This window comes from Symphalangus syndactylus, chromosome 1, assembly GCF_028878055.3.
Source record: "Symphalangus syndactylus isolate Jambi chromosome 1, NHGRI_mSymSyn1-v2.1_pri, whole genome shotgun sequence".
NCBI lineage: Eukaryota > Metazoa > Chordata > Mammalia > Primates > Hylobatidae > Symphalangus > Symphalangus syndactylus.
The window spans coordinates 82,389,729-82,461,817 of NC_072423.2; the positions used below are offsets into that span (position 1 = coordinate 82,389,729).

At 36.3% G+C, this 72,089-nt stretch overlaps 5 pseudogenes; all 5 read left to right on the plus strand.

Moving 5' to 3' along the window:
- The first annotated feature begins 12,726 nt into the window (after positions 1-12,726).
- Positions 12,727-19,503, plus strand: LOC129488437 (olfactory receptor 4A5-like; annotated as a pseudogene).
- A 9,376-nt stretch (positions 19,504-28,879) lies between these two features.
- Positions 28,880-33,201, plus strand: LOC129488444 (olfactory receptor 4A5-like; annotated as a pseudogene).
- Positions 33,202-45,581: 12,380 nt separating this feature from the next.
- Positions 45,582-46,526, plus strand: LOC129489745 (olfactory receptor 4A8-like; annotated as a pseudogene).
- An 8,585-nt stretch (positions 46,527-55,111) lies between these two features.
- LOC129489753 (olfactory receptor 4A8-like) lies at positions 55,112-55,857 on the plus strand (annotated as a pseudogene).
- Positions 55,858-70,641: 14,784 nt separating this feature from the next.
- Positions 70,642-71,588, plus strand: LOC129488448 (olfactory receptor 9G19-like; annotated as a pseudogene).
- Positions 71,589-72,089: the final 501 nt, after the last annotated feature.

Here is a 72,089-nt window from a genome sequence, read left to right on the forward strand (position 1 = left end):
TTTGCTATTGTGAATAGTGCCACAATAAACATACCTGTGCATATGTCTTTATAGCAGCATGATTTATAATCCTTTGGGTATATGCCCAGTAATGGGATTGCTGGGTCAAATGGTATTTCTAATTCTAGATCCCTGAGGAATTGCCACACTGACTTCCACAATGGTTGAATTAGTTTACAGTCCCACCAACAGTGTAAAAGTCTTCCTATTTCTCCACATCCTCTCCAGCACCTGTTGTTTCCTGATGTTTTAATGATGGCCATTCTAACTGGTGTGAGATGGTATCTCACTGTGGTTTTGATTTGCATTTCTCTGATGGCCAGTGATGATGAGAATTTTTTCATGTGTTTTTTGGCCTCATAAATGCCTTCTTTTGAGAAGTGTCTGTTCATGTCCTTTGCCCACTTTTTGATGGGGTTGTTTGTTTTTTTCTTGTAAATTTGTTTGAGTTCATTGTAGATTCTGGATATTAGCCCTTTGTCAGATGAATAATAGGTTGCCAAAATTTTCTCCCATTTTGTAGGTTGCCTGTTCACTCTGATGGTAGTTTCTTTTGCTGTGCAGAAGGTCTTGAGTTTAATTAGATCCCATTTGTCAATTTTGGCTTTTGTTGCCATTGCTTTTGGTGTTTTAGACATGAAGTCCTTGCCCATGCCTATATCCTGAATGGTATTACCTAGATTTTCTTCTAGAGCTCTTATGGTTTTAGATCTAACATGTAAGTCTTTAACCCATCTTGAATTAAATTTTGTATAAGGTGTAAGGAAGGGATCCAGTTTCTGCTTTCTACATATGGCTAGCCAGTTTTCCCAGCACCATTTATTAAATAGGGGATCATTTCCCCATTTCTGGTTTCTGTCAGATTTGTCAAAGATCAGATGGTTGTAGATAGGCAGCATTGTTTCTGAGGGTTCTGTTCTGTTCCATTGACCTATATCTCTGTTTTGGTACAAGTACCATGCTGTTTTGGTTACTGTAGCCTTGTAGTATAGTTTGAAGTCAGGTAGCATGATGCCTCCAGCTTTGTTCTTTTGGCTTAGGATTGACTTGGCGATGCGGGCTCTTTTTGTTCCATATGAACTTTAAAGTAGTTTTTTCCAATTCTGTGAAGAAAGTCATTGGTAGCTTGATGGGGATGGCATTGAATCTATAAATTACCTTGGGCAGTATGGCCATTTTCACAATATTGATTCTTCCGACCCGTGAGCATGGAATGTTCTTCCATTTGTTTGTATCCTCTTTTATTTCATTGAGCAGTGGTTTGTAGTTCTCCTTGAAGAGGTCCTTCACATCCCTTGTAAGTTGGATTCCTAGGTATTTTATTCTCTTTGAAGCAATTGTGAATGGGAGTTCACTCATGATTTGGCTCTCTGTTTGTCTGTGATTGGTGTACAAGAATGCTTGTGATGTTTGTACATTGATTTTGTATCCTGAGACTTTGCTGAAGTTGTTTATCTGCTTAAGGAGATTTTGGGTAAGACAATGGGGTTTTCTAGATAAACAATCATGTCATCTGCAAAAAGGGACAATTTGACTTCCTCTTTTCCTAATTGAATACAATTTATTTCCTTCTCCTGCTTCAGTGCCCAGGCCAGAACTTCCAACACTATGTTGAATAGGAGTGGTGAGAGAGGGCATCCCTGTCTTGTGCCAGTTTTCAAAGGGATTCTTCCAGTTTTTGCCCATTCAGTATGGTATTGGCTGTGGGTTTGCCATAGATAGCTGTTATTATTTTGAGATATGTCCCATCAATACCTAATTTATTGAGAGTTTTTAGCATGAAGGGTTGTTGAGTTTTGTCAAAGGCCTTTTCTGCATCTATTAAGATAATCATGTGGTTTTTGTCTTTGGTTCTATTTATATGCTGGATTACATTTTTTGATTTGCATATGTTGAATGAGACTTGCATCCCAGGGATGAAGCCCACTTGATCATGGTGGATAAGCTTTTTGATGTGCTGCTGGATTTGGTTTGCTAGTATTTTATTGAGGATATTTGCATCAATGTTCATCAAGGATATTGGTCTAAAATTCTCTTTTTTGGTTGTGTCTCTGCCAGGCTTTGGTATCAGGATGATGCTGGCCTCATAAAATGTGTTAGGGAGGATTCCCTGTTTTTCTATTGATTGGAATGTTTCAGAAGGAATGGTACCAGCTCCTCCTTGTACCTCTGGTAGAATTCGGTTGTGAATCCTTCTGGTCCTGGACTTTTTTTGTTGGTAAGCTATTGATTATTGACACAATTTCAGAGCCTGTTATTGGTCTATTCAGAGATTCAACTTCTTCCTGGTTTAGTCTTGCGAGGGTGTATGTGTTGAAGAATTTATCCATTTCTTCTAGATTTTCTAGTTTATTTGCATAGAGTTGTTTGTAGTATTCTCTGATGGTAGTTTGTATTTCTGTGGGATAGGTGGTGATATCCTCTTTATCATTTTTCTTTGCATCTATTTTATTCTTCTCTCTTTTCTTCTTTATTAGTCTTGCTAGCGGTCTATCAATTTTGTTGATCTTTTCCAAAAACCAGCTCCTGGATTCATTAATTTTTTGAAGAGTTTTTGTGACTCTATTTCCTTCAGTTCTGCTCTGATTTTAGTTATTTCTTGTCTTCTGCTAGCTTTTGAATGTGTTTCCTCTTGCTTTTCTAGTTCTTTTAATTGTGATGTTGGGGTGTCAATTTTGGATCTTTCCTGCTTTCTCTTGTGGTAATTTCGTGCTACAAATTTCCCTCTACACACTGCTTTGAATGTGTCCCAGAGATTCTGGCATGTTGTGTCTTTGTTGTCCTTGGTTTCAAAGATCATCTTTATTTGTGCCTTCATTTCGTTATGTACCCAGTAGTCATTCAGGAGCAGGTTGTTCAGTTTCCATGTAGTTGAGCAGTTTTGAGTGAGCTTCTTAATCCTGAGTTCTAGTTTGATTGCACTGTGGTCTGAGAGAGAGTTTGTTATAGTTTCTGTTCTTTTACATTTGCTGAAGAGTGCTTTATTTCCAACTATGTGGTCAATTTTGGAGTAGGTGTGGTGTGCTGCCAAAAAGAATGTATATTCTTCTGATTTGGGGTGGATAGTTCTGTAGATGTCTATTAGGTCTACTTGGTGCAGAGCTGAGTTCAATTCGTGGGTATCCTTGTTAACTTCCTGTCTCGTTGATCTGTCTAATGTTGACAGTAGGGTGTTAAAGTCTCCCATTATTATTGTGTGGGAATCTACGTCTTTTTGTAGGTCACTAAGGACTTGCTTTATGAATCTGGGTGCTCCTATATTGGGTGCATATATATTTAGGATAGTTAGCTCTTCTTGTTGAATTGATCCCTTTACCATTATATAGTGGTCTTGTCTCTTTTGATCTTTGTTGGTTTAAAGTCTGTTTTATAAGAGACCAGGATTGCAACTCCTACCTTTATTTGTTTTCCGTTTGCTTGGTAGATCTTCCTCCATCCCTTTATTTTGAGCCTATGTGTTTCTCTGCACATGAGGTGGGTTTCCTGAATATAGCACACTGATGGGTCTTGACTCTTTATCCAATTTGCCAGTCTGTGTCTTTTAATTGGAGCATTTAGCCCATTTCCATTTAAGGTTAATATTGTTATGTGTGAATTTGTTCCTCTCATTATTATGTTAGTTGGTTATTTTGCTCGTTAGTTGATGCAGTTTCTTCCTAGCCTTGATGGTCTTTACATTTTGGCATGTTTTTGCAGTGGCTGGTACTGGTTTTTCCTTTCCATGTTTAGTGCTTCCTTCAGGAACTCTTTTAGGGCAATCCTGGTGGTGACAAAATCTCTCAGCATTTGCTTGTCTGTAAAGGATTTTATTTCTCCTTCACTTATGAAGCTTAGTTTGGCTGGATATGAAATTCTGGGTTGAAAATTCTTTTCTTTAAGAATGTTGAATATTGGCCCCCAGTCTCTTCTGGCTTGTAGAGTTTCTGCCGAGAGATCAGCTGTTAGTCTGATTGGCTTCCCTTTGTGGGTAACCCGACGTTTCTCTCTGGTTGCCCTTAACATTTTTTCCTTCATTTCAGCTTTGGTAACTCTGACAATTATGTGTCTTGGAGTTGCTCTTCTCGAGGAGTATGTTTGTGGCATTCTCTGTATTTCCTGAATCTGAATGTTGGCCTGCCTTGCTAGATTGGTGAAGTTCTCCTGGATAATATCCTGCAGAGTGTTTTCCAACTTGGCTCCATTCTCCCCATCCCTTTCAGGTCCACCAATCAGACGTAGATTTCGCCTTTTCATATTGTCTTATGTTTCTTGGAGGCTTTGTTCATTTCTTTTTATTCTTTTTTCTCTAAACTTCCCTTCTTGCTTCATTTCATTCATTTCGTCTTCCATCACTGATACCCTTTTTTCCAGTTGATCGCATCGGCTACTGAGGCTTCTGCATTCTTCACATAGTTTTTGAGCCTTGGTTTTCAGCTCCATCTGCTCCTTTAAGGACTTCTCTTCATTGGTTATTCTAGTTATCCATTCATCTAGTTTTTTTCAAAGCTTCTAACTTCTTTGCCATTGGTTTGAACTTCCTCCTGTAGGTCGGAATTGTTTGATAGTCTGAAGCCTTCTTCTCTCAACTAGTCAGAGTCATTCTCCATCCAGCTTTGTTCCATTGCTGGTGAGGAGCTGCATTCCTTTGGAGGAGGAGAGGCACTCTGCTCTTTAGAGTTTCCAGTTTTTCTGCTCTGTTTTTTTCTGCATCTTTGTTGTGTTATCTACTTTTGGTCTTTGATGATGGTGATGTACAGATGGGTTTTTTGTGGATGTCCTTTCTGTTTGTTAGTTTTCCTTCTAACAGACAAGACCCTCAGCTGCAGGTCTGTTGGAGTTTGGTAGAGATCGACTCCAGACCCTGTTTGCCTGGGTATCAGCAGCAGTGGCTGTAGAACAGCAGTGGCTGTAGAACAGCGGATATTGGTGAACCGCAAATGCTGCTGCCTGATTGTTCCTCTGGAAGTTTTGTCTCAGAGGAGTTCCCAGCCATGTGAGGTGTCAGTCCACCCCTTCTGGGGGGTGCCTCCCAGTTAGGCTGCTCGGGATTCAGGGACCCACTTGAGGAGGCAGTCTGCCGTTCTCAGATCTCCAGCTGCGTGCTGGGACAACCACTACTCTCTTCAAAGCTGTCAGACAGGGACAATTAAGTCTACAGAGGTTACTCCTGTCTTTTTGTTTGTCTGTGCCCTGCCCCCAGAGGTGGAGCCTACAGAGGCAGGCAGGCCTCCTTGAGCAGTGGTGGGCTCCACCCAGTTTGAGCTTCCAGGCTGCTTTGTTTACCTAATCAAGCCTGGGCAATGGCAGGCACCCCTCCCCCAGCCTCAATGCAGCCTTGTAGTTTGGTCTCAGACTGCTGTGCTAGCAATCAGTGAGACTCCATGGGCATAGGACCCTCTGAGCCAGGTTCGGGATATAATATCCTGGTGTGCCATTTTTTAAGCCCATTGGAAAAAATGCAGTATTAAGGTGGGAGTGACCCAATTTTCCAGGTGCCATCTGTCACCCCTTTCTTTGACTAGGAAAGGGAATTCTCTGACCCCTTGCGCTTCCCTAGTGAGGGAATGCCTCACCCTATTTTGGCTCATGCATGGTGTGCTGCACCCACTGTCCTGCACCCACTGTCTGTCACTCCCTAGTGAGATGAACCCAGTAACTCAGATGGAAATGCAGAAATCACCCATCTACTGCATCACTCATGCTGGGATCTGTAGATCAGAGCTGTTCCTATTCGGCCATCTTGGCTCCACCTCATGCCCTTTTCTAATTGTGATAGTAAGTGAGAAAGTCCAAAAAAAAAAAATCCTGTTCTGAATGAGTATAGTGAACAGGGAGGAGACATTTTGAGGATGAAGGTCTAAGCCACACCTTTAAGTAAGTCATAAGATCAGTAGCGGTGCTAGTAGAAGGTGAAGTGGGAGAAATAGAATTGACAATGAAGGAATAAGATGATAAATAGCAGTAATTTCACCCCAGGAAGAGGATTCTGAAGAAGATGTCATCACGTGTATATGAAGAAATTGATTCAAGTGACCTAAGTGGTAGACTGTGATAGATATAAGAATGTACTTCCTTGCCCTCTCTTTATGAAAGAAGGATATATTTTTTCAATTGCTGGGCATGCTGTTAGTAGAGAACCTTCAGATATTAGCCCTTTCAATATCTGTAGAAGCTGCAGAAAGCCACCTCACCAAAGGCCTCATGTCCTTTCCCAAAGAATTCCCTTTTTGCATCTAGATCAGTATTTAGTTTCAGCTATCACTAGAGTGCAAGTGGGAAATACGGCCTTGTTCTAGAAGGAAATATTTCATTTGATTAGCAAATTGCAGAGTCTAAATAATATGCACTGGCAAGAATTGGAGGAAAGTGTGGAAATGGATCTTGTGGATATTGGAGCAAAAAAGGCAAAGATGATGGCTGCATGGGGGAATGTTTATTAGCATTGGGATAATTTCTCAAAATATATGTGGCATGAGTATATGATGACTAAAATTTGCTTAGCACATACTGTGTGTCAAACATATGGGAAAGAGCATTTCAAGTTCTCAGGTTAGGATTGTCCAGCTGGCATCATTGCTCACCCTTTAGGAGGCCATTCCAATGTCCCATTTTTTCAGCTTCTAGGTGATGAGAAATGTGGTTATACCAGTAAATTCTATTGTGGTGAGTGATATGTTTTACTTTATTTACTAGAAATGTTTCTTCTGGATAGAGAATGAGTGAGATACCATAGCAAAGGATAATGGATTCTACTCCATGAATAATAAATAAGGCTAGTGCTAGGACAAATATATAACAAGAAGGTATGATGACAAAATGCTGTCTTCTCCATACTGAGGAGTTGCAATGAGGTAAGCTGTCCCAGGATTATTGGCTGGCTTCTCTAGCTATTTATACCATGTTAAGAAGTCAATGATGGACATTGCTGATGGCATTTTAGACCCTGATGTTTTGTAGAGTACTCATCTCTGCCACAGTGACTACAAAGGTAACTGGGCAAAAGGCTGACTGATATCCAAAGTGCAGTTCATGTTTATGAGATTCCTGAAAGCTTCCTCTGCAGTAGTTTCTTTTTGTTAGGTATTTATGTCAGAAACTAACATTATTGTATTTGGTGTTCATTTTGAAAGATTCGTCCACATTTGGTTCTTCCAACTACTTTGTCATCACTTTTCCATCTTTAAATTTCCAATTTCCTCATTAGCTCATCCAACCTGTGAGACAGTATCCCTTTTCAGCCTAGATCCATAAGTATGGTTATTATTCCTTCCACAAAACAGCGGAAAACCAGACTGACTGCTCAAAATACTGCCCTTGGGAGGCTTTTCCTTCACTCCAGTGCTTCCAGACCACCTTCTGAGGACAGTGCAGCATTTGCAGAGTTTTGTCTGTTTTTGCAAGTCCATGCAGATTGGTTACTCCTTTTGTTGTTGTCATCTTTAAAACATAGTTTGCTTTTTATTTTCTCTAACTTTATTGAAGTGTATTTGACAAAAATATATAATATATATTTAAGATGTGCAATGTGATGTTTTTTTAAATGTATACATTGTGAAATGATTACCACAATCAACATGTTCATCACATCACATAGTTATCTTTTGTGTGTGGTGAGAATATTTAAGATGTATTTTCTTAGCAAACTTCAAGTATGCAATATGGTATTATGAAGTATATTCTCTATGCTGTAACTTAGCTCTCCAGAACTTATTCATTCTGCATAACTGAAACTTTGTCCTGTTTGACCAACCTCTCCTCATTTCTCCCTCCCGATAGTCCCCGGCAATCACCATTCTACTCTCTACTCTTATAAGTTTGACTTTTTTTTTTTTTTTAGATTCCACATTTAATTGAGATCATGTATTCTTTACCTTCAGTGTGGAGAAAAGGGAACTCTTCTACATGGTTGGTGGGAATGTAAATCGATACAGCCATTATAGAAAATGCTAAGGAGGATAATACTACCATATGATCTAGCAATCCCACTAGTTGGTATGTATCAAAAGAAAATGAATTAGTATCTTGAAGAGATACCTGTACTCCCATGTATACTGCAGCATTATTCATAATCACCAAGATATGGAAACAACTTAGGTGTCCATCAACAGATGAATGAATAAACGCAATGTGACATCTATCATCTATCTATCATCTATCTATCTACCTATCATCTATCTATCTATCTATCTATCATCTATCTATCATCTATCATCTATCATCTATCTATCTATCATGTATCTATTTAATGTACACATGCACACATATACTCACATAATATACGGTATTATTAACTACAGACATTATGCTGTACCTTAGATCACCAATATTACTGTAATGCCAAAGGTCCTTGCCTTAGCCATGCCAAAGACTTGTGGTGGCTGCCCACGGTGAGTGATATAGATAGGGACCCATAGAGAGAAAAACCTGTAGGCTTTATTGGGCAGAGTGAAAGTACAAAGCTTCCACAGCATGGAAGGGGTCCTGAATGGGTAGCCACTCTTCGTTTTGGGTGATTGCCTTTTAAACTCTTTAAGATGGGAGATACGTGTGGCGGGAAGATGTTACCAGAGTGAGAAACAAAGGCAGTAAATTATTTTGTGACATGTCTTGGATTTTGAGGGAAACCAGAAGTGCAACTTAGGTTTTATCTACTTTATGACCTTGTAGCGGCATGGCAAAGGAGACAGGATCCCACAGGACTTTACGAAATATATTTACAAGGAATTGGAATTGGGAGTAGAGATAAGGTCCACTGGTCACAGAAAAATGGGCAATTAACATTTCTTTTACTTTAGTTTTGGGGGAAGGTGAAGGGAGAGAGGAAGAAAGGACACAGGGAAACTTACAGCAAAATTTTCGCTGTTTATGGCTTTCTGGGGGAAGAAAACACATGCACAAATCTGGGTGTTAGGAATATTTTAAGCATATATCTTCAGTATTATTCATCCAGGACTGAAGTAAGTCCTGATTCAGGAAATGAGTGAGTTTCACAGTTTTCTGAGCCCCTACTCGACCCAGGAAGCCCAATTGGCCCCTCCTCTCATTACTTTATCCAACATTTGTACTTTTTCACCTTTGTATTTGTATATTTAATGCAATAATATTACATAATAAAATATTATTCAACATTTCAAAAGAACATTCTGTATTTTGACAACATTAATTAACCTGGAAGACTTAATAACCTCTTTAATTGATAAACAGTAATTGTATGTATTTGTGGAGTACAGTGTGATGTTTCTATATCATATGTGAAAACAGATGTACCCTGAGGACATTGTGCTAAGTGAAATGATTTCTTGGATAGATATTTAGTACACTGATTTTCAGTCTTTATTATTTTCTAGCAAACGCAAGTCATATTTTAGCTGAGTTTTACAAGATTTGATAGGTTGTATTTTCATTATTATTAGGCTCAAAGAAATTTTAACTTCTGTGATTTATTTTTACTAATGGATTATTTAGAAGTGATTTGTTTAATTTTGAGAGATAGAAAATTTCTTGCTAATTTTAGTTTTTTATTTTCTAGCTGATTTTCTTGATGTTCAGTGACATTTTATTATTAGGATTATTTGAAATTCATTGAGAGTTGCTTTATGAACCAGTATATGATTGATTTTTGAAAATGTTTCATATGCTCCTGAAAAGAATGTGTATTTTGCAGCTATTGTATGTGATGATCTCTCATGTCAATGGGTCAGATTTATTAATGGTTTTGTTTAAATCTTAAATATCTTTATAAATTTTTGTGCGTGTATATTCTAGCACTTAGACTTGTGCTAAAATCTTCCTGTATTATTGCTGATTTTCCTATTTCTCCCTTTAGGTCAGTCTATTTTTTAAAAAAACTTATAAAGTTGTGCTTTTGGGTGCATACCAATTTATAACTTTATCATCATGTTACTAATCTTTGGTCATTATGCAAATTTATTTCTGGCAATATTTCTTGCATTGAAGTCTAGTTTTGTCTGATATTAGCATAGGTATAGTGTTCTTTTAGTCAGAGTTCATGCAGTTTGTTCTATTATTTTATTTTCACCTTTTTACCCTGTTGTTTCTCTTATAAAGCTCTTATCATTGTGTTCTATTTTTAAATAGATAAAATTAATTATGTATTGAATTTAAATCTATTACTTTTCTCCTGGTTTCATGTTTATTAATGTTACCTATGATTAATATTCATTTTATTTATTCCTATATTTCTTCTTTCTGTTAGTCTTCCTTATTTCCTGCATTTCATTTTTTTAATTTCAGAGCTTTTTACTCCTTTATGAACACCATTCTTCAGAGCTCTTATTCTATAGTTTGTGGCTGGTTCTAGAATCTCAAAATACTTTTTTTAATTAGTCAGAACACTGCATTTTAAATTCACTTCTGTGAGATTTTAAATAGATTCTATGTTGACATTTATATTCATTTATCACTGTGAAGAAGTATTTCATTTTTCTTTTGGTTTTCACTGCATCTTTTTAAGAAGTAGTTTGTCAGTCTTATTATTGTCTCTTCCTTCCTTTCCTCCTTCCTTCTTTCCTTCCTTCCTTCCATAGCAGGACAAGCCACAGACAAAACTCCTCAGACACTGAGTTAAAGAAGGAAGGCCTTTATTCTGCCAGAGGCATCGGCAAGACTCTTGGCTCAAGAGCCGAGCTCCCCAAGTGAGCAATTCCTGTCCCTTTTAAGGGCTCACAACTCTAAGGGGGGGGGTGCGTGTGAGGGGATCTTGATTAATTGAGCAAGCAGGGGGTATGTGACTGGGGGGCTGCATGCACCAGTAATTAGATCGGAACAAAACAGGATAGGGATTTTCACAGTGCATTTCTACACAATGTCCGTAATCTATAGATAACATAACGGATTAGGTCAGAGATCAATCTTTAACTACCAGGCCCAGGGTGTGGCACCAGGCTGTCTGCCTGTGGATTTCATTTTTGCCTTTTAGTTTTTACTTCTTTCTTTCGAGGCAGAAATTGGGCATAAGACGATATGAGGGGTGGTCTCCTTCCTTCCTTCCTTCCTTCCTTCCTTCCTTCCTTCTTCTTTCTTCTTTCTTTTTTGGCAGTCTTGCTCTGTCACCCACCCTGGAGTGCAGTGGCACCATCTTGACTCACTGCAACTTCTGCCTCCCAGGTTCAAGCAATTCATCTGCCTCAGCCTCCTGAGTAGCTGGGATTACAGGCACCTGCCACCACACCTGGCTAATTTTTGTATTTTTAGTAGAGGCTAGAATTCACAATGTTGGCCAGTCTGGTCTCAAACTCCTGGCCTCCCAAAGTGCTGAGATTACAGGTGTGAGCCACCATGCCTGGGCCTATTATTATTTTCTTGAATGCAGTATGTTTTTAAAATTTTTGTCTCTATTTTGCTTTTATTCTGCTGTCCATTTTCGTTTTATCCTTTTAAAACAAACTATTCTTTTTAAAATTCATTTTTCATGAAACTCTTAACACCTTATAAATGCATAGTTTAATATCTTTCAGCAGTTTTAGAGAATTTTCAGCTGTATCTCCTCTAATATTTTGCCTACCTGATTCTCTTTCTCTCCTGTTCCTGGAATTGTGATTAAATTAAAAGTATGTCAGAGTTTTGCACTGTGTTCTTTATGTCTCTTTTATATTGTTTTGTGCATTTGCTTTTTTTTGCTTTCTGCTTTGGTCTGCATATTTTCTTCTAATATTTATTGCAGTTTACTAATTCTCCAATTTTTTGTCTCTAATTTGCTGTTAAATCCAACCATTGTGTTTTTGTTGCTATATATCTTAGTTTTCCAATTTATTTGGTTTATTTTATGATCTATCTTGTGCTTTAATATTTGCACACACTAAGCTTATTTAAAAATGCTTATTCTTCATTTTCTGGATCATCTATGTTTGTTTTTATTGCACTTGCCTTTCAATAAGGCTATATCTTCTATACTTTGTTACTTTTTTTTAGTGCCCGATTTTGCAAATGAAAAGTGGCAATTCACGAATTTTTTGAATGTTTTTGTTTCTTTAAAAGAGAATTTCCTGTGTTTCTACTGAAGAGTAGGGATTGGAGAAGTAAAAAAATCCCAGATAGTCTCAATTCAATCAAGAAATTAGATGATGCAAGCTAGACTTCTGTTCCTTTGAGAACTGCCCCGATGTCTGTGCATTCCTATTCCAAGAGTAAATCCTTCTGTGGTCTCAAGTGAAAGCCTTGTTGTTTATAAAGGACTCTGTTCCTTGATAGACCTTCAATTTTACATGTTGTCACTTAGGGTAAAACATATACAGAAAGTTTCACACAGCTTTTCAGGCTTTCATTTATGGCTTTTAGAATTATTTCACTTTTAGAGCAAGGAGACTGTAAATGTGGGGTTCTGCTCTCTAGCTTTCTTTTTCTTTTTTGTGACAGGGTCTTGCTGACTCAAGCTGGACAGCAAGCTTGGCCAAGCTAGACTCAAAACTCCTAGGCTCAAGGGATTCTCCCACCTCAATCTTAAAAATAGCTGGGAGTACATAACATGCTGATATGGTTTGGCTGTGTCCCCACCCAAATCTCATTTTGAATTGTAATCCCCATAATCTGTATGTGTCATGGAGGGACCAGGTGGGAGGTAATTGAATCATGGGAATGGTTTCCCCCATGCTGCTCTTATGATCGTGAGTGAGTTCTCATGAATTCTGATGGTTTTATAAGTGTCTGACATTTCCCTGTTGGCACTTATTCTCTCTCCTGCCACCCTATGAAGAGGCATGATTGTAACTTACCTGAAGCCTTCCAATCATGCGGAACTGTGAGTCAATTCAAACTCTTTTATTAATAAATTAACGAGTCCTTGGTATTTCCTTATAGCAATGTGAGAAAAGAGTAATACATATGCATTTCTTGTTTTTTTTTTTTGTTTGTTTTTGTGATGGAGTTTCACTCTTGTTGCCCAGGCTGAAGTGCAATGTCGTGATCTCGGCTCACTGCAATCTCCATCTCACGGTTTCAAGCAATTCTCCTGTCTCAGCCTCCTGAGGAGCTGGGATTATAGGCACCTGCCACTATGCCCTGCTAATTTTTGGTATTTTTAGTAGAGATGAGGTTTTACCATGTTGGCCAGTCTGGTCTCGAGCTCCTGACCTCAGGTGACCACCTGCCTTGGCCTCCCAAAGTGCTAGGATTACAGGCATGAGGGACCATGCCCAGCTGCATTTCTCCTTTCAAAAAAATAAATACATATTGTATGTACATTTAACTTTCTAGTTTAGTAATAGGTATGGATGGCAGAGAATTACTATGAACTAAGGGGTTTTTTTTAGCAATTTCTACATTAGTTGGTATTTTTGATGAATTTTTTTATTATTAGAGGAAATAAATTCAGATTATGGGCTGTTGTAGGCATTATCTGATATAACAAACACTTTTGTGTCATTCAGGAAAGTGGAAAGCATAGTAGTTATTTGAATTCAGCTAGAAGGGACATAGAGAATTATGGCTTAGTTTTATATTAGTTCTCAATTTTGGAGTCATAGTTTAATCCACAGTATCTTTGATCATATCTGATAATTTTCAGAACTAAAGATATGCTTGTGCATCTTTTAGCACTTGCCAGTAAGAGGGCACAGCACTTACAGACAGGCTCCTCAAATTTTAACAGTAATACTTATTACATTTGGGGTGGATGAATTTAATCCATTTATTAGGTAAGTTGAAAATGACCAACTTTTAGTGGAGCCCATTACATAAAAAATACCTTAGCTGGTTCAGATAAGTATTTATGGGACCCTTTGTCTACGGCTTTTATGACACAGAAGATCCAAAATTTAACTAAAGATATGATGAGATGAAGGTGTTCAATGGTCCCAGTGAAAAGCCAAGTCATGGAAATAACAAAGGCAGCCCTTAATCACCGTTCTCTTGTTGGCAAATAAAATTTCTTTATTGTAGACACAGTTATTGAATTGATATTGGCATAAAATTAAAGGATTGAATTAATGCACATAGATTCTGACATAGATTCAGGCCTTGATCAAAAGCCTGTACTCTAACCTAAAACTGCAGAACTAAGATGATCTATTTTTCCAAGAATCAGAATGTCAACTTCCATTCTTAGGCTCTCTGCCTCTGAGCCTCAGGGCTTCTTGGGCGTGGACTTTCTAACAGGAGGGATAAGGCCCTTCTTGCTGGGAATATGACTAGGGACCAGAACCTGGGGCTGGTTTCCCCTTCATTCTGGCTTAAATATTACTTACCTCAGTATTTCATAATCTGAAACTCATAATTTATTGTTCAAGTTACTTTAGATATGTTTTTGACATTATAGGCTTTTTACATTACTTGGCATTTATCTACTGTTCTTGGCGAGACCCACGTCTTTTTCCTCTAGAGATTTTCTAAGGGGAAAATAAAGTGTTCAGAGAGATTACATCATTTGAGTTTATTCCAAATATGCAAATTAACTAATCTGTAATGACCTTATTGTCTCTTTTATTTAAAATAGTGATGATGTAAAAGTCATAGATTATGTCTACACACATAAATGGAATATTTTCCTGATAGAATAACCAAAGAGATATCTGAAGAGTTAAATTTCTGCCCAAGGTAGAGTATATCTTCAGTTGGTATCAAGTCCTCTATGTGTGATGCTTTTTTGTCATATCCTCCATTTCTTGTAAAAAGTTGTGAAAGTTCTCAATTTACTGGGATGAGGTGGGGGAGATATAGGGACATGTTTTTAATTAGGAAGGAGGTGGACTTAGGGGAATGCTATTTGAATGACATTTGAATATCTGAGAGATTGAAGAGTTTGGCTTCTGCCTGTGAGAAAGCTCTATCATTGGTTTTTCCATGAAGTTAAATTTCAGCATTTTCCTTGTTAGGTACAAAGCTTAATGGCTGGGCACATGAATGTTATCATAAATCCTGAGTCACAGTAAAGTACTTATGGTTGTTTCAGTATAATCGAAAAAATTTTCACGTAACAAATTTTAGTGTTGGATACGTTGCTGTTCACTTGTGTCACAAAATAAGGGGCTTGTGCAGGTTAATTTCCACTAATTAAGTACATGTTTACGTAGTCATGCAAAGGTAGTATGTTTGTTTTTCTATGAAGAAATTTTCCATCAGGTAAGAATATTTAACAACCCTTTTATATTATGTTTAAGCATTTTTATATTTTGGTCATCTGCTTTGGATAGTGCCATACTTCTCTAACAACTGAGATAATGAGAAGCCTGTGTGGAACTGTGGAAACTGTAGCCATTAGGAACTAATTCCATATGCATGGATCAGCCATCCATTTCATGTGTCTTAGTCTTAAATCCATATGATTTTCTTGAAGGAATTCTAACAGGGAAAGATAAGCTAGCAAATATGAAAATTTTTCAGAATATGGAATGTATATTTGCTTTTAATATATAGCCTATTTTTTTCTTTTTCCATTTGCCAAATAAAAAGAAAAACATGTCCCATATTACATGTATAATAAACCAATAGATTTATAATCATAAGCTTAGCTTATGGAAAGTTGTTTTTATATGATACATTAGTAAATGTGTACAATTACTTTCAGATATATTTGATTAGAGAGTTTAAAACTGCAGGTCATGTCAAGTGTGTTAGAGTGTGAAGGAACAAGTGTCTGTTATGTTCTGGAAGTGTAATATGGGTTTTTACATATGAATCTAAAAATTATCCTAGCAAACATACCAGTAAATAAATATACTGAGGAAAGTATCTAGTTTACTATAATTTAAATAGATTTATAAAACTGTGTGAAATATGATATTATAGAGTTTTTTTTATTATGGAATTTTATCTTTTGAAAATTTCATGTTCTTAGACAACTATGTTAAATCATGGTTTTTCTCTAAAAATGATAACTTAGTAGTTTACATTAAAGGCCTAGTAATGCTATCTTTCAATTTTTAATATATAATATTTTTAATTACTTGAACTATAGAGGATAGTTTACCTATCCTATTTTTTACAAGTAAACATTTAAGTTGCCAAAAGAATTATCCTCTTGAAATCTAGTTCTGATAATGCAAGAAGGAAAAGGCATTAAACCTTGCAGCAAGTAAGGTGTGAAAAAAGTAACAGAATTGGCTATAGACTACATTCTTTTCTTGTGTTCTTCAGCAGATGCGTCTCTATCAGTCTACAGCCTCAACAATGACAGAACTCTGGAATCAGCTGGAAGTGGTTATGTGAATGAGACATGTGGAATGTTCATCACAGCTGGCTTCTAGTGACAGCTCAAACTCTCTCTGCATACATCCTCTTCCACTGCCAGATCTATGTAAATGAGTCATCCTGTCTACATTTGAAGTTTAGTAATTCTGCAGTTTTCCTCAGCAGCATATAATCAGAAAGTCTGAGTTTTTATCTCTACTTGTCCCACTGTTCTCTCAAAATTAAGTTGTTCTTAACTGTCAGATCTAGAGACTTTGAGAAACAATTTCTTTTCTTTTGAATTTTATTTTCTTTCCTTTTTTTTAAACCAAGATTTTCTGTGTTTTTTAAGGCCACCTCCAAAAGCCTCTTGAGTCACCACAGGGACCCACAGGAGGTTGCACTTTCAGTATTTCCTCACTAAAATGAATCTTTCTGAAAAAGATTTTGAAAGAGTATAAGCTTCAACTATCCCATTAATCTTCTTAATGCTTGTGAAAACTCATTTATTAACTACAATTTATCTGTTTTTGATTTTAGCCTTCTTTTCATTTCCTGAGCTCTTTCCAATGGCAGTTCCACCTTTTTTCCTATAATTCTGCTTGGTTCTCATCAAGATACATTGCATCACAGGTAAAATTACTACTCATATAATTTAATCATTTTCTAAAACACAATTTTATTGTGTGCCCTCAAAAAGTTTTCCTGAATTACGTGTACTTTATCTTTTTTTCCTCGACTATGCCTATAAATCTTTTCAAGTTGACAAAGATCTGCATGTTTTGCTCTGATTATATGTTCACAGTGTAGCATTCAAGAACACTAATTATGGATATCATTTATTGAGCCCTTCCCAGGTGCCAGCCAGTATTCTAGGCACTTTACTTTGTTTTAATAAAACAACAACTCAAGAGGTTAGGACTATTGGGAACTCCATTCTAAAAATGATGAAAGTAAGGGACAGAGAGCTTTAGTAAATGGCCCAAAGTTTCAATAAAATGGTGAAGCAGAGGTAGCTGAAGCAGTGTGGCTCCAGTGTCCACATTATTCACATGCTACACTTTCTCTCCAAGGATGTCTTGGATCTTAAATAGGTACATACTGGGTGAGAAACTTATAGTCACTATTTACTCACTGTAATCACGAAACCCCATGTCCCACTGACTACCATTTTTCATGTAAGAATCATGAGCTTGGAAATGTTTATTTAATTATAAAGTATAAAAAAGGAAGAAAAAATTGTCAGCAAAATACCATAAAGGAGAGGTACACTAATAGTTTTGTAGATAGTTGACTAGAAAGGATTCTGAATTTCTCAAATTTAATCTCAATATTTTAAAGTGAGCCAACTGAGACAGACTTGTAAATGCATTCAGAAAATGACTCAAATCCATGCGTTCTTACACAGAACTTGGAATTTCTCTTAGAGTATTCTTTTTGGAATCTGGTAACTAAGATGCTATTTTTGAGTACTCTTGCAATCTATATGGTATAATGAATAAAACCATGTCCCACTGCTCTGTACGTCTTTTTCTACAGTGTCTATTTTCTCCTGTCTCACTACATAGCTCATCCCAATAATTCAGAAAAAAATACTCACTGCTTATTTGGTAGTTGGTGATAGCCATGTGTTAGTTTACCTGAGTTCAAAATAAATTGCTGAAAATTCAGATATTGACTGTAAGTGTAGTAAAAATTGGGGTATCAGCAAGGAAAAATGGAGAGAATCACAGCTCCTTGTAAGTTGGACAAGGAGTCAGATCAAGTAATCGCTACAAGGAAGAATGTGATAAATAATATCATAGCTATTCATACAGTTCAGAGTCCTGTGTTTTCACATTTAATGAAGGACTTATGAAGACTAAACATCCTTTAAGGCATGAAGGATTGAAGGTCTAACAGTGGGATGCCAGAGTGGTGAGTGAGATATTTCAAAAGGTGTTATTCTTGGTGCTATACAGATCATATTATAAAGATACCAGAAGTACAAAAACAAAGGACTTAATCTAAGTCAACTTATTTATTAAGAGTTTATTACCACCACCAGAGAGTTATTTTCTTGAGAACGAGAACTTGTTGCCTATTCATCATAGCTGACTTCCGTGCCAAGAAAAATGTTTTAAATAAGAAGTTATGAAATGTATGAATGGCTGTTGGCACTTTTAACTCTTCTTGTGTATAGAATGTTCACCAAAACTTAGAGGTAGAGGCATTTACCCATGGCTGAAACTAAAAATCTTTGAGGAGAAATAGAATTGTTAAGGAAAGATGGGCTCTTTGGGTGAAGAACTCAATAGAGACTTACTAAATATTTTGTATGTAAATCACTATTAAGGTTACAACAATGAAGATGTGCTCTGTGACACAATGGATGTAATCACATTCCTGTTCACGATTTCATTACAGGTTCTGTTCTCCTGAGCTCTCATCTCTGATACAAGCCTGAAAGAAGAGTAAATGAGACAGAAAAAATATGACAGAATTTGTCCTCTTGGACTTCTCTCAGGATCCTGATGTGCAAAATGCATTATTTGTCATGTTTTACTCACATACTTGGTGACAATGGTGGGGAACCTGCTCATTGTGGTGACTATTATTGCCAGCCCTTCCTTGGGCTCCCCAGTGTACTTCTTCCTTTCCTGTCTGTCATTTATAGATGCTGCATATTCCACTACCATTCCTCCCAAACTGATTGTACAGTTACTCATTGATAAAAAGACCATTTCCTTCCAAGCTTGCATGGCCCCGCTATTTGTAGAACACATGTTTGGTGGTACTGAGATCTTCCTTCTCGTGGGAATGGCCTATGATCACTATGTGGCCATCTGTAAGCCACTGCACTATTTGACCATCATGAATCGACAGGTTTGCATCCTTCTGTTTGTGTTGGCTGTGACAGGAGGTTTTGTGCATTCTATATTTCAAATTGCTGTTGTGTACAGTCTCCCCTTCTGTGGCCCCAATGTCATTGACCACTTTGTCTGTGACATGTTCCCATTATTGAAACTGGCATGCACTGACACCTACTTTATAGGCCTCACTGTTTTTGTCAGTGGTGAAGCAATGTGTATGGTCATCTTCACCCTTCTACTGATATCCTATGGAATCATCCTAAACTCTCTTACAACTTACAGTCAGGAAGGGAGGCATAAAGCCCTGTCTGCCTGCAGCTCCCACATCACATTGATTGTCCTCTTTTTTGTTCCCTGTATTTTCATGTATGTTAGACCTGTTTCAAACTTTCCTATTGATAAATTCATGACTGTGTTTTATACAGTTATCACACCCATGTTGAATCCTTTAATATACACGTTGAGAAATTCAGAGATGAGAAACTCTATAGAAAAACTCTTGTATAAAAAGCTATCTGTAGTTAGAATAAGAGTGTCCCTCCTCATGTAGATAAGGAGGTATGTAGACAAGGTCTTCTCATTGTGGTTTTCCACCACATGCCCAGCACAGAATGGACATTCAAAGGAATATGTAATCAAAATAGTTGCTCCTGTTCAGAAGGGAAGGCTATGGTGCTGCCTTTAGTGTAATTTATTTAAAGACTTTGTAGAACATACAAGCACCATACTCACAAATTTCTTTGAAACTGGCCCTTCTCAGACTTGGGCTGAAACTCTATGTTCAGGAAGATAATACTCTTCACAATCTTAGAATTATATTGGTTTAGTTTAAATTGCTTATGAGATATACTATTAAATTTTTCTGAAGTCTTTCAAAGTGTCTTATCCACAACTTTGAAATGACATTTATTTTCATGACCTTTCTTACTTTTAGAGTACTTATCTCTTTGCAGAGACTGAAAAGTGAAACCAGTTTATACTGACACCAGGAATTTCTGGCTATTTTATGCTTCTTGTAAATTCTGTCTGAAAAGGTAAAAGTTAATCTTTTTAGTAATTAAAAAATATATCCATGACCTCTTATAAGATACAATGCTACAAGAAACAGTTACAACTTTCAATATTCTATTTGGAAATTTTACCCAAATCTGCCTATTCACTTAAGTACATTTTTTCATTTTCTACCTTAGTATAGGTGACAGAATTACTAAATTTTTTCAGCAGTAGATAGCAACTCACTTTTCTCACACCTTCCGGAACAGTTATGTCTGTCTTTCCAGCCTTTACTGACAATATCCTGGAGACCCCTATTTTGGGGCACTAAAGCCAATGTCCCACACTTTAAATTGTTGTTATGGAAACACCACACCTTGAGTGTCACTTTTTATTCTGGTCCTGTCTTCATGAATGGTGCAGGGCTCCACAGTTTTTGTGAGTTAAAACAACCATCATTTCACTTTGGGAGGCCGAGGCAGGCAGATCATGAGGTCAGGAGATCCAGACTATCCTGGCTAACACAGTGAAACCCCGTCTCTACTAAAAAAATACAAAAAAATTAGCCAGGTGTGGTGGCGGGCGCCTGTAGTCCCAGCTACTCGAGAGGCTGAAGCAGGAGAATGGCATGAATCCAGGAGGTGGAGCTTGCAGTGAGCAGACATGACGCCACTGCACTTCAGCCTGGGTGACAGAGTGAGACTCCATCTTAAAAGAAATAAACAAACAAACAGAAAAAAACATCATTTAATTTGATCTCAAAATTTTGTGAGCCAAGAATTCAGGCAGTTGTTGGCTGGGTATTTCTACTGTTTTGTGTATGTCAAGGACTGAAGTTACTGTCTTATTAAGCTGATACCTGAGTTTTATGTAAGATGCAGGATGACTTAATTCACATTTATAGCATAGTGGAAGGGATGACAGTAAGAGACTCACTGGGTCCCTCTTCCTATCTCTTTGGACCACAAGATCACTCCAGAGAATAGTCAAAGTTTTTACATGAGGAAGTGATGACTGTTGAAAGTTGTGAAAGCAAGCTCAGAGAATGGTGCTCAGAAGTCCCAGTGGTAGAAAGTAGATGGGTCTGCCCAGATAAGGGCTATGTCCAGAACTGGCACAATGTCACTTGCATCATATTCTATTCATCAAGATTTGTCACATACCACTCCAGATTTGAGGTTTTACAGAAGCAGAAGATAACCCTTGATGGGGAAGTGGCAGAGTCACTTTGCAGAGCAGCATGCAGAACAATTGTCCACATCTCAAAAACAGCATATTGGAGTTTTTTTCATTTTAAGTTGGACCCATAAATCATCTTGTACTAGCAATAACTTCACAATATTGGATTTTCTAATTCATGAATACAATATGTCTGTTAAGTATTTTAAATGTTCATTCTTGAAGAGTTTTGTAGTTTTTATTAGTGTAGGGATCTTCCTCCTTTATTCCTAAGCATTTATGCTTCCAGGTTTCCTCGCAGGTTTTTATTTATTAAGGAATTCCAATTGTCATTGTTGCTAGTACATAAAGAAAATCGAATTCTTTATTTGACAGTTGGGTCCTGTAAACTTCCTAAATTTAATGCTTAATCCTACATAGTTATATCTGTAGATTCTTTAGGGTTTTCTGAACCATTATCATGTTATCTACAAGTAAGGATAGCTCATTACTTTGAAAGATATAGGAGTGTTTCAGTTTCTCTTTGTATCAGTTTAGGAAGGTTGTCCTTTCCCTACATTTTGCCTAATTCCTCTAAGCTGTCAAATTAATAGAAATAATGTATTTCATAACAATACTTTTTTAAACTTTTAAAGTCTAAAATATCTATGGGTTGATTATTTGCTTTATTATTTCTGATCCTGGTAATTTGAACTTCTCTTTGTTTTCTCTTGATCACTCTTGCTAACAGTTTATCAATGTCATAATAAAAGTACCATTTTTGGCTATTTTTATTTTCTCTATTTTATGTTTTCAATTTTATTGGTTTTGATCTTATATTTATGTCCTTTTGTTTAGTTACCTTGGCTTCTTGTTCTAGCTTTTTAAGGTGAAGGCTAAGATGGCTGCTTTTAAAAATTTATTTTCAATGACAGCATTTATAGCTATATGTGTTTCTTTAAGCACTGTTTTGATCATACCTCACACATTTTGATATATTTTTGTTATTGCTTAGTTCTACATACTTGGTTATTTCCAGTATACTTTTCTCCTGGATTCATAGGTTGACTAAATATTTGTTGGTAGATTTCCCAATATTTAAAGCATATCTTAGACATATTTATGAGTTATTTATTCATTCATAGCAAATTATTTTAAAACATAGTTCATAGCAAATTATTTTAAAACTTAGTAATTCAAACAATATGTACTCATTCATAATTTCTGCAGGTCAGGAAACTAAGGATGGTTTAGCAGGTTTCAAACTTCAAAGCCTCTTACAGAGTTGTAATCAAGGTGCCTTTGGTGTTACTGGCTCATATGAAAGCTTGGCTGAGGAAGGATCCACTGCCACACTGGGTGTTGGTATTAGTAGTTATTTGAATTCAGCTGGAAGGGACATAGATAATTAGGTCCTGTTTTTATATTAGTTCTTCATCTTGGAATCATACTTTAAACCAAAGTACCTTTGACCGTATCTGATAGTTCTTCAGAATTAAAGATATGTACGTGCATTTTTAGCACTTACCAGTAAAACAGCACAGCGATTATAGACATGCTCTTAATTTTAGCAGTAATACATATTACATTTGTGGTGGATGAATTTAATCCATTTATTAGGTAAGTTGAAAATGACCAACTTTTAATGGAGCCCATTACATGATAAAAACCTTTGCTACTTAACAGAAGTATTTATGAGACTCTTTATCTAAGGCTGTTATGACACAAAGATCCAATATTTAACTAAATGTATGATGAGATGAAGATGTTCAATGGAGCCAATGGTGAGCCACGTCACAGAAATAACAATGGAAGCCCTTAACACTACTCCCTTGTTGAAAATCAAAATTTCTTTATTGTAGAAACAGTTATTGAGTTGATATATGAATAAAATCAAGAAATTAAGTTAATGGATGTATTAGTCCGTTTTCACACTGCTGATAAAGACATACCCAAGACTGGGTAGAAAAAGAGGTTTAATTGGACTTTCAGTTCCACGTGGCTGGGGAGGCCTCCGCATCATGGTGGGAGGTGAAAGGCACTTCTTACATGGTGGTGGCAAGAGAAAATTGAGGAAGATACAATTCTGGTTGAAATTTGGGTGGGGACACAGCCAAAACATATTAATGTACTACAGATCATTATCATTATATCTGACATAGATACAGGTCTTGATCAAAAGCCAGTATTCTAACCTAAAACTGCAGCACTATGATTACCTATTTTTTCAAGAATCAAAATATCAACTTCCATTCTTAGGCTGTCTGCCTCTGAGCCTCAGGGCTTCTTGGAAACGGACTTTCTAACAGAAAGGATAAGGCCCTCCTTACCAGGAATATTTTTAAAGAAGAGAATATGGGGCTAGTTCTCTTTCATTCTGGCTGAAATATTACTTGCCCTACCTATATATTTTATAACATAAAACTCATAATTTATTATTCAATTGACTTTAGAATTTTTCTTTTCATATTACAGGCATTTCACATTACTTGTTATTTAGCTACTTTTCCTTAGCAAGAGTCAAGTCTTTTTCCTCTAGGGATTTTCTAGGAAAAAATTTTACAGAGAGGTTACTTCATTTCAATTTGTTCCAAATATTCTAATTAACTAATCTATAATGATCTTACTGTCTCTTTCTAAAAACTGTTAATGTGAAAATCATAGACTGTGTCTACAGACATCAATGGGATAATTATATTCCTGATAGAACAACCCAGTAGATATCATAAAAGATAAATTTCTGCCCAAGATAGAGTATGTCTTCAGTTGGTATCTGGTCCTCTAGGTGCAATGTTTTCTTCTCATATCCACCATTGCTTGTAAAAATGAGTGAAAGGCCTCAATTTCCTGGGATGAGATTGGGGAGTTATAGAGACATGCTTTTACTTAGGAAAGAAGTGGTCTTAGGGATGTGCCAGTTGAATGATTAAAAGACTGAAGAGTTTGGCTTCTGCCTGTGGGCAAGCTCTGTCATGGGATTCTCCATGAAGTTAAATCTCAGCATTGTCCTTGTTAGGTACAAAGCTTAATAGCTGGGCACATAAATATTATCATAAATCCTCAATCACAGAAAAGTATTTATGGTTGCTTTCGCATAATTTAGAAAATTTTCAAGTAACAAATTTTAGTGTTGATACTTGTATCACATAATAAGGGTCTTGTCAATGTTAATTTTCACTAATTAGGTCAACTTTTTAATAGTCATGCAGAGGTACTCTGTTTGTTTTTATCTGAAGAAATTTTCCAGCAGGTGAGAATGTTTGATTACCTTTGTACAGTAAATATTAACATTATGTTAAAGCATCTTTATATTTTGGTCATCTGCTTTGGTGCCATACTTCTCTAAAGACTGAGATAACAAGAAGCCAGGATGAAAATATGGAAACTGTAGCCACTAGGAATTAATTCTATATCCATGGATCAGCCATGTGTATTCTTGTGTTTTATGATCACATATAGATGCATGCGGTATCTACAGCAATCCTCAGTGAAAGAAGCATTGCTTTTCTGGACCAAGACGTGAGTGTTTGAAACCATTGACAAGAAATACGCATTGAAAATTCCTGTGATATGTTGAAATATAGCTAGTGTCTTAAAAACCAATGACTTTATTAGATAAATTCTAGTTGGAAAAATTAAGCTAGCAGGTATGAAAATTTACCAGAATATACAATGTATACTTGGTTTTAAAATACAGCCTAATTGGTTGTATTTTTCCATTTGCCAAATGAGAAGAGTAATATGTTCCATATTACATGTATAATAAATAAACCAATGGGAAATTATGTTTTACATGATGTATTAATAGAGATGTACAATTAATTTTAGATATATTTCATTAGAGAATTTAAAATTCTGCATCATGTCAAGTGTGTCAGTGTGCAAAGGAACAAATGCATGTTATGTTTTAGAAGCACTATATGGGTTTTTACTTATGAATCTAAAAATTATCCCAGCAAACATTTTAGTAGATATATGTGCTTAGGAAGGTACCTAGTCTACTGTCATTTGACAAAGGTCTAACATCCAGAATCTACAGTGAACTCAAACAAATTTACAAGAAAAAACAAACAACCCCATCAAAAAGTGGGCAAAGGATATGAACAGACACTTCTCAAAAGAAGACATTTATGCAGCCAAAAGACATATGAAAAAATGCTCATCATCACTGGCCATCAGAGAAATGCAAATCAAAACCACAATGAGATACCATCTCACACCAGTTAGAATGGCCATCATTAAAAAGTCAGTAAACAACAGGTGCTGGAGAAGATGTGGAGAAATCGGAACACTTTTACACTGTTGATGGGACTATAAACTAGTTCAACCATTGTGGAAGTCAGTGTGGCGCTTCCTCAGGTATCTAGAACTAGAAATACCATTTGACCCAGCCATCCCATATACCCAAAGGACTATAAATCATGCTGCTATAAAGACACATGCACACGTATGTTTATTGTGGCACTATTCACAATAGCAAAGACTTGGAACCAACTGAAATGTCCAACAATGATAGACTGGGTTAAGAAAATGTGGCACATATACACCATGGAATACTATGCAGCCATAAAAAAGGATGAGTTCATATCCTTTGTAGGGACATGGATGAAGCTGGAAACCATCATTCTCAGCAAACTATAGCAAGGACAAAAAACCAAACACCACATGTTCTCACTCCTAGGTGGGAATTGAACAATGAGAACACATGGACACAGGAAGGGGAACATCACACTCCGGGGACTGTTGTGGGGTAGGGGGAGGGGGGGAGGTATGGCATTAGGAGATATACCTAATGTCAAATGACGACTTAATGGGTGCAGCACACCAACATGGCACATGTATACATATGTAACAAACCTGCGCATTGTGCACATGTACCCTAAAACTTAAGGTATAATAAAAAATGAAAAAAAGCTTTATAAAACTGTGACTGTTAAATATATGATTATATATTTTTTTGTCATTATGGAATTTTATCTTTTGAAAATGGCATGTTCTCAGGAAAGTATATTGTCTTTTTTTCTAGAAAAATGTTAACCTAGAAGTCTACATTGAAAGCCTAATAATGCTATGTTTCAGCATTTAAAGTATTATATATTAAATTATATAAAATATAAGGTGTAGTTTACATGCTCTATATTTTACAATTAAACATTAAATTGTCAAATAGAATTATCTTTTTAAAATCTAGTTTTCATGATGAAATGGAGAAAAGCCTCTAAGCCTTGCAGCAAGTAAGGTCTGAAAAAATAATAGAATGGCTATAACTACATTATACACTTGTGTTCCTTAGCAGGTGTGTCTCTATCAGTCTATAGTTTCAATATGACAGAACTCTGAAATCAGTTGGAAGTGGTAATGTGAAGGAGACATGTGGAATGTTCAGCACAGTTGGTGTTTAGAGGAAGCTCAAACTCTCTCTGCACACATCCTCCTCCATTGCCAGATCTATGTAAATGGAGTCATCTTATCTACATTTGAGGTGTAGTAATTCTTCAGTTTTCCTACCAGTGAATTATCAGTAAGTTTGGGTTTGTATCTCTACTTTTCCCATTGTTGTCTGTAATTTAAGTTTGTCCTTAACCATCAAATCTAGAGACTTTGAGAAATCTATGTGTTTTGCTTTTCTTCTGAGTTTTCTTTTTTCTTCTCTTTCTTTCTTTGTTTTTTTCTTGTTTTCTTTGTTTTTTCTTTCTTTCATTTTTGTTTTGTTTACTAGGATCTGGGCTGTTTTTTGGCTACCCCAAGAAGCCTCTTGACTCTCCTCAGGGACCCACAGGAGGCTGTGATTCCATTATTTCCTTATGAAAAAAATATTTCTGAAGAAAATTTTTTGAAAAATATTTGCCTTAATTATCACATTATTATTAATGTTACCTGTTGATATTAACTTATTTATTATAATTATTCTGTTTTCATATTTAACCCTTTTTTCTTTCATTTTTACCATACAGCTCTACCTCTGATGAGGGGTCCAACTTTTCTACTATAATTCTGCCTGATCTTGTCAAGATATGTTTCATCAAGATAAAATCACTACTCATGCATAATTAGATAGTTCCTAAGACACACAATTGTGTTGTGTTCCCCAAAAGCCTTTCCTGAATTATAGGTATCTTTTTGTTTTTTCCCTAGACTATGTCTATAAATCTTCTCAAATTGACAGATATTCCGATGATGAGTTCTGATCCAATGTTCAGAGTGAAGCATTCAGGAACACGAGTAATAGATATCATTTATGAGCCTTTATGAGGTGCCAGCCAGTGTTCTAGGCACTTTACTTTGTTGTAATAAAACAACCCTAAGAGGTCTTAAATCACAGTGAGGCATAAAGAGTTTTGGTAAGTGGCCCAAAGTCACACAGTAAGTGGTGAAGCTATAGCAGAGGCGTGTGGCTCCAATGTCCACGTTATTCATCACATGCTACGCTTTCTCTCCATGGATGTCTTGAATCTTAAATAGACACATATTGAGTGAAAAATTTGTAGTCATTATTTACTCACACTAATCATGACACATCCAGCACTGACTACCATTATTCATGTAACAGTCATGAGCTTGGAAATTGCTATTTAATTATAAATATATGAAAAATGAAAAATGTCAGCAGAATAAAATAAGGGAGAGGTGCACTAATAGTTTAATAGATGGTTGACTATAAAGGATTCCCAGTTTATCTACATTAATCACACCATTTTTCAGTAAGAAAACACAAACAGATTTTTAAATGCATTCAGAAAATGACTGAAATTCATCTGTCTTATATTGAGTTTGGAATTTCTCTTCTAGTATGCTTTTTTTTGGAATCTGGACAATAAGGTTCTATTTTTGAGTGCTCTAAGTATTTAAATAGTGTTATAAATAAAACAAGGTTCCCTGTTCTGTGCCTCTTTGTGCAGTGTCTATTTTCTCCTCTCTCACTATCTTGTTCACCCCAAGAATTCAGAAAAAAAAAATACTCACTGCTAATGAGGCAGTTGATGATAATCATGATTTAATTCACTCAAGTTCAAAATTAGTTGTTGAAAATCAGGATATTGTTGTAAGTGTGATAAAAAATTATGAAACAGGCAAGGATATGATCTAGAGACTTATAGCTCCTTATAAGGTGAACAGATGGTTAGACTAAGTAATTGCTGCAGGGTAATATTTTACTATTTATACAGGTTAATGTCTATTCTTTTGACGTTTAATGAGATATTCATAAAAACTGAACATCCTTCGAGGCATGAAGGCCCAATGTCTAATAGTGGAATTCCATAGTCCTGAGTGATATATTTTAGAGGATGTTGTTTTTGATGCTGCACCAATCATAAAGTAAAAATACCACAAAACTACAAATACAAAGGACTGAATCTATGCCAATTTACTTATTTAGAGTTTATTACCACCATGATAAAGTAAGTTTCTCGAGACCAAAAATCTGTTGCCTATTCACCATAGCTAACAGTCATGCCAAGAAATACATTTTAAATAAAGAGTTATGAAAGATATGAATGGCTGTTGGGCCTTTAACTCTTCTTCCGTACAGAATATTCACTAAAACTTAGAGTCTGAAGCTGTCACCTGCAGGCTAAAATTAAATCTTTGAGGAGATGAGGAACTCAATAGAGACTTACACAATGTTGATCATGTGTGTAAATAACTATTGAGCATACAATGATGAAGTTGTGTTCTGTGACATCATGTATGTATTCATGCTCCTGTTCACTATTTCATTACAGGTCCTGCCCTCCTGAGCTCTCAACTCTGATATAAGCCTTAAAGAAGAGTAAATGAGACCGAGTAACAATGTTACAGAATTTGTCCTCCTGGGCCTCACTCAGGATCCTGATGTGCAAAAAGCATTATTTGTAATGTTTTTACTCACATACATTGTGACTATGGTGAGCAACCTGCTCATTGTGGTGACCATTATTGCCACCCCCTCCTTGGGCTCCCCAATGTCCTTCTTCCTTGCCTGCCTGTCATTTATCGATGCTGTATATTCCAATTCCTTTTCCCCTATGTTGATGATAGACTTACTCTGTGATAAAAAGACTGTTTCCTTCCCGGCTTGCATGGGCCAGCTATTTATAAACCACCTATTTGGTGGTATTGATGTCTTTCTTTTGGTGGGTATGGCCTGTGATCACTGTGTGGACATCTGTAAGCCACTGTACTGTTTGACCATCATGAATTGGCAGGTTTGCATCCTCCTGTTCATGGTGGCCATGACTGGAGGTTTTTGCATTCTGGCTTTCAAATTGTTGCTGTGTACAGTCTCCCTTTCTGTGGCCCCAATGCCATTGACCACTTTGCAACATGTACCCATTATTGGAACTGGCATGCACTGACACTTACTTTATAGGCCTCACTGTGATTGCCAGTGGTGGAGCAGTCTGTACGGTCATCTTCATCCTTCTACTAATCTCCTATGGAGTCATCCTAAACTCCCTTAAAACTTATAGTCAGGAAGGGAGGCATAAAGCCCTGTCTACCTGCAGCTCCAACATTACTGTCGTGTCCCCTTTTTTGATCCCTGTATTTTCATCTATGTTAGACCTGATTCAAATTTTCCAATTGATAAATTCATGACTGTGTTTTATACAATTATCACACCCACGTTGAATCCATTAATATACACACTGAGAAATTTAGAGATGAGAATTGCTGTGAAAAAACTCTGGTGTAAAAACTTAACTATAGTAAGAATAAGGGTGTTGTGGCTGGGTGTGGTGGCTCACACCTGCAATCCTAGTACTTTGGGAGGCCGAAGCAGGTGGATCATGAGGGCAGGAGTTTGAGACCACCCTCTCCAATATGGTGAAACACCATCTCCACTAAAAAATACAAAAATTAGCTGGGCGTGGTGGCACGTGCCTGTAGTCCCAGCTACTCACGAGGCTAGGGAGTAGAGTCAGTTGAACCCAGGAGGTGGAGGTTGCAGTGAGCCGAGATCGTGCCACGGCACTCTAGCCTGGGTGACAGACTGAGACACCGTCTCAAGAAAAACAAAATGGATACGGGTGTTCCTCTTCTTTTAGTAGAGGTATATGTAGACAACATATTTGCTGTGATACTGTTAGACATCTAAGGACAATTCAGGTATACTAGGTTGGGAAAGCAGGATTTAGAATCTCCCTTCTCAAAGAGATGTCATCTCATCATGGCATCTGTTTGAATGTTCAAGATCTCAAATTCTATATCTAGACTGAGTGTGGATGGGTTCCATGGGTACAGTTTCTATTGTGCACTTTTTAAATTATGGTTTTTCTGAATTTACAGATCTATTGAGACAGGGAATTTCTTCCACATGCCCAGCACACAATGGAGAAAGAGAGGTCTAGGCAATTAAAATAGGTACTTCTGTTCACAAGGAAAGGCAATGGTGCTTTCTTCAGTGTGATTTACTTGAAGACTTTGTAGAATATATAAGCACCATACTCACAAATATCTTTGAAACTGGAAATGTATTATTGTGTTCATACCACTGAGCAACAGGAGTGGAAACCTCTGTGAAAGGTTCCTTTTGTTCTGAAAGTTATGCTTATGAATATGATATGCTTCCCAGAGCCGCCTCCTAAAATATGTTTCTATACATACTATTTCCATTTTATTAAGATATTTTGTTACACTATGCCGTTGATGACATTAGGTTGTGTCTCTCAGAAATCCCAATAACTTCTGAGTAGTTGCCTTTCCAATGGGCTTCCTCTGGACACTCTATCAGGAATTATTGAATCCCAAATCCCAATAATCATCACAGGGTGGCAGGAGTAGGTTTCTGCTAGCGTCTTCAGTCTGCATATATATAAAATCCTAAAAATGACTATGCATTAAGGTTCTTGGTTCTAACGGCACTGCATGAGTAACTGCCTATTATGAGACTTCCAGAGCCCTTGTCATTTATTTCTTACCACTGTATGTTGCAGATCTGGTGGTATAATTGCTAAGGTTTGTGAAATGTCTCTGATGGTCACGAATTATGCTGTTCCCAGAATCTTGCATGATTAATCTATGCTCTGTTTGCTGACTAGACTGATCAATCACATTTGAATACTAATATTTACTGTAGTCTCCATACTTTTCCACATTGCTTCTTCTGAGGAAGAAAATACTACAATATTATCATAGTAATGAATTAACTTATTTCAGTTATGTTCATGTCTAAGTTCCATTTCACCAAATTATGGCATTATTCTAAGAATATATCTTTGGGGAAAATGGAAACCATATGTTGCATTTCTGTCCACAAAAGCAAACTTTTCTGGATATTCCTTTAATCCTAAAAGTTGATCTGGAAGCCCAAAGATATAAGATTTGTAATTAAAATTTTGAAAGACTAATGAATCATTCTGAATAAGACAGATTACAATTTTATAACAAAATAATACGTTGCTGTTCGAAATATAAAGATAAGTAAATAAAAGTACTTGTAAATTAAAACCATTCCATAAATGCATTTAAAATGCAGCTGTTTCAGTTAGCATGTTTTTGATTCAAATGACAGAACACTGAATTCAAACTTTTTTGAAATATAACAATATTGATTGGTTAGCATAATTGCACTTTTCAATATTGTGAAAATATTCAAGGTGAGTTGATAAAATGGACCAATTATGTTTTTAAAGAATACTTTTCTTTGTTTATTTTGTCCTATGACTCACAATATTGGATTAAACCTGGCTCTCCTATCACAAGAAGGGTGGCTATATGTATTGATTTAGAGAGCGCTCTTCTCACAGCTGTGGCAGAGGTAATTGAGCTGATTGTGGTGTGGAATGGAGATGTTATAACACAGTGTTTGCAAAAAATAATACTTTTTTTTTTCCAGTTGACTTATCTTACCATTTCCTTTTCCAATAGTGACAATAAATGAGAAAGTGCAGGAGTCCTTTCCTGAATGGATATAATGAACAAGGATGAGACATTTTGAGGATGAAAGTCTGGACTATCCCATTCAATAAGTTATGAGATCTGCAGAGATGCTAGCGGAATGTGAAACAGGAAAAAATTGATAAGGAAGAAGTTGGTAAATAGCAGTTGCATCTCTGAGATCAGCGGCAGTGGCAAGAGACATAGTTTGTCATTGAACCTTTCTCTTCTAGTTCCCCTCAAGTAAGAGAATCCTAAAAGAGCTGTTCTGATAATCTATAAGAATATATAAATTCAAGTGACATTAAGGGCTATATTGTGATCTATATGAAGAGGCACTGCCCTGCCCTTCATTTAGGAAAGAAGGATTTATTTTTCCAGCTGTTGGGTGTGCTGTTAGTAGACAGCATTCAAATGACTGCCCCTTCAGTGTCTTTAGACCTTGCAGAAAGCCACCTCAGTAAAGGTCTCATGCCCTTTCTCAGAGCAGTCCCTCTTTGCATCCAGGTTAATATTTAGGTTCAGTAAACTTATAGCGCAAGCAGGAAATATGGTCTTTTTGTAGAAGAAAATAATTAATTTTGTTAAAAATTACGAATCTAGGCCGGGCGCGGTGGCTCACGCTTGTAATCCTAGCACTTTGGGAGGCCGAGGCGGGCGGATCACAAGGTCAGGAGATCGAGACCACGGTGAAACCCCGTCTCTACTAAAACTACAAAAAATTAGCCGGGCGTGGTGGCAGGCGCCTGTAGTCCCAGCTACCCGGAGAGGCTGAGGCAGGAGAATGGCGTGAACCCGGGAGGCGGAGCTTGCAGTGAGCCGAGATTGTGCCACTGCACTCCAGCCTGGGCGACAGAGTGAGACTCCGTCTCAAAAAAAAAAAAAAAAAAAATTACGAATCTAGATAATTAAAATGACAATAATCATAGGAACATGTGGAATTGGATCTTGTGTATATTGAAATGGAGAAGGACATTGATTAGGCTGCATAGGGAAGGTTTATCAGTGTTAAGATAATCTGCCATTGATATATGTGGCACAGGGTTCATGTTGACTAAAATTACTGAGCACATACTGTGTGTCAAACATATAGAAGAAAGCATTCCAAGTGTTTAGGGTGGTATGTTTACGTGTCACCATGACTCACCCTTGAGGAGGCCATTCCGATGTTCCATCTAGACAACAGCTTCTAGGTGATGGGAAATTTGCTGATAGCACTGAATTCTCTGGTGGTGAGTGATTTGCTGTGCTTTATTCATTAGAAAAGATATCCCCTGGTCAGAAATGACAATGATTATGATAGCATGGCAATGGATCCTTTCCCATGAATAATAAATAAGACTAAAGTACTGGGACAATCATATAACCAGAATATATAATATAATGCCCAGGTGCTGTCTCCACCACATTGAGATTTGCAATGAAGTAAGCTGGCAGAAGGATGTTGGCTGGTTTCCCTAGCTATTTGTGCCACATTAGGGAGTCAATGATGGACATTGCTGATGGCATTTTGGACCTTGAGCACTGACAGTGGCTAGAGCAGCCATGGTGAAAGGCAGATTTTATTCTTTGAGCCCTTGTAAAGTGTTCATCTCTGCCACAGTGACTACAAAGGTGACTAGAAAAAAAAAAAAAAAAAGCCTGACTGACATCCAAAATATAGTTCATGTTGCTGACCAGATTTCTGCAAGCCTCCTCTGCAGCAGATTTTCTTTGACAGGCATTTAAGTGGAAACTAACCGTTGCATTTGTGCTGAGTCTGGGATATCCATACCACTCCAGCTGCTTTGTAATCTTTTTTCCATTTTTAAATTTCAATTTCCTCAATATCTTATCAAATCCGTTAGCCACGTTTCTGAATCTTTGTGGACCCATAACTCAGGCCATTTCTCTTTCCACATGAAATGGAAAACCTAACATAATCCTCAAAATGCTGCTCACCGGGATGCTTCTCCTTCACTTCATTGCTTCAGTACCACCTTCCAGGGAGAGTACTGTGCAGCATTTGTCCAGTTTCACCTGCTTTTGCCGTACCAAGCAGATCGGTAACGTCTTTTGTTGTTTTCTTTCAAGCATAGTTTGTTTTGTTGATTTTAGTGTTACTGAGGTATACTTCACAAATATTTTATGTACTTAAAGTGTACAACATGATGTTTGATATAATGTATACATTGTGAAGTGATTACCACTATGTAGCTAGTTAAGGTATCCATTACCTCACATAGTTACCTTTATTTGTGATAAGAGAATTTAAGGTATATTCTCTTAGCAAATTTCATGTATCCAATATGTATTACTAATTATGATCAACACGCTGTACCTGAGCTCTTCAGAATTTATTCATACTGCATAACTGAAACTTTGTACCCTTTGGCCAGCACCTCATTTTCTTCAGGCCCAGTCCCTGGCAACCACCATTCTAGTCTCTGTCTTTCACGAGTTTGACTTTTTTTGGATTGCACACATAAGTGAATCATGTGGCATTTATGTCTCAGTAGAAAAAAGAATTATTGTGCAGTATTGTTGGAAATGTAAATTGCTGTGGCCATTATAGGAAACTCTATGGAGGTTGCTCATAGAGTTATAAATATCATCTAGCAATATGACTTCTTGTAATATATATAAAGGAAATGAAATTAATATCTTGAATGCCTGCACTTCCATGTGTAGTGGAGTATTATTCATAGTAGTCAAAATATGAAAACAAAAGCTCATCAAAGATGAATTGGTAAAGACAATACATATCCAATGTGGAATGATATATATGTATCTATATGCCTAATATGATATTATTAATTATAGTCCATTCTGTACCTTAGATTACTAGAATGTATTCATTCTGCATAGCTCAAAATTTGTGTCATATATGTAATACAATATTATGCAATAAATATATATATAACTCAACATTATTCAACCTTAAAAAAGAGGAAGATCCTGCCATTTTTGGCAATGTCTATGGACCTGGAGGACTTTAATAACTTCATTATTTTCTTTCACTTTTAATTAATGAATAATAATATTATGTATGCATTGGTTACCATGTGATGTTTTGAGATCACTTGCAGTAATATTGATGAACCTGGAGCGCATTTTGCTACGTGAAATGAGTTCCTGAATGAACATTTAGTGTGTTAGTTTTACAGTCTTTATTATTTTCTAATTAATACAACTAAGATTTTGGCTGACTTTTAGGAGCTTTGGTAGGTTGTATTTTTATAAACATTAAGTTCAAAAAAATTTCTAATTTCCATTGTAATTTATTTTACCAAAAGCTTGTTAAAAAGTGATTTATTTAATTTTCAAATATGTAGAAATTTCTGGATGATTTTATTTTTTATTTTTTCATAAGTTATTGGGTTGTAGGTGGTACGTGAGTAGTTTCTTTGTGAGATTTTTGTACACTATCCACACAACCATATTGGTTATATTTTATCCCTTGCCTTCCTCCCACTCTTCGCCCCAAGTCCTCAAAGTCCATTGTATTATTCTCATGCCTTTGCATCCTGATAGCTTAGTTCTCACATATCAGTGAGAACGTAGAATGTTTGGTTTTCCATTCCTGAGTTACTTCACTTAGAATAATAGTCTCCAGTCGCATCCAGGCCAACTCAAATGCTGCTAATTCATTCCTTTTTATGGCTGAGTAGTATTTCATCATATATATATATATATAAATTAATATAAATTATCTATCTTTCATCTACCTACATACCCATCATTTATCTAATCTACACACACACACATATACATACATAAAATATGATATTATTAACTACAGACCTTATGCTGTACCTTACATCACCAGTACTTCTACATCCAACATAAATAAAAATTTGTATTATTTGCCTTTTGTGTTTGTATATATAATGCAATAATATTTCATAATAGAATATTATTCAACCCCTCAAAAGAACATTCTGTCATTTTTGACAACATGAATTAACCTAGAGGTCTTGATAACCTCTTTGTTTTATTTTGTTTTTAATTGACAAACAGTAATTGTATGTATTTGTGGGGTACACTGTGAGGTTTTTATGTCATATTGACACAAACATAACTAGAGGACATTATGCTAAGCGAAATGATATCTTAAATAGATATTTAATGCTCTGATTTTCAGTCTTTATTATTTTCTAGCAAATACAAGTAATATTTTAGCTGAGTCTTACAAGCTTTGCTATGTTGTGTTTTAATTATCATTAGGTTTGAAGTATTTTCTAATTTATGTGATTTATTTTTACTAATGGATAATTTGGAACTGGATTGTTTAATTTTGAGATATACAGAAAATGTCTGGCTAATTTAGGTTTTTATTTTCTAGCTGAATTTCTTGATGTTCAGTTACATATTTTATTATCATAATCTTTTGAAATCCATTGATAATTACTTTATGAACCAGCATATGATTGGTTTTGGAAAATGTTTCATATGCACTTCAAAATAGTGTGTATTTTGCAGCTGTTGGATGTGATGGACTCTTATGTCAATGGGTCAAATTTATTAATGATTTTGTTTAAACCTTAAATATCTTTATAAATTTTTGTGTTTGTATGTTCTTGCACTTACAGAGAATTTTGCTAAAACCTTCCTGTATTATTGCCGATTTACCTATTTCTTCTTTTAGTCCAATCTATTATTAAAAAATAACTTAAACAAGCCCTACTAAAATAACCTTTATCTTCCATTAGTTTCCTTCATATATTTCCTGGTCAATTCCCACAATATTTGTCCCTTGAAGCCCAAACCCATCTTCTTTTGTTAAGAAGGGTATACAAACTCCGTTCTGGCCAGGTGCAGTGGCTAACACCTGTAATCCCAGCACTTTGGGAGGCTGAGGCGGGTGGATTACAAAAATTAGTGGGGCATGGTGGCACATGCCTGTAGTCCCATCTACTCAGGAGATGGAGACAGGAGAATCACTTGAACCTGGGCGTCAGAGGCTGCAGTGAGCTGAGATTATGCCACTGCACTCCAGCCTGAGCGACAGAGTGAAACTCTATCTCAAAAAAAAAAAAAAAAAATTCAAGTTCTGAGCACATCTTTGAGTTTTCACATCATCTCTGTGAAGCTTCCATGCATTTAAAAGTATTAATATCAATAAAAATCATACCTTTTTTCCTGTAAAAAAATAAAATAAAATAACGTAAAAAGTGGTGCTTTTAGGTACACAAAAATTTAAAATTTTGTCTTCATGTTACTAATCTTTTGCCATTACAAAAATCTATTTCTGGCAATATTTCTTTCTTTGGAGTCCAGTGTTGTCTGCTATTAGCATAGAAACAGTGTTCTTTTCGTCAGAGTTTATGAGTTTATTCTATTATTTTATTTTTATCTTTTAATCATGTTATTTAAGATGTTTCTCTTATAAGAGTCTTAACATTGTGCTCTATTTCTTAAATAGGAGAAATTTGCTCATTAAAAAAATTAGTTATATACTAGATTTAAATCTAACATAAATAAAAATGTGTATCTTTTGCCCTTTGTGTTTGTATATATAATGCAATAATATTTCATAATATAGTATTATTGTGTTTTATTCAATACCAATTATATATTGCATTTGGATTTAAATCCAACATATAATTAATTCCCTTGGTTTTGTATTTATTAATGTTACATATGATTAACATTCATTTTATTTATTCCTATGTTTCTTGTTTCAATTAGTTTGCCTTTTTTCTTGCGTTTTCTTTTTTTCTATTTCAAAGCTTTTTTCTTCTTCTCTGAGATCCTGAGATCAGTTTTTTTAGAGCTCTTATTCTATAGTTTGTGGCTGGTTCTAGAATCTCTACGTATGTTTTTAAATCAGAAAACCCTGCATTTTACATTGACTTCTGTGAGATTTTGTATGGATTCTATGTTGACATTAATATTCAGTTAGCACTGAGAAGGTGTATTTCCTTAGTCTTCTAGTTTTCTTTTATTTTTATTATTTTACTTTAAGTTCTAGGGTACATGTGCACAACGTGCAAGTTTGTTACATATGTGTACATGTGCCATGTTGGTTTGCTGCACTCGTTAACTCGTCATTTACATTAGGTATATCTCCTAATGCTATCCCTCCATGCTCCCCCCACACTCTGGCAGGCCCCAGTGTGTGATGTTCCCCATCCTGTGTCCATGTGTTCTCATTGTTCAATTGCCACCTATGAGTGAGAGCATGCGGGGTTTTCATTGCTTCTTTTAAGAAATTGTCTGTTAGTCATATTATTTTATTTTCTTTCTTTTTTTTTCTTTTTCTTTGAGAGAGAGTCTGGAATCTGTCCTCCAGGCTGGAATGCAGTGGTGCCATCTTGGCTCACTGCAACCTCTGCCTCCAGGTTCAAGCAATTCTTGTGCATCAACCTCCCAAGTAGCTGGGATTACAGGCACCAGCCACCACACTCATCTAATTTTGTATTTTTATTAGAGACAGTATTTCTCCATGTTGACCACGCTGGTCTCAAACTCCTGACCTCAAATGACCCACCTGCCTTGGCCTCCCAATATACTAGGATTACAGGCATGAGGTACTGCACCTGGTCTTATTATTATTTTCTTGAATTCAGTATGTTCTTAAAATTTTTGTCTGTATTTTGCTTTTATTCTGCTGTCCCTTTTCTGTTTATCCTTTTTAAACAAATTATTTTTTAAAATTCATTTTCATGAAACTTTTAATACCTTATAAATTCATAACAATATTTTCAGTAGTTTTAGAGAATTTTCAGCTATAGTTCTTCAAATATTTTGCCTACCTGATTCTTTTTCTCTTCTTTTTCTAAAATTGTAATTGAAAGTATGGCAGAGTTTTACACTGAGTCCTTTATATCTCTTTTATTCTATTTTTTTCATTTGCTTTTTTTGTTCTCTAATTTGGTCTGCATATTTTCTCCTAGTATTTCTTGCAATTTACTAATTCTCTAATTTTTTGTCTCTAATTTGCTGTTAAATTCAATCATTGAGTTTTTGATTCGTCATTGTATATTTTAGTTTTCAATTTATTTGGTTCATTTTATTATCTCTTGTGTTTTAATATTTGTACATACTAAGGTTATCTAAAAATGCTTATTTTTCATTATTTGGATCGTCTATGTTTGTTTTCATTGCACTTCCCCTCAATCAGGTCATGTGTTCTATACTTTGTTACTTTTTTTGATTTCCAATTTTGCATGTGGAATGTAAAAGAGGCAATTCAAGAATTTTTTTGGATTTTTTTTTAACAGGGAATTTCCTATGTTTCTACTTGAGGGTTGGAATTGGAGAAGTAAAATAATCTCAGGTAGTCTTAATTCAATCAAGAAATTAGATGACCCAAGCTGGACTTCAGTTCCTTTCAGGACTGAACCTATGTCTGTGCATTCCTACTCCAAGAGTAAATCCCCTCGTGGTCTCAAATGAAAGCCTTGTTGCTTACAAAGGACTTTTTTCTTTGGTAGACCTTCAATTTTTACATGTTGTCACTTAGGGTAAAGCATCTACAGAAATTTTCCCCCAGCTTTTTAGGCTATCATTTATGGCTTTCAGAATTATTTCATAGTTTTAGAGAAAAGAGACTCCAAATGTGAGGTTCTGCTCTCTAGCTTTCTTTCTCTTTTTTGAGACAGGTCTTGCTATTTTGACCAAGCTGGACTCAAACTCTTGGGCTCCAGGGATTTTCCCACCTCAGTCTTAAAAATAGCTAGGACTACGTAACATGCTGATTGGTTTGGCTATATCCCCCGCCCAAAACTCATTTTGAATTGTAATCCTCATAATCCCCATGTGTCCTGGGAGGGACCAGGTCGGAAGTAATTGAATTGTGGGGGCAGTTTCCCCATGCTGCTCTGATGATCTTGAGTGAGTTCTCATGAGTTCTGATGGTTTTATAAGTGTCTGGCCTTTCCTCTGCTGGCACTCATTCTCTCCCTTCCTGCCCTGTGAAGAGGCATGAATGTTAAGTTACCTGAGGCACCCCCAGCCATGCGGCACTGTGATTCAATTAAACTTCTTTTCTTTATAAATTACCCAGTCTCGAGTATTTCCTTACAGCAATGTGAGAATGGACTAATACATATGCATTTTTCCTTTTATAAAGAAATATACATTGTATCTATATTTAACATTATAATTTGGTAATAGGGACTGCAGAGAATTATGATTGACTATGGGATATTTTTGGCAATTTCTATGTTAGTTGATATTTTTGATGTATTTTTTATTATTGGAGCTAATTAATTCAGATTCTGGGCTGTTGTAGGCATCATCTGATCTAACAAACATTTTTGTGTCATTTAGAAAACTGGAAAGCACTAGTAGTTATTTGAATTCAGCTAGAAGGGGCATAGAGAATTATGGCTTATTTTTATATTATTTCTCCATCTTGGAGTCATAATTTAATCCATAGTATCTTTGATCATATCTGATAGTTATTCATAATTAAAGATATGCTTGTGCATCTTTTACCACTTACCAATAAGAGAGCACTGTGATTGTGGACATCCTCTTCTAATTTTTGAAGTGACACATATTACATTTGGTGTGAATGAATTTAATCCATTTATTACATTAAGTTGAAAATGACAAACTTTTAGTGGAGCACGTTACATGATAAAGACCTTAGCTGGTTCAGATAAGTATTTATGGGACTCTTTCTCTAAGGCTCTTATGACCCAGAAGATTCGATATTTAACTAAACGTATGCTGAGATGAAGGTGTTCAATGAAGCCAATGGTAAGCCAAGCAATGAAAATAGCAGTGGAAACTCTTAAGCACTGCTCCCTTATTGTCAAAAAAAAAAAAATTATTTATTGTAGAAACAGTTACTGAATTGATACTAGAATAAAATTAAAGGATTGAATTAATGGACTACAGATTATTATAATTATATCTGACATTGATTCAGGCCTTGAACAAAAGCCTGTACTTTAACCTAAAACTGCAGAACTGTGATTACCTACCTTTCAAAGAATCAGAATGTCAACTTTTGTTCTTAGTCTCTGTGCCTCTGAGGCTCAGGGCTCCTAGGGTTGGGCTTTCTAACAGGAAGGTTAAGGCCCTCCTTGCTGTGAAAATGCTTATGGAAGAGAATTTGGGACTGCTTCTCCCTTTATTCTGGCTGAAGTATTACTTGCCTTACCTCAGTATTTCATAATGTGACACTGATAATTCATTATTCAATTTACTTTAGAATTTTTCTTTGCACATGAAAGGCTTTTCACATTACTTGGCATTTAGCTAATCTTCCTTGATGAGACACAAGGCTTTTTCCTCTAGGGATTTTCTGAAAAAAAAATGTTTTATTAAAACTTTTTAATAAAAGTTTTCAGAGAGATTACTTCATGTGAATTTATTCTAAATATTTGAAATAACTCATATATAATAACCTTACTGTCTCTTTTATTTAAAACAGTGATGATGTAAAAGTCATAGATTGTGTCTACACATAATTATATTCCTGATGGAATAACCCAAGAAATATCTGAAGAGTTAAATTTCTGCCCAAGGTAGAGTATTCAGTTGGTATCAAGTCCTCTAGGTGTGATGTTTTCTTTTCATATCCTCCATTTCTTATAAAAATTTGTGGAAGTTCTAAATTTACTAGGATGAGGTGGGGGAGATATAGGGACATTTTGATTAGAAAAGATGTGGACTTAGGGGTATGCTATTTGAATGATATTTGAATGACTGAAAGACTGAAGAGTTTGTGTTCTGCCTGTAAGAAAGCTCTCATTGGTTATTTCCATGAAGTTAAATTTCAGCATTGTCCTTGTTAGGTACAAAGTGTAATACCTAAGCAGATGAATGTTATCATAAATCCTTAATCATAGTAAAGTACTTATGGTTGCTTTGCCATAATTGAGATAAGTTTCACATAACAAATTTAAGTGTTGGTAAATTTTTGTTTTACTTGTATCACAAATTAGGGGCTTGTCCAGGTTAATTTCCACTAATTAGGTCAATTTTTGCATAGTTATGAAAAGACAGTGTCTTTGTTTTTCTATGAAGAATTTTTCCAGCAGGTGAGAATATTTAACTACTTTTCTACATTGTTTCAGCATCTTCATATTTTGGTCATCTGCTTTGGATGGTGCCAAGCGTCTCTAATGACTAAGATAATAAGAAGCCTGTGTGTAACTGTGTGTAACTAATGACTAAGATAATGAGAAGCCTGTGTGGAAACTGTAGATTCTAGGCACTGTTCCTATCCATGGATCAGCCATCCATATCCATGTGTTTTAGGATCACATATACATGCCTGAGGTAGCTACATTAACATTTAGTGAAAGAAGCATTGCTTTTCTGGACCACAATGTGAGTATCTGAAACCACTGACAAGAGATATTCATTGAAAATTCACGTGATATGTTGAAATGTGGCTAATATCTTAAATATCATATGATTTTGTTGAAGGAATTATAATTGGGAAAGTTAAGCTAGCAAACATGGAAATTTTTTGGAATATAAAATTTATAGTTGGTTTTAATATATAACCTATATTTTCCTTTTCTCTTTGCCAAATAAGAAGAAAAACATGTTCCATATTACATGTACAATAAACCAATTGACTTATAATCTTCATTTATGGGATGTTATATTTTATATGACTTATTAATAAATGTGTACAATTGCTTTCAGGTATATTTCATTAGAGAGTTTAAAATTGCAGATCATTTCAAGTGTGTTAGAGTGTGAAGGAACCAATGCCTGTTATGTTCTAGAAGCATAATGTGGATTTTTCTTATGAATCTAAAAATAATCCTAGCAAACATACTCATAAATATATATGCTCAGGAGCGTACCTAGTCCACTGTCATTTAAATAGATTCATAAAACTGTGACTGTAAAATAAATACTCTAGAGTTTTTTTGTTTTTATGGCATTCTATCTTTTGAAAATGTCATGTTCTTAGGAAACTATGCTAAATCTTTTTTTCTAGAAAAATATTAACTTAGCAGTTTACATTGAAAGCCTAGTAATGCTATCTTTCAGTTTCTAAAGTATTCCATTTTTAATTACTTAAATTCTAGAGGATAGTTTACATACCCTCTCTATTACAAGTAAACATTTAAATTGCCAAAAGAATTATCCATTTGAAATCTAGTTCTGATGATGAAATGGGGAAACGTCACTAAACCTTGCAGTAAGTAAGGTGTGAGAAAATACCAGAATTGGCTATGGACTACAATATTCACTTGTGTTTTCAGCAGGTTTGTTTCTATGCATCTATAGCTTCAACAATGCCAGAAATCTAGAATCAGCTGGAAGTGGTAATATGAGTGAGTTATGTGGAACATTCTTCACAGCTGGCTTCAAGAGACAAATTCTCCCTGCACACGTCCTCTTCCACCGCAGGATTTCTGTAAATGGAATCATGCTGTCTACATTTGAGACTTAGTAATTCTGCAGTTTTCCTCAGCAGTGAGTAATAAGAAAGTTTGGGTTTGTATCTCTACTCGTCCCATTGTTCTCTATAATTTAAGTTTGTCCATAACTGTCAGATCTAGAGACTTTGAGGAATAAATTTTTTTTGAATTTTTTCTTTTTTTAACTAGGATCCTGTCTGTGTTTGTCTATCCCAAAAAACTTCCTGAGTCACCCCAGGAACTCACAGGAGGTAACACTTTCAGTATTTCCTCACTAAAAGAGATCTCTCTGAAGCAGGTTTTAAAAGAATACTGGCCTCACTTAGTTATCTCATTAGTCTTCTTATAGTGTGTGAATACTCATTTATTAAATACAGTTTCTCTATTTTCTGAGTTTAGCCTTCTTTTCATTTTCTGAGCTCTCTCTGATGGTGCTTCCAACTTTTTCACTATCCATCTGGTTGCTTCTCATCAAGATAAATTCCATCACAGGTAAAATTACTACTCATATAATTAAATCATCATTTTCTAAGGCATATAATTTTATTGTGTGCCCCTCAAAGCTTTTCCTGAATTATATATATCTTATCCTTTTTTTCTGGACTATGTCTATAAATCTTTTCAAGTTGACAAAGATCTGCATGATTTGTTCTGATCCTATGTTCATAGTGAAGCATTCAGGATCACTAATAATAGGTATCATTTATTGAGCCCTTCCCAGGTGCCAGCCATTATTCTAGGAACTTTACTTCCTTTTAATAAAACAACAACTCTACGAGGTAAGGACAGGGATCCCCATTTTTAAATTGATGAAAGTAAGAGACAGAGAGCTTTAGTAAATGGCCAAGAATTGTAAATGGCCAAAAATCTCATAAAAATAGTGAAGCTGAAGTTGTAGCTGAAACAGTGTGGCGCCAGTGTCCACATTATTCTCCACATGCTACACTTTCTCTCTAAGGATGTCTTGGATCTTACCTAGATAGGTACATACTTGGTGAGAAACTTACAGTCACTACTTACTCACTATAGTCATGAAACCCCATGTCCCACCGACTACCACTTTTCATGTAAGAGTCATGAGCTTTGAAATTTTTATTTAATTATAATTTTTTAAAAAATTAAAAAAATTGTCAGCAGAATACCATAAAGGGGAGGTACACTAATATTTCTGTAGGTAGTTTACTAGAAAGGATTCTGAATTTCTCAAATTTAAACTCATTGTTTTCCAGTGAGCAAACTGAGACAGACTTGTAAATGTATTCAGAAAATGACACAAATCCATGCCCTCTTACTCTGAACTTGCAATTTGTCCTAGAATATGCTTGATTTTGGAATCTGCTAACTAAGATTCTATTTTTGAGTACTCTCAGTATCCAAATAGTGTTATGAATAAAACCATGTCCCACTGTTCTGTACCTCTTTCTACAGTGTCTATTTTCTCCTCTCTCACTACCTTGCCCAGCCCAAGAATTCAGAAAAAAATACTAATGGCATATTTGGTTTTTGGTGATAGTCATGAGTTAGTTCACTTGAGTTCAAATTAATTGCTGAAAATTAGAATATTGTATGTAAGTGTTGTAAAAATTGGGATATAGGCAAGGATAAAATGGAGAGAATCCCAGCTAGACCAAGTAATTGCTATAGGGAACAATGTAATTAATAATATCACAGCAATTTATACAGTTCAGAGTCCTGTCTAATGAAAGACGAATGAAGACTGAACATCCTTCAAGGCATGAGGGAATGAAGCCTAACAGTAGAAGGCCAGTGTACTGAGTGAGATATTTCAGAAGAAGTTATTCTTGGTGCTACACAGATCACATCATAAAGATACCACAAATACAAACACAAAGGACTAAACCTATGTCAAATTTTTTATTTAGAGTTTATTGCCACCACCAGAAGATAAGTTTCCTTAGGCCAAGAACCTGTTGCATATTCATCATAGCTGACTTCTGTGCCAAGAAAAATGTTTTATATAAGAAGTTATAAAATGTATGGATGGTTGTTGGGACTTTAACACTTCTTCTGTAGGGAGTATTCACTGAAATTTAGAAGCCTTTACCTGTGGCTGAAACTAAAATCTTTGAGGAGAAATTGAATTGTCAAGGGAAGATGGGCTTTTTGGGTGAGAAACTCAGTAGAGACTTACTAAATATTTATTGTGTGTGAATCACTATTCAGGATACAACAATGCAGATGTGCAATGGATGTAATCATATTCCTGTTCACAATTTCGTTACAGGTCCTGTTCTCCTGAGCTCTCACGTCTGATACAAGCCTGATAGAAGATTAAATGAGACAGAATAACAGTATTACAGAATTTGTCCTCCTGGGATTTTCACAGGATCCTGATGTGCAAAACGCATTATTTGTCATGTTTTTACTCACATACACGGTGACAGTGGTGGGGAACCTACTCGTTGCGGTGACTATTATTGTCAGCCCTTCCTTGGGCTCTCCAATGTACTTCTTCCTTGCCTGCCTGTCATTAATAGATGCTGTATTATCCACCATTTCTCCCATATTGATTGTAGACTTACTCTGTGACAAAAAGACTATTTCCTTTCCAGCTTGCATGGGCCAGCTATTTATAGACCACTTGTTTGGTGGAACTGAGATCTTCCTTCTGGTAGGGATGGCCTATGATTGCTACATGGCCATCTGTAAGCCACTGCACTATTTAACCATCATGAATCGACAGGTTTGCATCCTTCTGTTGGTGGTGGCCATGACTGGAGGTTTTCTTCATTCTGTGTTTCAAATTGTTGTTGTGTACAGTCTCCCTTTCTGTGGCCCCAATGTCATTGACCACTTTTTCTGTGACATGTACCCATTATTGGAACTGGCATGCACTGACACCTACTTTATAGGCCTCGCTGTAGTTTTCAGTGGTGGAGCAATGTGTATGGTCATCTTCACCCTTCTACTAATCTCCTATGGAGTCACCCTAAACTCCCTTAAAACTTATAGACCGTAAGGGAGGCGTAAAGCACTGTCTACCTGCAGCTCGCACATCACTGTGGTTGTCCTCTTTTTTGTTCCCTGTATTTTCATGTATGTTAGACCTGTCTCAAACTTTCCTACTGATAAATTCATTACTGTGTTTTATACAGTTATCACACCCATGCTGAATCCTTTTTTATACACGTTGAGAAATTCAGAGATGAGAAATGCTGTAAAAAACCTGTTGTGTAAAAAGCTAACTATAGTTAGAATAAGAGTGTCCCTCCTCATGTAGATAAGGATGTATGTAGACAAGCTCTTCCCAGTGAAATTTTCAGACTTCTAAGGGTAATTCAAGGATCCCACAGTGGAAGACAAGATTTAGATGCTCCCAGCTCAACTGAGAAATCATCCCATTATGGCGTCGTTTGAATTTCAAGATCTCAACCTCTATATCCAGGCTGAGAGTGGATGAGGCTGCTTGGGTTCAGGTCCTATTGTGCATGTTTTAAATTATGGTTTTTCTCTATTACACATCTATTGAGACACGGTATTTCTCCCATATGCCCAGCAGAGAATGCAAAAAGGGAGGAATAGGTCATTAAAATATATGCTTCTATTCAAAAGTGAAGGCTATGGTGGTTTTTCAGTGTAATTTATTTAAAGACTTTGTGCAATATAGAAGCACCATATTCACAAATATCTTTGAAACTAGCCCTTCTCAGACTTGAGCTGAAACTCTATGTGCAGTCAGATAATATTCTTAAGAATATTATAATTATGTTCATCTAGCTTAAAGTACTTATGAGACACACCATAAATTTTTCATAGTGTCTTAAACTCCACAACTTTGAAATGACTTTTATTTGAATGGCCTTTCTTACTTTTAGAGTACTTAGCTCTTTGAAGAGACTGGAAAGGGAAACAATTTTTATCTTTGAAATCAGCAAGTTCTGGCTCTTTTATGTTTCTTGTGAATTCTGACAATGTAACCGTTAATCTTTACTATATTTTATTAAAAAGTATATGACATAGTGTAAGATACAATGCTATAAGAAACAGCTATAACTTACAATATTCTATTTGGAAATTTTAGCCAAATCCACCTATTCGCTTAAACACATTTTTTATTCTCTACCTTTCTATAAGTGACAGAATTACTAAATTTTTTCAGCACTACATAGTGACTCACTTTTTTCACAGCCACCAGAACAGTTATGTCTGTCTTTTCAGCCTTTACTTACAATTTGGAGTACTAAAGCCAGTTCCATACACTTTAAATTGTTGTTGTGGAAGCACCACACCTTGAGTTGCCTCTTTTTATTCTGGTCTTGTCTTCACGTATGGTGCAGGGCTCCACACTTTTTGTGATTTCAAACAACCATCATTTTATTTTATCCAAAATTTTGTGAGTCAGGAATTCAGGCCGTTGTTAGCTGGGTATTTCTTATCTTTTGTGTGGCAAGGACTGAAGTCACTGTTTTATTCAGCTGATAACTGAGTTTTATGTGAGATGTAGGATGACTTAATTCACATTTATAGCCTATTGGGAGGGATGACAGTAAGTGAAGCACTGGATCTCTCTTCCTATCCTTTTAGATGAAGGACCACAAGATCATTCCAGAGAATAGTAAAGCTTTTTTCATGGTGGTCAGAGATCCCAGCGGTAGAAAGTAGATGAGTCCGGCCAGATAAAAGAACTGGCAAAATGTCACTTGCATCACATTCTATTCATCAATAGTCATCACATAGCACCCCAGATTTGAGGTTTTACAGAAATAGAAGATAATCCTTCATGGGGAATTGGCAAAGCCACTTTACAGAGCAGCATGCAGAATGATTGTCCACATCTCAAAAAGAGCATATTGGAGTTTTATTCATTTTAAGTTGGATCCACAAATCGTCTTGTACTAACAATATCTTCACAATATTGAGTTTTCTAATTCCTGAATACAATATGCCTGTTAGGAATTTTAAATGTTTATTTTTGAAGAGTTTTGTAGTTTTTGTTAGTGTAGGGACCTTCCACATCTATTTCTGTTTGTATTTTTGGATTTCATCACAGGTTTTCAATTGTTAAAAATTCCAATTGTCATTGTTGCTGGTACATATACAAAAATTGAATTTTTTTATTTGACAGTTGAGTCCTATAAACTTGCTAAGTTTCTTATTCTAACCATAGTTATGTCTGTAGATTCTTTAGGGTTTTCTGAAACACTATCATGTTACCTATAAGAAAGTGTAGCTCATTAATTCGAAAGGTATAGGAGTGTTTTAGTTTTTCTTTTTGTCATTTCAGGAAGGTTGTCCTTTCCCTACATTTTGCCTAATGCATCTAAGCTGTCAACTTAATTGAAATAATGTATTTCATAACCATACTTTTCTAACCTTTTAAAGTCTAAAGGCTCTGTGGGATGATTTTTTTGTATATTTTCTGATATTGGTAATTTGAATTTATCTTTGTTTTCTCTTGAACATTCTTTCTAACAGTTTATCAGTTTCATTACAAAAGTATCAATTTGGGGCCATTTTAATTTTCTCTATTTTATGTTTTCCATTTTATTGGTTTTTGATCTGAAATTTATGTCCTTTTGTTTACCTACTTTGGCTTTTATTTACTCTTCTTATTATAGCTTCTTAAGCAGATGACTGCTTTTAAACATTTATTTTAAATGTAAGCCTTTATCACTATACATGATTCTTTAAGTACTGTTTTGGTCACACTTCACACCTTTTGATATGTTTTTGTTATCGCTGAATTCTAAATATTGGTCTATTTCCATTATACCTTTTTCCTGGATCCATAGGTTGACTAAGTATTTATTGGCATGTTTCCTAATATTTGAAGCATATTGTAGATATATTTATGAGTTATTTATTTATTCATAGCAAATTATTTCAAAACTTAGTGATTCAAACAATATGTACTCATTCTCAATTTCTGTAGGTCAGGAAACTAAAGATGGTTTAGCAGCTTCCCATGCTTCAAAGTCACTCACAAAGCTGTAATCAAGGTGATTTTGGGGCTACTAGCTCATATGAAAGCTTGGCTGAGGAAGGATCCACTTGCACACTGGGTGTTGGTATTAGTAGTTATTTGAATTCAGCCAGAAGGAATATAGAGAATTAGGTCCTATTTTTATATTAGTTTTTCATCTTGGAGTCATAATTTAAACCACAGTACCTTTGATTATATCTGATAGTTCTTCAGAATTAAAGATATGTTTGTGCATCTTTTAGCACTTACCAGTAAAACAGCACAGTGCTTTAAGACATATTCTTCAAATTTTAGCAGTCATACATATTACATTTAGGGTAGATGAATTTAATCCATTTATTAGGTACATTGAAAATGACCAACTTTTAATGGAGCCCGTTACATGATAGAGACCTTAGCTCATTCAGATAGGTATTTATGGGACTCTTTATCTAAGGCTCTTATGACATAAAGATCCAATATTTAACTAAATGTATAACGAGAAGAAGCTGTTCACTGGAGCCAATGGTAAGCCAAGTCACAAAAATAACAATGGAAGCCCTTAAGGCCAGGTGCGGTGGCTCACGCTCGTAATCCCAGCACTTTGGGAGGTCGAGGCGGGCGGATCATGAGTTCAGGAGATCGAGACAACGGTGAAACCCCGTCTCTACTAAAAAAAAACACAAAAAATTAGCCGGGCATGGTGGTGGGCGCCTGTAGTCCCAGCTACTCGGAGAGGCTGAGGCAGCAGAATGGTGTGAACCCAGGAGGCAGAGCTTGCAGTGAGCCAAGATTGTGCCACTGCACTCAAGCCTGGGTGACAGAGCGAGACTCCGTCTCAAAAAAAAAAAAAAAAAAAAATGGAAGCCCTTAAACACTGCTCCCTTGTTGGAAAAATCAAAATTTCTTTATTGTAGAAAGTTATTGAATTGATATTGAATAAAATTTAAAAAATGAGTTAATGGATGTATTAGTCCGTTTTCACACTGCTGATAAAGACATACCTAAGACTGGGTAGAAAAAGAGGTTTAATTGGACTTTCAGTTCCACATGGCTGGGGAGGCCTCAGAGTAATGGTGGGAGGTGAACTGCACTTCTTACACGGTGGTGGCAAGAGAAAAATGAGGAAGTTACAATTCTGGTTGAAATTTGGGTGGGGACACAGCCAAACCATATCAGTGGACTACAGATCATTATGCTTATATCTGACATAAATACAGTTCTTGATAATAAGTGTGTACTCTAACCTAAAACTGCATCACTATGATTACCTATTTTTCCAAGAATCAGAATATCAACTTCAATTCTTAGGATCTCTGCCTCTGAGCCTCAGGGCTTCTTGGGCACAGACTTTCTAACAGGAAAGGTAAGGCCCTCCTTACCAGGAATATTTTTAGAGAAGAGAACCTTGGACTGGTTTTCCTTTCATTCTGGCTGAAATATTACTTGCCTTACCTAAACATTTTGTAACACGAAACTCATGATTTATTATTCAATTTAGTTTAGAATTTTCTTTTTATATTACAGGCTTTTCATATTATTTGGTATTTAGCTACTTTTCCTTAGCAAGAGCCAAGTCTTTCTCCTCTAGGGATTTTCTAAGAAATAAGTTTACAAAGAGGTTACTTCATTTGAATTTGTTCCAAATATTCTATTTAACTTATCTATAATGACCTTACTCTCTCTTGCTAAAAATTGTGATGTGAGACTCACAGACTGTCTACAGACATAAATGGAAGAATTATTTTCCTGATAGAACAATGAAGGAGATTCAAAAAAGTTAAATTTCTGCCCAAGATACAGTATGTCTTCAGTTGGTCTCTCGTCCTTTAGGTGTAATGTTTTCTTGTCTTATCCACCATTGTTTGAAAAAAATGTGTGAAAGGTCTCAATTTCCTGAGATGAGATTGCGGAGATATAGAGACATGCTTTTACTAAGGAAAGAAGTGGTCTTAGGGGTATGCTAGTTGAATGACTGAAAGACTGAAAAGTTTGTCTTCTGTCTGTGGGAAAGCTCTGTCATTGTTTTTTCCATGAAGTTAAATCTCGGCATTATCCTTGTTAGGCACAAAGCTTAATAACTGGACACATGAATGTTATTGTCCATCTTAATTTCCACTAATTAGGTCAACTTTACCATGTCATGCAGAGATAGTCTCTTTGTTTCTCTATGAAGAAATTTTCCAGCAGTTGAGAATGTTCCATTACATTTGCACAGTAGATCTTGACAGTATGTGAAAACATCCTTATATTGTGGTCATCTGTTTTGGTGCTAAACTTCTCTAAAAAGAAGTGCTATACTTCTCTAAAGACTGAGATAATGAGAAGTCTGTGTGGAACTATGGAAACTGTAGCTCCTAGGAATGAATTTTATATCCATGGATGAGCCACATGTATTCCTGTGTTTTATGAGAACACATAGATGCATGAGGTATCTACAATAATCCTTGCTGAAAGAAGCATTGCTTTTCTGGACCAAGATGTGACTGTAGGAAACCATTCAAAAGAGATATTCATTGAAAATTCCTGTGATATGTTGAAATATAGCTAGTGTCTTAAAAACCAATGGTTTTATTAGATAAATTCTAATTGGAAAAATTAAGCTGGCAAACATGAAAATTTATCAGAATACGCAATGTATATTTGGTTTTAATATACAGTCTAATTAATTGGTTGCCTTTTTCCATTTGCTAAATTAGAAGAGAAACATGTTCCATATTACATGTATAATAAATAAACCAATAGTTATATACTCTTAGTTTATGAGATGTTATATTTTACAGGATATATTGATAAAGGTATACAATTATTTTATACATATTTGGTTAGAGAATTTAAAATTCCAAATCATGCCAAGTGTGTTAGAGTGCAAAGGAACAAATGCCTTTTATGTTTTAGAAGCATAATATGAACTTTTACTTATGAATCAAAAAATTATACCAGTAAACATACTAGTAGATATATATGCCCAGGAAGGTACCTAGTTTACTGTCATTTAAATAGATTTATAAAATTGTGACTGTGAAATATAATATTATAGAATTTTTTGTTATTATGGAATTTTGTCTTTTGAAAATGGCATGGTCTCAGGAAAGTATATTAATTTTTTTCCTAGAAAAATGGCTACTTAGAAGTCTACATTGAAAGCCTAGTAATGCTATCTTTCAACATTTAACATATTATATTTTAAAGTATGTAAAATATAAGGGATAGGTTACATACCCACTTTTTTTTACAAGTACATAATTAAATTGCCAAATAGAATTATCCTGTTGAAATCTAGTTTTGATAATGAAAGGGGGAAAAGGCACTAAACCTTGCAGCAAGTAAGGTGTGAAAAAATAATAGAATTGGCTACAGACTACATTATTCCCTTGTGTTCTTCAGTAGGTGTGTCTCTATCAGTCTATAGCTTCAATATGACAGAACTCTGGAATCAGCTGGAAGTGTTAATGTGAAGGAGACATGTGGAATGTTCAGCAAAGTTGGTGTTTAGAGGAAACTCAAACTCTCTCTGCACACATCCTCCTCCACTCTCAGATGTGTGGAAATGGAATCATCCTATCTACATTTGAGGTGTAGTAATTCTACAGTTTTCCTACCAGTGAATTATCAGAAAGTTTGGGTTTGTATCTCTACTTGTCCCATTGTTCTCTGTAATTTAAGTTTGCTCTTTACCATCAGAACTAGGAAATTTGAGAAATCAATGTGTTTTTTCTTCTGAGTTTTCTTTTTTCTTTTCTTTTCTTTCTTCTTCTTTTTTTTTTTGTTTGTTTATTAGGATTTGGTCTGTGTTTGGCTATCCCAAGAAGCCTCCTGGAGTTACCCCGGGACCCACAGGAGGTTGTGCTTCCAGTATTTCCTCACTAAAATATCTTTACGAAGAAGATTTTTAGAAGAATACTTGCCTTAATTATCACATTAACCTTAGTCTTTTTATTACATGTGGATATTAACTTATTTATTATAATTACTTTGTTTTCCAATTTGACTTCTTTTTCTTTCATTTTCTACCATGTAGTTCTCTCTCTCTGATGAGGGGTCCAATTTTTCTACTGTAATTCTGCCTGATCTTGTCAAGATACATTCCATCACAGATAAAATCACTACTCATACATAACTAAATAGATAAATCCTAAGACATACAATTATATTGTGTTCCCCAAAAGCTTTTCCTGAATTATAGGAGTCTTCTTGCTTTTCCTCTGGACTATGTCTATAAATCTTTTCAAATTGACAGATATCCAGATGATGAGTTCTGATCCAATGTTCACAGTGAATCATTCAGGAACATGAGTAATAGCTACCGTTTACTGAGCCTTTACGAGGTGCCAGCCAGTGTTCTAGGTACTTTACTTTGCTGTAATAAAACAAACCTAAGATGTCTTAAATCAAAGTGAGGCATAGAGAGGTTTGGTAAGTGGCCCAAAGTCACATACTAAGTGGTGAAGCTGGGGTCTTAGCTGAGACAGTGTGGCTCCAATGTCCACATTATTCACCACATGCTATGCTTTTTACGAATGCCTTGAATCTTAAATAGGCACATATTGAGTGAGAAATTTGTAGTCATTATTTACTCACTGTAACCATGAAATATCTAGCACTGACTACCATTATTCATGTAACAGGCATGAGCTTGGAAATTGCTAATTATAAATATATAAAAGTGAAAAAAAATCAGCAGAATAGAATAAGGGAGAGGTGTACTACTAGTTTCGTAGGTGGTTGACTAGGAAGGATTCTGTTTATCTAATTTAATCACACTGTTTTCCAGTAAGAAAACTGAGACAGGTTTCTAAATACATTCAGAAAATGACTGAAATCCATGCCACCTTACAGTGAACTTGGAATTTCTCTTTGAGTATGCTTTTTTTGGAATCTGGACATGAAGGTTCTATTTTTTAGTACTCTTGGTATCTAATCTATCAAGTTCACCCAAATAATTTAGAAAAAAATACTCACTACTAATGTGGCAGTTGATGATAATCATCAGTTAGTTCACTGGAGTTCAAAATTAGTTGCTGAAAATCAGGATATTGTTGTAAGTGTGATAAAAAATAATGAAATAGGCAAGGATATGATCTAGAGACTTATAGCTCCTTATAAGGTGAAAAGACAGTCATACTAAGTAATTGCCACAGGGAATAATGTGATAAATAATATTTTACTATTTATACCGGTTAATGTCCTGTCTCTTGACATTTAATGAGATATTCATAAAGACTGAACATCCATTGAGAAATCAAGGACCAAATGTCTAACAGTGGAATTCCACAGTACTGATGGAGATATTTCAGAGGATGTTATTTTTGATGCTACACTGATCATAAACTGAAGATACCACAACAACTACAAACTCAAAGGACTGAATCTATGCCAATTTTCTTATTTAGAGTTTATTACCACCACCATAAAGTAGGTTTCTTGAGACCAAGAATCTGTTGCCTATTCACCATAGCTATCTGTTGTGCCAAGAAATATGTTTTAAATAGGGAGTTATGAAAGTATGAATGGCTGTTGGGCATTTAATTCTTCTTCTGTATAGAATATTCACTAAAACTTCAGAGACAGAAGCTGTTACCTATAGGCTTAACCTATAATCTTTGAGGAGATGAGCAACTCAATAGAGACTTACTAAATGTTTATTGTGCATAAACCACTGTTGAAGACATACAGATGAAAATGTGCTCTGTGACATCATGGATGTATTCATGCTCCTGTTCACTGTTTCATTACAGGTCCTGTCCTTCTGAGCTCTCAACTCTGATACAAGCCTTAGAGAAGGGTAAATGGGACCTAGTAACAATGTTACAGAATTTGTCCTCCTGGCCCTCACTCAGGATCCTGATGTGCAAAAAGGCAAAAAGCATTATTTGTAATGTTTTTATTCACATACATTGACTATGGTGGGCAACCTGCTCATTGTGGTGACCATTTTTGCCCCTCCCTCTTTGGGCTCCCCAATGTACTTCTTCCTCACCTGCCTGTCATTTATGGATGCTGTATATTCCACTTAATTTTCTCCTAAATTGATGATAGATGTACTCTGTGATAAAAAGTCTGTTTCTTTCCTGGCTTGCATGGGCCAGCTATTTGCAGACCACCTATGTGGTGGTGTTGAGGTCTTTCTTTAGGTGGGGATGGCCTATGATCGCTATGTGGCCATCTGTTAGCCACTGCACTATTTGATCACCGTGAATTGACTGGTTTGCATCCTTCTGTTGGTGGTGGCCGTGACTGAAGGATTTTGCATTCTATGTTTCAAATCGTTATTGTGTACAGTCTCCCTTTCTGTGGTCCCAATGTCATTGACCACATTGTCTGTGACATGTACCCATTACTGGAAGTGGCATACACTGACACCTACTTTATAGGGCTCACTGTGATTGCCAGTGGTGGAGCAATCTGTATGGTCATCTTCTCCCTTCTACTAACCTCCTATGGAGTCATCCTAAACTTCCTTAAAACTTATAGTCAGGAAGGGAGGCATAGAACCCTTTCTACCTGCAGCTCTCACATTACCGTGGTTGTCCTCTTTTTTGTTCCCTGTATTTTCATGTATGTTAGACCTGTTTCAAACTTCCCTATTGGTAAATTCATGACTGTGTTTTATACATTTATCACACCCAAGTTGAATCCATTAATCTAACCACTGAGAAATTTAGAGATGAGAATTGCTATGAAAAAACTCTGGTGTAAAAACTGAACTATAGTTAGAATAAGGGTGTTCTGGCTGCATATGGTGGCTCATGCCTGTAATCCCACCATTTTGGGAGGCTGAGGTCGGTGGATCACGAGATCAGGCATTTGAGACCACCCTAGACAGTATCTCTTCTAAAAAATACAAAAATTAGCTGGGCGTAGTGGCACATGCCTCTAGTCCCAGCTACTCAGGAGGCTGGGGCAGCAGAGTCACTTGAACCCACGAGGTGGAGGTTTCAGTGAGCTGAGATTGTGCCACTGCATTCCAGCCCGGGTGACAGAGTGAGACACCATCTCAAAATAAATAAATAAATAAATATACAAATAAATAAATAATAAGGGTGTTTCTCTTCTTTTAGTAGACGTATATGTAGACAACATGTTTGCCATGATACTGTTAGACATCTAAAGGCAATTCAGGTATACTAGGTTGAGAAGGCAGGATTTAGAATCTCCCAACTCATAGAGATGTCATCTCATCATGGCATCTGTTTAAATGTTCAAGAACTCAAATTCTATATCTAGACAGAGTGTGGATGGGATCCTTAGGTGCAATTTCTATTGTGCACTTTTTAAATTATGGTTTTTCTGTATTTACAGATCTATTGAGACAGGGAATTTCTTCCACATGCCCAGCACACAATGGAGAAAGAGAGGTCTAGGCAATTAAATAGATGTTCCTGTTCACAAGGGAAGGCAATGGTGCTTTCTTCAGTGTGATTTACTTGAAGACTTTGTAGAATATATAAGCACCATACTCACAGATATCTTTGAAACTGGAAATGTATAATTGCATTCATACCACTGAGCAGCAGGAGTGGAAACCCATGTGAGAAGTTCCTTTTTTCTGAAAGTTATGGTTATGAATATGATATACTTCCCAGAGCCGCCTCCTAAAATACATTTCTATACATACTATTTCCATTTTATTAAGATATTTTGTTAATCTTTGCCACTAATGACATTAAGTTATGTCTCTTTGAAAGCCCAATAACTTCTCATTAGTTGCCTTTCCAATGGGCTTCCTCTGGCTGATCTATCAGGAATTATTGAATCCCAAATCCCAATAATCATCACAGAGTGGCATGAGTGGATTTCTGCAAGAGTCTCCAGTTTGCATATGTTCATATATATACGCCTCCAAAAATGACTGCATTAGGTTCTTGGGTCTAATGGCATTGCATGAGCAACTTCCCATTAGGAATCTTCTAGAGCCCTTGTCATTTATTTCTTATCACTGTATGTTGGAGATCTAATGGTATAATTGCTAAGGTTTGTGAAATGTCTCTGATGGTCAGGACCCATGCTGTTCCCAGAATCTTGCGTGATTAGTCTAAGCTCTGTTTGTTGACTAGACGGATCAATGACATTTGACTACTTATATTTACTGTAGTCCCCGTGCTTTTCCACGTTGCTTCTTCTGAGGAAGAAACTATTACAATATTATCAAAGTAATGAATTAATTTATTTTGATTATATTCACATCTAAGTTTCATTTCACCAAATTATGGCGTTATTCTAAGTATATATCTTTGGGCAAAATGGCAACCATATGTTGCATTTCTTTCCACATAAAAGCAAACTATTCTGGATATTCCTTTAATTCTAAAAGTTGATCTGGAAGCCCAAAGATATAAGATTTGTAATTAAAATTTTGAAAGACTAATGAATCATTCTGAATAAGACAGATTACAATTTTATAACAATTAAAATAATATGGTGCTGTTTGAAATATAAAGATAAATAAATAAAAGTACTTGTAAGTTAAAACCATTCCATAAATACATTTAAAATGCAGCTGTTTCAGTTAGCATGTTTTTGGTTCAAATGATAGAACACTGAATTCAAACTTTTGTGAAATATAAGAATATTGATAGGCTAACATAATTTCATTTTTCAATATTATGAAAATATTCAAGGTGAGTTAATAAAATGGATCAATTATGTTTTTAAAGAAGGCTTTTCTTTGTTTGTTTTGTCCCATGAGCCACAATATTGGATTAAATCTAGCTCTCCTATCACAAGAAGGGTTGTTATCTGTATTGAGTTAGAGAGCGCTCTTCCCACAACTGTGGCAGAGGTAATTGACCTGATTGTGATGTGGAATGGAGATGTTATAACACAATGGCTGCAAGAAATAATACTTTTTTCTTCCAGTTTACTTACTTGAACACATCTTGGCATTTCCTTTTCCAATAGTGATAATAAATGAGAAAGTACAGGAGTCCTTTCCTGAATGGATATAATGAACAGGGATGAGACATTTTGAGGATGAAAGTCTGGACTATCCCATTGAATAAGTAATGAGATCTGCAGAGATGCTAGTGGAAGGTGAAATGGGAAAAAATTGATAAGGAAGAAGTTGGCAAATGGCAGTGGCAACGCTGAGATCAGCTGCAGTTGCAAGAGACATAGTTTGTCATTGAATCTTTCTCTTCTAGTTCCCCTCAAGTAAGAGAATCCTAAAAGAGCTGTTCTGATAATGTCTAAGAATATATAAATTCAAGTGGCATAAGGGCTATATTACGGTCTATACGAAGAGGCTCTGCCTTGCCCTTCATTTAGGAAAGAAGAATTTATTTTTCCAGCTGTTGGGTGTTCTGTTAGTAGACAGCATTCAGATGATAGCCCTTTCAGTGTATTTAGATGTTGCAGAAAGCCACCTCAATAAAGGTCTCATGCCCTTTCTCAGAGTAGTCCCTTTTTGCATCCAGGTTAATATTTAGGTTCAGGTAACCTTAAAGTGCAAGCAGGAAATATGGTCCTTTTCTTGAAGAAAATAATTAATTTTGTTAAAAAATTATGAATCTAGATAATTAAAATGACAATAATCATAGGAACATGTGGAATTGGATCTTGTGTATATTGAAATGGAGAAGGACATTGATTAGGCTGCATGGGGAATGTTTATCACTGTGAAGATAATCTCCTGTAAATATATGTGACACAAGGTTTTTGTTGACTAAAATTACTGAACACATACTGTGTGTCAGACATATAGAAGAAAGTATTCCAAGCTTTTAGGGTGGAATGTTCAGGGTGGCACCATGACTCACCCTTTAGGAGGCCATTCCAATGTTCTATCTAGACAATAGCTTCTAGGTGATGGGAAATGTAGTCACAGTGGTGAATTCTGTGGTGTTGAGTAATTTGCTTTACTTTATTTACTAGAAAAGATATCCCCTGGTTAGAAATGACAGTGATTGTTGTACCATGGCAATGAATCATCCCCATGAATAATAAATAAGACTAAAGTACTGGGACAATCATATAACCAGAATATATAATATAATGACAAGATGCTGTCTCCACCACATTGAGATTTGCAATAAAGTAAGCTGGAAGAGGGATGTTGGTTGGTTTCCCTAGCTATTTGTGTCATGTTAGAGAGTCAGTAATGGACATTGCTTATGGCATCTTGGACCTTGAGCATTGACAGTAGCTGCAACAGCCATGGTGAAAGGCAGATTATGTTCTTTGAGTCCTTGTAAAATATTCATCACTGCCACAGGGACTACAAAGATGACTGGAATAAAAAAAAGGCCTGACTGACATCTAAAATATAGTTCATGTTGCTAACCACATTTCTGCAAGGCTCCTCTGCAGTAGATTCTCTTTTATAGGCATTTATGTGAGAAACTAACTGTGCATTTGGTGCCCATTCTTGGATATCCATACCACTCCAAATGCTTTGTAATCTCTTTTCCATTTTTAAATTTCAAATTTCCTCAATATCTTATCAAATCTGTTAGCCATGTTCCCGAGTCTTTGTGGACACCTAACTCAGGCTATTTCTCTTTCCACATGAAATGGAAAACCAAATGTAATCCTCAAAATACCGCTCACTGGGATGCTTTTGCTTCACCTCAGTGCTTCAATATCACGTTGCAGGAAGAGTACTGTGCAGCATTTGTCCAGTTTCACCTGCTTTTCCATACCAAGAAAATTGGTAATGTCTTTTGTTGTAGTCTTTCAAACATAGTTTGTTTTCATTCTTTCTAGTGCTACTGAGGTTTTCTTCACAAATATTTTATGTACTTAAAGTGTACAATATAATTTTTGATATATGTATACATTGTGAAGTGATTACCACTATGAAGCTAATGTATCCATTATCTCACATAGTTACCTTTATTTGTGATAAGAACATTTAAGAAGACTTGGAACCAACCCAAATGTCCAACAACGATAGACTGGATTAAGAAAATGTGGCACATATACACCATGGAATACTATGCAGCCATAAAAAATGATGAGTTCATGTCCTTTGTAGGCACATGGATGAAACTGGAAAACATCATTCTCAGTAAACTGTCGCAAGGACAAAAAACCAAACACCACATGTTCTCACTCATAGGTGGGAATTGAACAATGAGAACTCATGGACACAGGAAGGGGAACATCACACTCCAGGGACTGTTGTGGGGTTGGGGGAGGGGGGAGAGACAGCATTAGGAGATATACCTCATGCTAAATGATGAGTTAATGGGTGCAGCAAACCAACATGGCACATGGATACATATGTAACAAACCTGCACATTGTGCACATGTACCCTACAACCTAAAGTATAATAATAAAATTAAAAAAATATATATATATTCTCTTAGCAAATTTCATGTATCCCATATGTATTAGGAATTACAATCAACGTGCTGTACATGAACTCTTCAGAACTTATTCATACTGCATTACTGAAACTTTGTAGCCTTTGACCAACATGTTATTTTCTTCAGCCCCAACCCCTGGCAACCACCATTCTAGTCTCTGCCTTTTACGTGTTTGACTTTTTTTAGATTGCACACATATGTGAGATTATGTGGCATTTATGTTTCGGTAGAGAAAGGAATTCTTGTGTAGTATTGTTGGAAATGTAAATTACTGTGGCTATTATAGGAAACTCTATGGAGTTTCCTCAAAAAATTATAATGAAAAATAAGATCTTGCAATCTGACTTCTTGTAATATATTTAAAGGAAAGAAAATCAATATTTTGAAAGGTGCTTGCACTTCCACGTATACTGCAGCATTATTCATAGTAATCAAGATATGAACACAAAAGTCTGTCAAAGATGAGTGGGTAAAGTTAATACGTATCTAATGTGGAATGATATATATGTATCTGTATACCTAATATGATATTGTTAATTGTAGTCTTCATGCTGTACCTTAGATTATGAGAATTTATTCATTCTGCATAGCTCAAAATTTGTGTCCTATATAGGTAATACAATATTATGCAATAAATATATCTATAACCCAATATTATTCAACCTTAAAAAATAAGAAAATTCTGCCATTTTTGGCAATGTGTATGGACCTGGAGGACTTGAATAACTTCGTTATTTTATTTCACTTTTAATTGATGAATAATAATAATATGTATGTATAGAGTACCATATGATGTTTTGAGATCACTTGCAGTAACATGGATGAACCTGGAGTGCATTATGCTACGTGAAATGAATTCTTAAATGAATGTTTAGTGCGTTCGTTTTTCAGTTTTTATCATTTTCTAATTAGTACAACTAAGATTTTGGCTGACTTTACAAGCTTTGGTAGGTAGTATTTGCTGAGAAAACAGAATGCTTATACACTGCTGGTGGGAGTGTAAATTCGTTCAATCTTTATGGAAAGCAGTGTGACAATCCCTCAGTGATCTAGAAACAGAATTAACATTTCACCCAGCAATCTCATTATTGATTTTATGCTCAAAGGAACATAAGTTGTCCTATTATAAAAATACATCAGTGCATATGTTAGTCTGTTTTTAAAACTGCTTATAAAGACATACCCGAGTTTGGCAATTTACAAAAGAAAAAGGTTTAATGGGCTTACTGTTCCAAGAGGCTAGAGAGGCCACACAATCATGGCAGAAGGCAAGGAGGAGCAACTTGTGTCTTACATGGATGGCAGCAGGCAAAGGGAGAGCTATTCAAGCAAACTACCCCTTATAAAACCATCAGATCTCCTGAGACTTATTTGCTATCATGAGAACAGCATGGGAAAGACCTACTCCAGTGATTTGATTACCTCACATCAAGTCCCTCCCACAACATGTGGGAATTCAAGATGTGATTTGGGTAGGGACACAGCCAAACCATATCATTCTGCCTCCTGGCCCCTCCCAAATCTCATGTCCTCACGTTTCAAAACCAATAGTGCATTCCCAACAGTCCCCCAAATTCTTAACTCATTTCAGCATTAACTCAAAAGCCCACAGTCCTAGTCTTGTCTGAGACAAGGCAAGTCCCTTCTGCCTATGAGCCTGCAAAATCAAAAGCAAGTTAGTCACTTTCTAGATACAGTGGGGCTGCAGGCATTGGGTAAATATAGTCATTAGAAATGGGGGAAGTTGGCCAAATAAAGGGGCTACAGGGCCCATGCAAGTCCAAAATCCAGTAAAGCAGTCAAATCTTAAAGCTTCAAAATGACCTCCTTGAACTCCATGTCTCACATCCAAGTCATGCTGATGCAAGAGGTGAACTCCCATGGTCTTGTATGGCTCTGCCCCTGTGGCTTTGCAGGGTATAGCCTTCCTCCTGGCTGGTTGCATAGGCTGGTGTTGTGTCTGTGGCTTTTCCAGGTGCAAGGTGCAAGCTGTCAGTGTATCTACCATTTTAGAGTCTGGAGGATGGAGGCTGTCTTCTCGCAGCTCCACTAGGCAGCACCCCAGTGGTGACTCCCTGTGGGGGCTCTGACCCCACTTTTCCCTTCCACACTACCCTAACAGAGGTTCTCCATGAGTTCCCTGCCCTGCAGCAAACTTCTTCCTGGACATCCAGGCATCTCCATACATTCTCTGCATGTACCTGCAGGCTGAACACCCATGTAAGCTGCCAAGGCTTTGGGGTTGCACCCTATGAAGCCACAGCCCGAACTGTGCCTTTCCCCCTTTTAGTCACGGCTGGAGCAGCTGTGATGCAGTGCACCAAGTCCCTAGACTACACACAGCAGAGGGATGCTGGCCAGGCCCATGAAACCATTTTTCCTTCTAGACCTCAGGGCCAGAGATGGGAGGGGCTGCCACACAGTTCTCTGACATGCCCTGGAGGCATTTTCCACAGTGTCTTGGGGATTAACATTCGCTCCTCATTGTGTATGCAAATATCTGCAGGCTGCTTGAATTTCTCCTCAGAAAATGGGATTTACTTTTCTATCTCATTGTCACATTGCATTTTTTTAAACTTTAACACTCTGCTTCCCTTATAAAACTGAATGCCTTTAACAGCACCCATGTCACATCTTTAATGCTTTGCTGCTTAGAAATTTCTTCAGACAGATACCTGAAATAATCTCTCTCAAGTTCAAAGTTCCACAAATCTCTAGGGCAGGGGCAGAAACCTGCCAGTCTCTTTGCTAAAATTTAACAAGAGTCACCATTGCTCCAGTTCCCAACAAGTTCCTCATCTCCATCTACTACCACCTCAGCCTGGATTTCATTGTCCATATCATTATCCATATTTTACTCAAAGCCATTCAACAAGCCTCTAGAAAAATTCCAGTCATGCCCACATTTTTCTGTCTTCTTCTGAGCCCTCAAAATTGTTCCAACATCTGTCTGTTACCCAATTTGAAAGTCACTTCCTGTCCAGGTGTGGTGGCTCACACCTGTAATCCCAGCACCTTGGGAGGCTAAGGCAGGTGGATCACAAGGTCAAGAGATTGAGGCCATCTTGCCCAATATGGTGAAATCCTGTCTCTACTAAATAATACAAAAGTTAGCCAGGCGTGGTGACAGACATCTGTAGTCCCCGCTACTTGGGAGCCTGAGGCAGGAGAATCGCTTGAACCCAGGAGGCAGAGATTGAAGTGAGCTGAGATCATGCCACTGCCCTCAGCCTGGTGACAGAGTGAGACTCCATCTCAAAAAAAAAAAAGAAAGTTGCTTCCTTATTTTTGGGTATCTTTTCAGTAGTGCCCCACTCTACTGGTACCAGTTTACTGTATGAGTAAATTTTCACACTGCTGATAAAGACATTGCCAAGAATGGGCAATTGCAAAAGAAAGGTTTAGTGGACTTAACAGTTTCCAGTGGCAGGGAGGCCTCACAATCGTGGTAGAAGGTAAGGGGGGACAAGTCCTGTCTTACATGAATGATAGCAGTAAGAGTTAGCTTGGGCAGGCAAACTCCCCTTATGAAACCATCAGAAATTGTGAGTCATATTCACAATCAAGAAAACAGCATGAGAAAGACCTACCCCATAATTCAATTACCTTCCACTCATCTGTCCCACAACACCTGTGAATTCAAGACAAGATCTGGGTGGAGACACAGCCAAACCATATCACATATGTTAATTACAGCAATATTTACAATAGCAAAGACATAGAATCAAACGAAATGCTCATCAACAGTAGACTGGATTAAAAAATTGGTATATATACATTATGGAATGCTATGCAGTGATAAAAACATAGAGATCATGTCCTTTGCACATGATAGACCCATGTGCAAAACACCATGGATAGACCCGGAGGCCATTATACTAAGCAAACAGCAAAAAATACTGCATGTTCTTACGTATAAGTGGGAGATTAAGACTGGCTGTTCAAGCTAAACAAAGAGAACACATGGATACTAGAAGGGGAACAGCAGACCCTGAGCCCTTCTTAACAGGGGCAGGTGGGAGTAGGGAAAATATCAGAAGAAATACCTATCAAATGCTATGCTTATTACTCAGGAGATGAAATTTTCTATCCACCAAACCCCCATGACATAGAGGTTTCCTATATAACAAGCCTGAACATGTACTCCTGAACCTAAATATATATATATATATGTATATTTGAAGATATATACAGCCATATATCTTGAAGGGGTGGCCTGCCCCTCCACACCTGTGGGTGCTTCTCGTTAGGTGGGACGAAAGACTTGAGAAAAGGAATAAGACACAGAGACAAAGTGTAGAGAAGGAAAAGCGGGGCCCAGGGGACTGGTGCTGTGCTTACAGAGGACTCACACCGGCCCCGGCCTCTGAGTTCCCTTAGTATTTATTCATAATTATCTTTACCATCACCGGTGCTGTGCTTTGAGATGTATATGCGAACATCTCCATAAACCTTTTAGCAGTATTGCTCCAGCAAGCCCCACCTTATTCCTAAAGGTGGTTTTCACAATTATCTTTACCATCACCGGTGCTGTGCTTTGAGATGTTCCATCTCCCAGGGACGGGCAGAAGACAAATGTTTTTCTTTTCTCTAGATTTAAGAGAATGGTGATGACCTTTAACCATAAGCAGCCTTTAGGTACTTGTTTAACAAAGCACATTCTGCACCGCCCAAAATCCTTTTAACCTTAAGTCACCACAGCACATGTCTCTTGCAAGGACAAGGTTGGGGGTAGGGTCACAGATTAACAGCATCTCAAATACAGAACTAAATGGAGTCTCTTATGTCTACTTCCTTCTATATAGACACAGTAACAGGCTGATCTCTCTTTCTTTTCCCCACATGTGTATGCATATGTATATATGTATATGCACATGTATATATGTATACGCATATGTATGTATGTACATATGCATATGTATATATGTATATATGCATATGTACATATGTATATATGTATATATGCATATGTACATATGTATATATGTATATATGCATATGTATATATGTATATACATATGTACTTTAATTTTTAATTCTTTTTGCTTTTTCTGATTTTTTAATACTTTCAATTGGCATGTATTGAAAAACCTTTATATATGTATAAAACCTAGTTTAATCTTCACAACAACTTTATGATGAAGACAAGTTATTTCCATTTTATATATTAAAAAACTGAGCTTTGGTGAGTTTCAATACACTTCCTTGGGTCTCACAATTAGTGAATTGTAGACATGGGATTAATACTTACACCTTCTCCATCTTTAGTTTGCCAATTAGCCATTACTAAGCTCACCTAAGATATTACTTTGCCTCATAATTGTATTTCTTCCAGCATTTAGCTCAGTGCCAGGCACATAGGAATTGCTCCATAAATATGAATCAATATCCTGTTTTTTTTTTTTTTTTTTTGCTTCAGCAAATCCCAAAAGGATGCTCAGGATTATATGGCCTCCCAGTATTGTAATCACTGGCAAGAAAATTTCTGTAGAGTGAATAAATGACACTTTGTATTCTACGGTAATATGGGAAATTCTGAACTTCAGTTAAAATTCAAATGACATTCTCATAAAAATAAGTGTTGTACTTAATTAACCAAAAGAGGAAGGTCAGTAAATCACAATATAGACAAAAGACAAAATGATTCTTAATATAACTAAACCATGACTTAAATCTACTTTGTGAAATAGAGTAAGATTTTCTTTCTTATAATTATATTTGATGAAGAAAGCTGAAGTGTCCTCAAATGTCTTTTATTCAGACTTTATTTTCTCTTTCAGTGAAGCAGGTAGTTAGATGCATATTTGACAGATTTTTTTTATAAGAGGTCAATATTGTCATGACTTTCAAGTATTTCTCTTTCTTTCTTCCTTTCTCCTTCCTTCCTTTTTCCTTCCTTCCTTCCTTCCTTTTCTTTCTTTCTTTCTTTCTTTCTTTCTTTCTTTCTTTCTTCTTTCTTTCTTTCTTTTTCCTTCCTTCCTTCCTCTTTCTTTCTTTCTTTCTCTTTCTTTCTTTTCCTTCCTTCCTTCCTTTTCTTTCTTTCTTTCTTTCTTTCTTTCTTTCTTTCTCTTTCTTTCTTTCTTCTTTCTTTCTTTTTCCTTCCTTCCTTCCTTCCTTCCTTCCTTCCTCTTTCTTTCTTTCTTTCTCTTTCTTTCTTTTCCTTCCTTCCTTCCTTCCTTCCTTCCTTCCTTCCTTCCTTCCTCTTTCTTTCTTTCTTTCTTTCTTTCTTTCTTTCTTTCTTTCTTTCTCTCTCTTTCTTTCTTTCTTTCTTTCTGACAGAATTTTGCTCCTGTCACCCAGGCTGGAGTGCAGTGGCACTATCTCGGCTCACTGCAACTTCCGCCTCCTGGGTTCAAGTGATTCTCCTGCCTCAGCCTCCCAAGTAGCTGGGAATGCAGATGCCCACCACCATGTCTGGCTAATTTTTGTATTTTTAGTAGAGATGAGGTTTCACCATGTTGGCGAGGCTGGTCCCAAACTGCAGACCTCAGATGATCCACCAGCCTCGGCTTCCCAAAGTGCTGGGATTACAGGCGTGAGCCATCGCACCCGGCCAAGTGTTTCTTTTTCTATACCAGATAGTGCATGGGATAGAAGCTCCTTAAGAGGGGTGAGAAAACTATGTATAATATATATTATTTGATGAAGACGGCTGAAGTGTCCTCAAATGTCTTTTATTCAGACTTTATTTTCTCTTTCAGTGAAGCAGGTAGTTAAATGGTTATTTGACAGATTTTTTTTTTTTTTAACAAGAGGTCCATATTGTCATGACTTTAAAGTATTTCTTTTTCTTTATGTTTATATATATATATGTTTTGGGGGAAACATACTATACATTTACATTTATAATTAATATATAGCTAAAGCAGTATCTGAAAAAGTACCAAACTGAATTGTACAGACAGCAGGTGCATTAAGCCTGGAGAGTACTGAGCAATCACTAAGAGTTCAGCTCCTTTTGGTGTGTCCACTCCCAGAGTCATTTACTTAAAAAATCCTCCTCATGAAGGAAGCTGTCAGATAGTTGAAGAGGAGAGAGATGATTTGTGGGAAGAAGTTTTCTAAGCATGCCTTGATTTCAGCAATGCATGCAGCCAGCTTTAAGTCTATGAATGAATGATAAGTACATTTAGTTTAAGGAAACTCTTTCTTGTGTATGTGTGTATCATTCTCTTCACAAGGAATCTTTGGAAAAATGATTTCAAAGTTGATATCGAAAAAGGCAGAATAGGCCAGGTGTGGTGGCTAATGCCTGTAATCCCGGCACATTGGGAGGGGAAGGCAGGTAGGTCACCTGATGCCAGGAGTTTAGGACCAGCCTGGCCAACATAGCAAAAACCAGTCTCTACTAAAAAGACAAAAACTAGCCAAGTCTTGTGGCACATGCCTGTAGTCCCAGCTACATGGGGGGTTAAGGCATGAGAATCGCTTGAACCCAGGAAGTCAGTGCACTCCAGCCTGGGCAACTGAGTGAGACTCTGTCTCAAAAAAAAAAATAGAATTAAAAATGCTGCATGTTTGCTGAAATTTTGATTCATTTGTTTGTCTTTGGATACTACTAATTGTTTATATGAACTATGAGAAATTTTGAGTTGAATGTGTGGTCTACACAGAGCAGTGAATAGGACATGTTGGTGTGCAATAGGTTTTATCCCTGCCTGAATTTTACGTTGAGTTCTGCTTTTTTTCTGTTTGCATCTTCTCAATTTATTTACCTGTGTAAATATGGAAGATGGCTTAATGTGTCTTATGTGTCATGATAAGCCACCTTCAACCATTTTTATTTGTAAAATCATTGAATTATATATGGATATGTGCATACATTTATACTTACGCTTATTTTATACATTAATGACTGTAGATGAAAATGAGAGGCTAGAGAAGAAATGCCTCTTACAACTTTCATTCTCAATCGGAATTTTGAAAACAGGTCCAGAAATGAACTGCCCAGCTTTTCTAAAAGCCACAGAAAGTGTAGTTTCTGCAGGAGAACACAAGAAAATCTAGGCAATCATAGCATGGGAGCAACTGGAGATCGTTGGGAGGTAAAGCAAATGTATCTGAGGGATGGATCGCTGAGATGAACAAATCACATAGTTTAGGGAATGCAATACATAGGTTTAACTTCTAATTTTCAAAGTGCTTTCTCACATCTGTAATGTCACAAAGTCCTGTTAAACTAAGAAAGGCAGGTAAGAAAAAAAGAGTTCTGGAAGTGTCCAGTTTCTTCAATATTGGCAGCAGCTCACTAAATTCAGAATCCAGGTCTCCTGATTCTTGGTACTAAGCTGTTTCTAAGAACACGCTTTGTTAAGAACAACCTTAGAACTTGACCTCCTTGATACACAAAGACAACCCAAACATTATTTAATCTAGTCCTCTTTGTTCATATGAATAACTTGTACTTTGACAATAAATATAGCATTGATATTTGTTTAAATAAAAAATAGATTCTTAAAACCCTAGTGAAAAGAAATTGTCTTTCATCATATAAGTACAGTTCCAAGAAAACCCTTTTTATTTTTTATTTTTCTAACTCAATGTTAAGTCCATGTCTTAGCAAAATAGCCAAGATTAGGTTGTTGTGTTTTCTTTTCCTAGAAATGGAGTCTTGTAAAGCCTTGGCTCTTCTAGTAGAAATTTAACATCTCTTGCCAACCCAGAATACTGGCAATCATAATCTCACCCCTCTTTGATTGTGGTAGGTGGTAGTAGGGGCCCTCTAAGTGATGTTGTGTCCCTCATGACTGGCAACATTCCTCTCCAGCTCCTACCTCTGAGGGAAAGAAGACTCTGAAGTTGTTTCCACAACTTTCTATTTAGTTTCCTATTACTGCTGTAACAAATAACCACAAACTTCCTGGCTTCAAACAACAAAAAAATCTGTTTTCTACAGTTCGGTAGTTCAGAAGTTTGAAGTCAGTGCCGCTGGCCAAAATCAAGATGTCATCAGGGCCATGCTCCATCCAGATGTTCTAATGGAGAATCCACTCCTTTTCTATTTCAGCTCCTTGTGGCCGCTGGCATTACTTGGCTTGTGGTTGCATTACTCCAACCTCTTCTCCCATGATCACACTCACTACCTCCTCCTTTTCTGTCTGAGTCAAGTCTCCCTCTGCCTCCCTCTTGTAAGGATATTTGTAATTACATTTTGTGCTCATCCTGATAATATCCCCATCTCAATTCTCTTAACTTAATGACATATGGAAAAATCCTTTCCCCATATAAAGTAATATTCCCAGGTTCCTGGAATTAGAAAATGAATATCTTTGTGGGTCATTATTCCTTCTATCACAAACAATTCATTTTAGGTAGTGTCATTCTTTTTTAAAAAATCCTATTAATTCTGTAGGAAATTCAACCCAAATTATGAACACAATTTTCCAATGGTTAATATTTTTATTTCATTTCCAGACAAATTTTAGGGTCATGAAGGTAGCTGTGGTTTGAAAATACCATTTTGTAAGCACATCTGTTCTTTTTATTCAAATTACATATGTTCTACTTTATGCAAACTTGTATTCTTAGTTTTGTGAACAAAAATTTGAATGAAATACAATTATTTCCTCCAAGGAAATTATAGAATAATGTACTTCCCATGATATTATAAAATGTGGCTAAAATAATAAGATTATTTTTTCATGCAAATCTCTGACAAAGGACAAAATAATTTAAACACCTGAAAAGAAGTCAGAGCATTCTTTCAAGCTCCCCCATCAAGAAGAGAAGATACACAATTCACCTTCTCCCAAAGAGGAGGAAAAATTAGGTATAAAACAGGTGATGTGCAGTATGTTCTGTGCCTAACAACTAATCTCTCATGGCAGCTTAGAACCGGTTTCACAGCCATACTAAAGGAATGATACCAACTTCAGCACAAACATGTCTCACAATGAACTCATATGAAACGCTGCCAATATCAGCATAAACATGTCTCACATTAAACTGATACGGAATACCAACTACAGCATAAACGTGTCTCACAATAAACTCATATGAATCAATTGAATTTTTCAGTTTTCCAGAAAGGAAAATGTGGGGGAAGCATACAGTGAGGGCTATCTTAAGTCATGGCATATGTGTTAATATTTTCACAGAAAGGAATGACAGAAACCCAAAATCAATGGATAAGAGAAATTTCACCAAAGTAAAAGTGTTTATCCTTTTAGAGTTCACAGAAGATTTGGGGTTACAGCGAGTGCTCTTTTTTATCTTTCTCATCATTTATGTCATCAGCCTCTCAGGCAACATCATTCTGATTTCTCTCATCTGTGCTGATTTTTGGCCCCACACACCCATGTAGTTCTTCACTGGAAACCGGTTCCTTCTGGATCTCTGCTATTCCTCTGTCCACATCCCCGATATCCTGCTGACTTGCATTTCTGATGACAAAACCATCTCCTTTCCTGGCTGCCTGGCTCAGTTCTTCTCTGCTGGGCTGGCCTATAATGAGTGCTATATGCTGGCTGCCATGGCTTATGACCACTACATGGCAATCTCCAAGCCCCTGCTTTATTCCCAGGCCATGTTCCCAGAGTTATGTGCCAGTCTTGTTGCATCTTCACACCTTGGCGGCTTTGTAAACTCAACCATCATCACCAGTGAGACATTTACCTTGAGCTTCTGTAGCAGCAATATCATTGATGATTTCTTCTGTGATCTGCCCCCACTTGTAAAGTTGGTGTGTGATGTGAAGGACAGCTACCAAGCTGTGCTGCATTTTATACTTGCCTCCAATGTCATCACTCCCACTGCACTTATTCTTGCGTCCATCTCTTCATCATTGCAGCCATCTCGAAGATCCATTCCACTAAGGGCCGTCTCCAGGTCTTCTCCACTTGTGGGTCTCCCTGAAGGCTCTCACCTTGTACTATGGTGCAATCTTCTTTATCTACTCCCAACCAAGAACTAGCTATGCCCTAAAAGGGGATAAAGTGGGGTCAGTGTTCTATTACTGTGGTGATTCCAATGCTAAACCCCTTGATCTATAGCTTAGGAAGTAAGGATGTCAAAGATGCCTTGAATAAAATGTTAGATAGACTTAAGTTTCTTAAAGAAAAATATTGGTAAACAATTTTTAACAGATTATCTCCACGTCATTGTTTTCAGCTTATATTCTCAGAAATAAATAAAAGATAAAATCATTTGATAACTTGGAAACAGAAGTCTGCATTTTTGTTTTTAAGTTGGCGCTAAGATATCTGAATGTATTTTTTAAATAAATGAGGCTGGGGCATTTGCAAAAGCTGCTATGCATGGTAGCTTGGAATGGAGTCTATAAAATTGTTAGGTGTCTGAGAAGATTGAAAGAAGCAGATTAAATTCCTTTTTTTCATTTGACATTTCATAAGTTGCCTATATTTATAGTGTTTTAAACAATAAATGAAAATAATATAACTTGTTACGTAATCATTGTTGGGATTAAATAGATTAAATGATTTACTTGAAATAATGAGGGTCATTGGTTTGAAAAAAGAATGTAAACCCAGAACTTACAAAAAATAACAACGAAAACAAAAAACAAAGGTATTTACCTCACTTGTTAGATGAAAGAGTGAGTTAGGAAGTCAC